General features: G+C 33.3%; 3 protein-coding genes and 1 long non-coding RNA gene across 7 annotated transcripts in view; 2 read left to right on the top strand and 2 right to left on the bottom strand.

Moving 5' to 3' along the window:
- Window positions 1-20,620, top strand: part of LOC138942934 (protein gooseberry-neuro) — a 23,510-nt gene extending 2,890 nt beyond the window's left edge. The window contains exons 2-6 of the mRNA XM_070313436.1: window positions 109-422; window positions 6,334-6,445; window positions 19,144-19,340; window positions 19,638-20,061; window positions 20,382-20,620. Of these exons, the coding sequence (XP_070169537.1) occupies window positions 109-422; window positions 6,334-6,445; window positions 19,144-19,340; window positions 19,638-20,061; window positions 20,382-20,620 (1,286 nt within the window). The remainder of the gene's footprint in view (window positions 1-108; window positions 423-6,333; window positions 6,446-19,143; window positions 19,341-19,637; window positions 20,062-20,381) is intronic.
- Window positions 20,621-22,768: 2,148 nt separating this feature from the next.
- Window positions 22,769-42,955, bottom strand: Nplp1 (Neuropeptide-like precursor 1). Of its 4 annotated transcripts, none has more exons than XM_070313419.1 (5): window positions 42,794-42,955; window positions 28,732-29,183; window positions 27,552-28,408; window positions 26,914-27,061; window positions 22,769-25,397 (listed from the first exon to the last, which is right to left on the bottom strand). In XM_070313419.1, the coding sequence occupies exons 1-5, from the start codon at window positions 42,866-42,868 to the stop codon at window positions 25,193-25,195; spliced, it is 1,737 nt and encodes a 578-aa protein (XP_070169520.1). In that variant the 5' UTR covers window positions 42,869-42,955; the 3' UTR covers window positions 22,769-25,192. The 4 variants fall into 4 exon arrangements, 3 of the variants coding, with proteins under 3 accessions (XP_070169520.1, XP_070169522.1, XP_070169521.1); XR_011448401.1 differs by having other exon boundaries at window positions 25,309-25,397; window positions 26,610-27,061; XM_070313420.1 differs by having other exon boundaries at window positions 25,309-25,397; window positions 26,901-27,061.
- A 3,614-nt stretch (window positions 42,956-46,569) lies between these two features.
- On the top strand, window positions 46,570-48,220 carry LOC138942833 (jerky protein-like). The gene is made up of 2 exons (XM_070313304.1): window positions 46,570-48,025; window positions 48,144-48,220. Exons 1-2 carry the CDS (start codon window positions 46,570-46,572, stop codon window positions 48,218-48,220), a joined length of 1,533 nt encoding a protein of 510 aa, XP_070169405.1.
- Window positions 48,221-53,261: 5,041 nt separating this feature from the next.
- On the bottom strand, window positions 53,262-55,580 carry LOC138942920 (uncharacterized). Its single transcript, XR_011448399.1, has 3 exons — window positions 54,106-55,580; window positions 53,659-53,737; window positions 53,262-53,310 (listed from the first exon to the last, which is right to left on the bottom strand). It is a non-coding gene; the product is annotated as an uncharacterized lncRNA (long non-coding RNA).
- Window positions 55,581-72,089: the final 16,509 nt, after the last annotated feature.

The raw sequence follows: 72,089 nt of genomic DNA, 5'->3' as shown, positions 1-72,089 counted from the left end.
CTTAAAATATTTCAGATTATCTTAAACTATTTTACATTTTATTATTAATAATAATCGCGACTTTAAACGATCGTTGGATTCTACTGATGTTTCGATTATTTCTTGCAGGACAAGGTCGAATGAATCAGCTAGGAGGGGTCTTCATCAACGGGCGACCTCTCCCAAATCATATCCGTCTGAAAATCGTAGAAATGGCCGCCGCTGGAGTTCGTCCTTGCGTCATCTCCAGACAACTCCGCGTCTCACACGGTTGTGTCTCAAAGATCCTGAATCGGTATCAGGAAACTGGATCCATTCGTCCGGGCGTGATTGGTGGTAGCAAACCGCGTGTAGCCACACCGGAAGTCGAGGCGAGGATCGAGGAATTAAAGAGAGACAATCCGGGAATATTCTCCTGGGAGATCCGAGACAAGCTTATGAAGGTGAAAAATATTATTTGAATATTATATTTTTTAATTATTCAAATAAAATAAAAAAATGTCTTGTAAAAGTCTTGAATTAATAAAACAATAAAACGTAGAACAATATTATTTCTAAATAATATTTTACTGTTTCTAAATAATATTTTAATAATAATTGTCGCACACGATTTGATATAACTGAAAATATAAATCACGCGTGAAAGCTAGAAGGATAATATTTTCGATATAAATTGAGAGAAAGTATCGGATAATAAAAAAAAAACAAAAAAAAAAGAATTATAAATATAAAAAAAACTCAAATTCAAATAAATAAAACTATAATAATATCAAGAGTGTAATTAAAATATTAAAATTTAATTTTAATAGTACCAAGAGTGCAATTAAAATTTATTACTACGAAGAAGGACAAAACACGTGTAGAAATCTTGTAAAAATATACATTAAATATTTTTAACATTTGCCACTCTCGAATTGTTTTTCGAAATGCGATTCATTATCCCCGATCATGCGGGCATTTTTCCATCCGCGAAAATCCCGCGAGCCATTGCTTCATCCTTCAATCGAACACGGATATTTTCTGCGCGCGGTTACTCTCTATCTCTCCTCGGGAATCATACTCAATGGGGCTTTTTAATCTTGTGCACGAGGCGTGCACGAGGCGAACGGCGGGGTACGTGAGTGGCCCCGGGCAACTCGCGTGTCCTTTAATACGTTACTGACCGCCGTCTACACCCACGCCTCATTGGCGTAACACCTCTGCATCTCGATTTTCGAGTATGCACACGGACATATATATATATATATATATATATATATATATATATATATACACACACACCCATGCACACAAATAAACTTTTCCGTGAATAATTTCTTCCGCATTATCTCCAATCCCGACATATCCCTTGATGTCTTTTTATGATAAAAAAACATCATCATAGTACATGTACGGAAGAAGATATTACTGCAAAGAGCGAAGATTAATTACCCGGATGATGTCGGTGCAAAGTTTAACAAAATATTTAATTACGAGTCTTACTAAACGTAGGTGTTAATGAATTATGGATATAAAAAAAAATATATATATATATATATAAAAAGAAAAAATAGAAAATGGATATCATCGATATCGATCAGACTCGCCGGTAAATTAAATTAGATAGAAATGATTTTTTCAAGTGTCCTCCAAAATCCCAATGTACTTTTTCTCTTGCAAAGTACGCGAGGAGGATGATTAATTCACATCCGAGCTCGTATTGTTTTTATTCGCAATCACGTTAATCGTTGCGGTAGCACTCCTCTCTCAAGGCAACAAAAGTCAAGTTAAGTATCGTCTATCGGGATCTGGAATATCTCTACGTGTCCCCGCGATAAGATCGACGGCGGTTCTCAAATCGAAACCGTGCGAAATTCCGACGTAGGAAGTCTTGCCTTCCTTCGATGCTGGAACGCCTCCCTTGCCGAGGGCGATCTCTTCGATAGAGAGATAAATCTCGCTCGAGGGAAACATCATGCGCATCGGCCGCGAGAGCGACAATAAGAAAAACGTATCATTCGAGGAGAACGAGAGCGTGTAAAAATACAGGCGGGAGAGATTATAAAAAACCGCCGAGATATATAAAAAAAGGAAAAAAAAGAAACGAAAGTGAGTGCAGAGGAAAGAAAGACTCGAGTAAAAAGATACTCGCGAAAGCGTACGAAAGAATAAAAGTAATAGCGAGAGAATTGAAGAATATACGTGCGAAAGAGAAACATTCACAATCGGAATAAAAAGAAGACACATTAGAAGAGAGAAATTAGACGAGCGCGATAGAACGAACGGGTGGAGAGAAAAGATAGGGTTGCACAAGATTATATTCGCAAAAATATTATAAATCGGTATCGAAAATATTCGGAAACTTAAATCTTGTCTTGAGTGAATTTTGGCAATAATCTCGTCTTGTATTATCTTGTCTCGATTTTATCTAATACTGAACAATTGTTTCAAAAATAATATTTAACATAATATATATATATATATATATATATATATTAATAAATATATTTAAAAATATATAATAATTGTAATATATAATAATCAAAGATAATTATTATTATTTATGTTACGATATTCATTTATTTCTTAAAACTCTTACCCATTAAAAACCCTCTCTGGGAACACGACTTCCTCAAGTCAAAACTAACAATCTTATTCCTTTTTGCGACATAGCAATCGTCGATGTGTCAATCAGTCAAAATCACATAGTAGCCATCCCCGAAAAATTAGCAAAATTTTTCTACCAATTTCGGGAAAATCGGCCCGTGAAACATAGTGCGTGGGTGCATTTGAGGGTATGAAATTAAAAAGAAACCACATAGTAGCCATCCCCGAAAAATTTGCTAAATTTTGGTACCAATTTCGAGAAAATCAGTCCATAAAATGTAAAAGTAGTTCGCTAAATAATTGTGTAAAATTTATAATATTGTTTATCGTATTGATTGTTTCTAAATCTGTTGATATAAATATTTTTATTTATTAAATAAAATTTTTTAAGTATAATATAGCGATTTAAATATTTTAGCATTTTTAAAAACCAATAATTTTGACAAGCTCAATAATCTTGATCTTAATCTTGGTATTGTCTTGAAAACTAATTAAAAATCTTGTCCCGAATTTCACGACAAAACAAGACAATAACTCAAGACTAGTCTTGATATCTCGTGCAACCCTAGAGAACGATAAACGAAAGAAAACTGCGATTGAGGAGCGAAAGAGAAGCACCGAAAATATCCTTCAAAGAAAGAGTGCGGACGATTTTTCTGAAGCGAGACGGGAGGACGATGAGAGAGCCGTCGTAGAGAAGGACGAGAAAAAAACGGTTACGAGAACACGTACGCCGTTGCAGTTGTGGAGGCAGGTCGATCGTGGACGGCATTAATACGGCATTTAATGTTGGAAGGAGGCGTTCCTGAACCTCGAGGCCCTCAAGGCGTATCTCTCCTCGTCGCACCCGCGATCCAGCCGCCTCGTCCGGGTCTACCTTCGTCTCTCTCTCTCTCTCTCTCTCCCTTTCCTGTCATCGCCCCGGATCCGACGCCTCGGCCACCACCGACAGAAGGATCGTTATTGTTTCTGAGATCGGCGATCCAACAGATAGCGATCGACACCGACGACCCCCCCTTTTCCTTTTTTTTTTCTCCCTCATCATCCTGCCTCGTTCCTTCTCTCTTTATCTAAAGCCGCCGCTCTCTATCACGCTCGCGCGCTCCGCTCTCTTCCTCCTTTTAAATCTTCGGCAAAGGCAAAAGGCAGTTCTTTCACCTTGTGGCTCGCGGGATAATGCTCACTCGATCTTACATCTCCCGCTTTCTTTATTTATCTCGTTCTCTTTAGCGAATCGCCCGTTTGGCACGCACTTGATCGCCGCCGTGTCGCGATCGCCCCCGCTGATAACGCCGATCGATATCGGCGCGTGCGTACGTGCGAAGATTTTCGCGATGCTGATGCTGTATGACGACGAATGACGGGACTTTCTTGATATTTGATACGAAATTACGAGATATGGCGAAGAAATCTTGAAACGTTATAATAAACTTTCTATCCGCGTTACATAGTATATCTCGTTCAATCTCTGTTATGTCAGTTAAATAGACTCGACTTGAGTAATCTTGATCTTGATCATGATATTGCAATTATATACGAGCCTATTATTTCAAAGATTAATGTATAAATCGAATTTTGAAAGAATTTAAATATTAATAAAACACGAGTTAAACTTTTTTATTCGCTTTTTCAAATTTAAAGAACTTATATGGTAATTTCATAATAAGTGATTTATATATAGATATACTAATATATATTTTATGTTTATAATGAGAAAAAAATCACGTGGAAAGTATGTGCGAATCGTATTACTATTTAGTCCTTGACCGCTATTATACTCCCTGTATGGCATACTGCGGTATTTGGATAGCTCGTCTTTTGCGAGGGGCCATCAATCGCTAACTATTAACCTCCTTGATACTGTAATTATATTATGAAGAAGTTAATGGTCCAACGCGATTATCGTCTCTGTTGCAAAGCTTTCTCGTAATGATCGCTTGCGAGTATTATAAGAATTCTGAAATATCGCGATTAAGGAAGAACCGTCTCTCTCTCACACAATCAGAATAACGGACTTGTGGACATTGTTCATCTACAATAGTGAATCCCCTTTCTTAGGATGCGATCATGAAAAACTGATTAACGATCGCGCGGACATTCATCTATTCACAAAATTTTTATATCATTTCAAGATACATGAGATTATTGTGCATGACAAATTTTCATCAGTTTAACAATGATTTTGTTTAGATTTCGTAACTCATTCATCTCTGATATAATTATACAAAGCAGGATTTTATTTCGTGTATATAAAAAAATATCATAAAAAGAAAATAACAATGACTGAGGTGTTTGGAAAAAAAAAAAAAACCAAACAGACCTCTCACTTATAACAATGTCTCTTCTTCAAGATGTATGTAAATTTATCCTTTTAAATTAATTTCATTTATACAATTTTATTAAATTTATTTTATTTATTTAAAAGAAAAAAACAGACATTTTTTTCTTTACGCGATATCTCGAATGACCGATTCTCACTTACCGGAGATTTAAGATCATCGTCGCGCTCACATCATCTGCAGTAACCGCGCAAAAAAAAAAAAAAATCTGATCGCCTTGCTTTTTTGAAAGATCGCTTTCGATTTTCACGATTATCCGCAGGTTTCGTTGTCGGACGCCGAGCAACCTGGATTCGCGAAAGTATCCTGTTGCGGTGAACGCGCGTGTAACGGTTCCGACGTACAATATATAATAAAGGTTGAATCTCGACGGCGCAAATGTATATGCCGACACGAAAATAATCGCGCCAAATTGTAGTGCAGTAGTCTGCAGTTGCAAATGCCACACGCGGATCGAATGGTACACGTAATTCTACGATCAATCAATTCGCATTTGCTGATATCTAGGAGCGAAGAGGCGAACGCTCGATCGAGACGGAAATGTGCGAAACTTTGCGTAAACCTAGCAATCATTATCTGGGAAATTGCTAATATTTTTATGCGACTCGAATTAATACGGAAACAAAAGACAAAGACGATAGAGGCGAATCATAAGAGGGAACCGTCATTCTCATAATCTTTTATCGCAATAAAATATCTCAGAAGAATTACATCCTTGGCTAAAGAATTTTTGTGGAAAAAAAAATCTTTATTTCTGCGTTGAATTATTTTAATCGTTTTAATTCTACTTGTATAAAGCAATCGAGGGATAGAATGTAATTCACACTCATCTTAAAGATGTATGGTATATGCAAAACTTGAGCGCAATTCATTTAACGATTTGCAAATTATTTAAGTTTAAAGTTAGTATTGATTATTATGGAAAATCGCGTATTGTAACATTTATTGACAAATTTAACAAGGAAAAAACATTGGCTTGAAAATAAAAATTTTCACATATATTAAAAAAAAAAAATCTGATAAATATTTGTGCGAAACTTGATACCAGATCCATTTGTTCGTTTAAAAGTTACTTTATAATTGTAGAAAAATATTATCTGTCTCTTTCTCTCTTTCTGCAAATCGTTTTTCTCGTAGTCGATTTCAAGGAGCATTCGCGATCAAAAGTTTTTCTTACAAATTAGGAAAAATATTAATTACATTTTTTTTTTTCATTTTTACGAAGACGTTAAAAATCATATTATTTTGTGATATTTTAATTCTTCTTTTTATAATCCGGATTTATTTATCTGTTTTTTCAAACGATATAAACGTAAGAAATATGTTTTTCTTTTTTTTACTCTTGACAGTTTTTGCTACTATTGTACAGCCAAAACATCCTTCGATTACATTATATGCGTCAATTTTAATGAATCCGGTTTGCATGTAGGAGGGTTTCTCGGATCCGCCAAGCGTCAGTTCCATCAGCAGACTTCTTCGAGGTGGACGACCAGGGGATGACGGAAAGAAGGATTACACCATCAATGGCATATTAGGCGGCGGTGAGTCTAAATTCTTCCCACAGTCCTCAGTCTCGCAGGAACGCACGTATCACGATTTATATTCTGCATTACTTTCTGTAGGATAAATTCTGAACGCTAAATCGCGATATGACAGAGAGAGAGAGAGAGAAAGAGTTCTCATCCGATTTGAATATCTCTTCGCTCGATCGTTATCGCGAAAATAAAACGAGCAAACGCCCGAAAGCCGCGTAAAGTTCTCACACTTTGGACAGTCGAAGGGTTAATTACCCTTTTAGGCTGTCAGCAGCGAGGAAGAAGTCCGTGCAGCAAACCCAATAGCAAAGCGCGCCGCGCCGTGTCGGCGCACGATATCGAGCGCGAGAAATATTATATGGAACGCAGAAGAAAGATAAAAAAAAAAGAAAGAGAGAGAGAGAGAGAGAGAGAGAGAGAGAGAATCGCGCGCGCGATCCATCGTCTCGAGGAGCATCAAGAGCTTTTAACCTCCGCCGGGCCTATGGGACCTCCGTTTGACGTACGCGGGCCCTTTAAGCGCCTTCGCTCGCCTTCGTTGTTAGAGACCGAAGTTAGTCGGAACGAGCCCGGTATCGGGGACCGGCAGGATTTAATCTCCGGTGGGCGTAAGCGGGATTAGCCAGGTTGCCCACACGTCCGACAAACGGATTACAAAAGTGTCAATATCTTACAGGACGCGGGATATTTATCCCGCTTCTTTCCAAGTCCCGTCTCGTCGTCTTCCTCCTTCCGAGATTTCCGAGACGATTTCGCATGAGACGCGTCCCGCCTGATTATTCGAAGATACCTCGGGATTGTCCTGTATAATATTTTTAGATACAAGGTGTACACAAAAAATTATACAACTTTTCTCAAATATCAATATAAACCCTTTGAACGAATAATTAATTTCGTACATGATATATTCGATTTTCTTATTATCGTAATTTCAGAGCACTCGGAGCTCATTTTATTCATTATATCATCAAATTATGTATCTTGCGTGAGTTGAGAACTATTATTTTAAATTGAATGAAAAAAATATAAATATAATAAAACGTTTAAAATCTAATATATTAATAATGCGATAATTGAAGAAAGGTATATGATAGTCTTCACGAATCGCTGTAATCGCAACGATTTGTAAATAATTTTTATATTACATATAATTCCGATTACACGAATATACCTGTCACATTGAGTTTTCTCGATCCAGATCTCCATGTGACTTTGACGAAATAACTCGATTCCTAAGCCAGATTATTTGTGGGCATACACGATCAGTCGGTTGTTATGAGCGCGAAGCGGGAATCCGTTTTAGTGATTGATACAGGTAGACACGGAGGAATTAGCGGTACAGGTGTCCCAAAGTCTTAAGAAGTCAGGCCGGCGAGAGGACGCTGCCGGGGTCGAGAAAAGATCCCTCGATCGCGGACCATCGAGAATGTGAGGAAAGAGTCCGAGAGCCAAGAGGCAAGAGCAAGTCTTCAAGGCCCAGAGGCCCCACGAAGGTCCCGCGGAGATCAAACGGACCGCCTGCCACACGTCGACAGTGGTGCTCATTCCCGCTCTCCCCGCCGTTCCTCTACGATTCTTCTTTTAATTAATCTAATCGAGAACGAATTCGGATGAATAATGCCGTGCGTAAAAAGCGCAGAGCGATCGTGATATTTAGCGTCGAGGATAATTCTTACGAAGAATTCGGATAAGAAATTAAAATGAAGTAAAATTGCAATGGAGGGAACGGGAAGGCAATAAGGAATATCGCGCGCGCTCATAAATAACCAGAAGCACTCGATGAATTTCGAAAGAACCATAATTAAGTAAGAATCAGGCGTGAATTTCGCCAATGAAAAGGCGCCTTTAAGGAAATATTATCGCCCGTCCGGGTAAAACGCGAAACCGTCAATTACAGATGCGTATCTCTTTCGGCACGGTTAATTATGCACGATTCCGCGATATGTAACTGTCGCACACGCTTCGTAATTTTTCTCCCAAAATTACGATGATAGGAATCTCATCCGCGCTCGTCCCCGTACACGCAGAATCTTTGTACAAAAATGAATAATTATTTAACGAGCGGGTAACGCATTCGGTCTCATTCGCACTGCTGTTCATTCGTCATTAACCGCTCTCGCGGTTAATAAAATTGATTGACGTCGATCGACTGAATTTAAAGATCGCCAGCGATGTAATTTGTCCGCGCCGCCGTACCGCCAAATGTGAACTTCGAGACGAAAGCGGTCGCCTCTTACACGCCGTAAAAATAAATAAACGCCGAAATGTGGACGCGGCTTTTTACGACTTCCTGCCATTACTATCAAACGCGAAGAAACACTTAAAGCGCTATTAAAATATCGCGAGCGCCGTTAAATGCGCCGTGTATACTTTCCACGGAAAATTCACATTAACTGAGATAATTCACAACCAGAATTAAAATGTATGAGAGAAAAGAGGATTTAGTCTGATCGATATATGTAAAACAAAAAAAATTATCAGCTAATTATTAATTTTCGACTTTAACTTTAATTTATATCCGAATTAATAAAAATTCTAAATTATTAGATATATAGATTGAGATTATTTGTAATTTCTATAAAAATCTCGCTGAAATTATATCGCTTGATCGAAACTATCTCGCGTCGTCGAATAATTGACCGCTTCCGATTTCACCTCGTCTCGCTTTCCGCCAGCAGATAAGACAGAATTATTATCACGATCGATGGGGTGGCCGGGGGTGGGGGCGGGGGAGGGGAGGGGCGCGTGCGATGGAATAAATTAGGGACGAAGTTTATTCGCGCGCGCGCGAGATAGGAAGCGAGGGCAATCGTGATAGGGAGCACCTCTGAACGGATATACTCGTACTATATGGCGGAGGTGTCCGGTCCGGGTATAGGTGTCGGCAGGCGAGCAGGAATGACACGTAGCCTGTGGCTTTCTTATTCCTTCTTATTCCGTTCCTTTGGCTTCGGCCGCCGACGAGGGATTAGCCTAATGGGTCCTGCCCACCCCTGCCTCCACGCTACCCCTCCTCTCTGTGCCCTACCTCCCCCCCGGTCCCTCGCTTCACGCGTATATAATATGTGTATCTATCCCGATTCCACTTCTCTCTGTCTGTCTGTCTGTCTCTCTCTCTCTCTCTCTCTCTCTCTCTCTCTCTCTCTCTTTCTCTTTAGGATCTCATCTCTGCGGCTGGAGAGGATGAAGAAAGTATCCGCGCGATGAACAACGCCGTTAAGTGATTCACAATCAGGTTTATTGATTGTATCGACGATCGATGATCGCTCTTGGTAGAAGAAAAGCGAGAGAGCGAGAGAGAGAGAGAGAGAGAGAGAGAGAGAAATAGTGTTTTAAACGTTTCAGCATACATCACGCGAGATATCTTTTCTTACGACTTGTCGATTTGCTTGCACGATTCGCGATCAAATTTGCAGATTGCATCGCTTCGATCGATATTCGCATTGTTCGGCCCATCGTGAGTTGCTCAGCGAGCTATTATCGAGCCGCGCGCAAAGAGTCAATAAGATTTCTCGAAACTTGCGATAATATCGGAATGAATTCTTTTCGATGACGATGAAAACGATTTACTACATATTATTATTTTATATAAAAAAAAAGAAAAGAAAAGAAAAAGAAAAAAAATACACGATCCCATCATTTACAATATTACATTAGTCGGTGGAAAAAAATGTTTGCAGAAAAACAGGATTGATTATACATCCCCTTTAATTTATTCATGGCTTTATCAACGTCATATCGAGCGTAATACTTTGTTGCTTCTCGCTGTCGGTTCGTAATCCTCATCTCCGAAGAGTCGCTTTCGAGAGTCGACACATCGACGGAATGAAGAATGCGAAAGAAGCCGGTGAGCGATTACACGAGCGAGAGAAAGAAGGCAAGGACGCGAGAAAGGGAGCAGAGGGCTGGCTGTCGGGGGCTGATATCGAAGTGTGTATCTAATGCGCTGCACGAATCGGGCTGCAAGGAGTACGGATACGATCCTTGTCACGCGAGCGTATAATCCTCCGAGAGGGATACATACTCGTAAGGACGTGTGTCTTTACCAGATACGGCCTTACCTTCGGATTGAATTGAAAGGCGCGTTCGGAGTTTATACGAGATAATCCTTTCGGATTGATTGATAATTACTTATCCTTACATTTTACGCAATTTATCGTTACACATTTTAAAAGAAATTCGCCGATAAAAAAATCTTCGAGTTTTATAAGATTTCGATTTATGTAAAAGCTACATATTTTGTGGACAAAACAATTATTACAAATTATATATTTTCGTATAGTTAGCAATTCTTTGCTTCTTTAATCCTTTATAATATATAAATAAATAATCTATACAATATAAAAGAGTTTAGATTTTAGATATATCAATTATTTTAATTTCCAAGATAAAATTTTTCCGCCAAATTTCCTGTGGCCGTATTATCACTTTAATTTCTTATGTCCCTCACATATTTTCTTTCGGCTTATCCTTTATTTTCATCTTTTATTTTAAGAGTTGATCGAGAAGAAATCAGTCGATCGTTCTACAAAGATACTTTATACTCGGATATTTTTGCAAACGCACGGTACTGCGCTTCAAGATAGATACGTTCTTCAATGTTGCGAGAGTAGTCTCAGATAGTTTTTTTTTTTTTTTTCTTTTGATTTTCTTTAGAGAGAGAAAAATATTTTTAATATTGCAACTTTCACGCTGCAAAAAAAAAAGCAAAAAAAAGCGAAATAAAATTTCTACATTTCTTAAATAAAGGTGAAAAGGTAGATGTTAAAATGTACCTATAAAAAAAAAAGGATAAAAATTGAAAAGTATAAATTAACGATAAATAATAATATACAGTTGTGTCGAATATAATATTTTGAAGAAATAAAATAATAATCAAACAGCTTGAAATTTTAACGGGGCAGCGCATGAAACACATGAAAGACACCACCATATTATATTTTCGAAGAATGCGTCAAGTTTCCACAAAATCTGGAAGCTATCGATATGAGGGAGGAAAATTAGCGGCACGTTTGTGCTCTTCTTAAAAAACCACCAGCAATGCAGCTCAGGGCTAATGGGGCGTGGTTGCCCGTTTCATCTCGAAACATAGTTAACCACCTCGTAATTTTGGTGGTCAGGTTAAAGAACAGGTCAGAACTGACCACGATGCTGTCAACGTTCACTTGAAATTTCACAGAGAAAGCTATATAAAGCGAATTCTCGATCGTTAAAATGCAATCGACGATATCTCTAACTTCAGCCCTATATATCGTTTAATATAAAATATGCAGAAAGAGAGAGAGAGAATCTTGTATAAATATATATATTCTCTTGTAGAGAAATAAATATATATTTTTCTTCGTAGAGATGCATAATAATCCTCAGAGTTATAATCGAGGAGCGATTGTTTGCGGAGAAAAGGACGGAACTCTCCGGCAAATAGAAGAAGACTCTGCACCGTCATCACAACTGCCCTTTATACGGACCACCAACGACGCCGACCGGCGAGATGGTGCCTAAAGTGCACCTAACACCGCCTAATTGTAGCGGCTCATCGCGCGTATCGGCGAAAATTCTGTCGCCGAGATCGGCCACCAACTTTCATACCGACTACCGGTCTCATCCCTCTTCCTCCCTGAGCGTGCACACGCATACGCGTATACACGGGCGTTGACAGGAAGACAGACCGTGCTCTCGGTTGTCAACCGCTTCGAGGCTCATTGTTGGCGTTTCGAGGACATTTGTTACCATTTAGGGGGACCTCACACGCGCATCTAGCGGACCCCCATGAGCGACGGGAGTGGAAAGGTGGAGAATCGGGAGGGCCCGGTTAGATTTATAGCTTACGAAGGTGCGGCACCTTTTCCGCTATTCAGCGGCCGATTCGACACGCGGAAAGCGGAAAGGGAGGACGCAGGAAAGTCGACGAAAGCCATCTACATGCGCGACAACGGATGCTGCTTGCGTCCCTGTATAACCGTTGTCCGCGTCCGCTGATTCTTACGCAGACTCCGTCCACTGCTTCGGAAAGGACGTCGAGCCCACCGAATGTGTATTTATATGCTTTCGAGAATCCCGGTGAAAATATCCTCTTACATGTCCAACTTTGGACACCTTTCGCTTTGATCGCTGTGCATCGAAGGCGAAAAGATCTTCTCGTGTGATCGATGATGACTGGGAAAACAAACTTACGACTTACGACCGACCGTGTGTATCGCGTAGATACTAAAATAATAGTTCGCACGCCTCCATTCTATTTCCTTCGATATTCCCATAATATGAATGACGCGCATGCGAAAGACAAGTACTCGTGTGCATTACTATATTACAACGTAACGTTACTTACTTTAGAAATACGTTCTCCGAGAAAACCGAATGCACCGACGTTAGCCTTCACCGTTAACGGTAATGGCAGCTCGTGAGTTGCTTTATCTGCATTTACGGTAATCTCGCTCGATCAGGCAAACGTGTTAATCGTGTAAAATGACTCGTACGCTATAACATTATGGGAGCGCGCGTATACACGTTCGACGAGAAGAGAGGGCGGCAAGACGCGTGTACCTTACGCGTGTAGAGGAACATACCCGCAGCAGGGATGCTGACCGGCACATTTCTGGATGACGTTGCTACGAATGAGATATTTGCTCTCGACACCGCGGGACCGCCCCCTCACCCCTTCCTACCCCTCCCCCCTCCCCTCCCCGTAATTGATTACACGCGTCTTTTCACGCGGCCTATTCACGGCCCGATCGGCCGCTTTTCATCATCGGGAGGCCGATATTGATTGTGCCTATCAACGAGTCAACCCGACGATCCCGAGACAGGATCACTCCGGAAACGAAGCAAGCGTAACTCACATCATCCGGCGTTGTAACATTTGTCGTTTGTCGACGCGCCGGCTCCCGTCTGTCTTGACATCATCCACGCGTTTTGGATGAAGATGAAACGAAATATATATCGGAGCGAAGCTCCGATATATTTTGTTTCGGTCGCTTCATACGCTTGTCGTAAAGAATATAATTTATAAATTCAAATTAACGCTTTAAAGTTCACCGAAAAACCTTCGTTGCAACGCGAAAGAATTCGGGGATAAGGTGCTACGTCTAATGCGAGACGAGACATCCGTCAGGATTCGAGTCAGAGATATGACAGAGAGAGAGAGAGAGAGAGGCTTAATTGCACCCTCGGCATAATTGACATTTCCAGGCGCTAACAGGGGGGGGCGACCGTGCGCGATAAAACAATGGCTCTCTCTCTCTCTCTCTCTCTCTCTCGGCCGGGGCGATAATCTATAAAGCGTTTCATCGAGCGTGCCCGCCTCCCTGTCCCGGCGCGGGAGAGCACGTTCGTTCTCTCATTACAAGTCCAACATATGAGCGCCTAAACGATCGCGCGCACATACACACGTATACAATAGCCCGATCCCCCTGCCTCCTGTGCCTCGTGTGCTCTCGGGCACAGCCGCTCTTTTTTTTTTCCTCTCTTCCGGCCGGTGGAAGCGGGACGATGTGAGTCGAACGGCGATCCCGTGGATCGAAGGGAGAGAGAGAGAGAGAGAGAGCCCTCTGAGAGAGGACCGCCGATGTCAGAGGCCGCGCGAAGGAATGCTGACTCGCCGAACACCATCGCCCTCCCCCTCGAACGTCCCCTCGACGGCGGCCGCGATAGAAACACACCTGGCCGTTCTCCGCACTACCTCCGCCGCCGCCTCGCCTATACCGCGGAAAAAAAGATCGGCTGAACGAGCCAATAATGATAATTGATAATTAGTCGCACTGAGATACCTTTGGACGGAAACGTGGGACTGACACTCCAACGTGCGAAGTGCCGAGATGCTAGAAAAAATGTAAACATTAGATAAATATAACATACGCACCTTTCTAGTTTTCTGTTTGGTATTTTTTAAGATTTTAAATAATTTTTAATTATTAGAAGATAAATAATTAGTGAAAACTAATAGCTGATTGGAAATATTGAACTTTATATTTAGATCTGCTTTATATGCGTATAAATATTGCCGAGCAAATTCCTAAACAGCTTTTAGGAATGTTCTCTATTCTCTTGTAGCTTCTCTATTTTTCCTTTGGCAGCACAGGATAAAACAGCTCGGAGGAATGTGGTGACTTTAATATTGATGCAAAAGGTATGAAAGAGGACCATTGTATGTGAAGAATTACATAAAAGAGCTATACAGAAAAGTTTTTTTGCAAATCTCTCGAGAAGATTTTCTATTACCTATCTTGAAAAATATATTTTCTTTCACAAATCCATCTTATATATGTAAAGTAATTTGTTTACGTACCGATTCCATTCTAGTCGTTCTTAGCGTCTTGTGCAAAGACTTATCTTTATTTCTTGAAAGGAGTACGAAGCCACGTGTATGCATTTTAATATCGCGCGGTGCGTACTTAGAAAAAATAGATAAAGGTAGCGAGGTGACCTTTTTTCCAACGAGACCGTCGAACGGCGGAGGATCTTCTTTGGCGGCGTCTTTGGCGGCTCGTCCGCGTTCCTCGTATGACAAACGGAAGAATGGGAGAATAGCCTGGAGACAAGTTGCATCTACAGACAGTAAAGGTGGCGGAACCCAGGTTTAAATTCTTGTCACCGGCCTCGTCGTCGTGCACAGGTGGCGAGAAGTGGTAGAGCGAGGGAAAAGATGACGATGAATGTCAAAAGAGATTGTTCATTGTTTTTTCATAACGCAGCAACTTGAAGCAGCAACTCGACATCCACCAAGTACACGAGAGTGAACATTTCATCCGTCATCAGCGACTCTTCGTGCGACATCTCCTGCATCATTTGATGATTAATCGACATTGATCCTAGTTGATCCAGGAATCTTACTTATATTCAAATGCATGCTTCTTTAGAGATTTCAAAATAATTAAAAATTATCATATGATTTTTATCCATCAACATTCCGAACATTTGGAATTTTTCGAGATCGTTTGTGTATATCGAAAGCGGATAAAGGATATAAAAACTTAATATTAAAAGTATTATCGCTGCTATATATCGCGAAGAAAATTATTTTCCTCAATTAATACTTTCGTGCAAAATCAATGGACGTGCCGAAAAGCACCGCGTCTTTTGTCTACTTCTCGTGAATGTCGGTCGTTATTTAAGTTAGACGCCGGCGTGTCCGCTTCCATATGCACGGAAGGCACGTTACGTTTTGACAAATGTAACGTCGCACAATAAGTAGAATGGACTCGAGTTCAAAGGACGACCGCTGAGAATTCTTGTATACTCGAAAGCCGCAATCCCTCTCGCCGCTGTTAGTTTCATTTCCCGCCGGGCAAAGTGAAAAACCGCACGAAAAAGAGGCATCGTTCATTGTCCACCGGCATAAGATTCGGGGCAGGTTCTACTGTACGTAAAAGGAAAACAGCAGGTCCTTCGAGGAAATACAGAAATCCGCCGATTTTGCTTTGCGCAAATCTGATATTATCCCTACACAAGTACAATCAGAAATTTCAGACTCTGCGATGATATAGGCTATAATTAAAGATCCTCAATTACATTTTTTATTACAATTTTTTTTTAGTTGAAATATAAAATCTATTAGGTACAAATTAATATCCAGGATTGGGTAGTAACTGGTTAAAAGTTAAGTTGAAATGTTGAAAAGTTAATAACTTTTAACTTAACTTGTTTAATTTTAAACGTGTTAACTTTTAAGTTAAACTAGTTATTTTTAAATACATTAATATTTAACTTGTCAACTTTTTTTGTACGAGTTAAAATAATTCATCAATATTAAAGTCATGTAAAAATAGTTATGACCGTAATGCGAATATTTCACTTGTCCTACAATGAGCTTGTCGCGATTCGCTATTGGATAGAGAATTAACTTTTGACTTTAATGAATTAATAATTTTTTAACTTAACTTTAACCGAGTTATTTTTTGTTTAAGTGACTTTTAACGTAAACTTAATTTTTAATTTAATTTAACGTTAACAAAAAATTAACTTACCCAATCCTGTCAATATCAAAACTGAATCTGTTAAATGTGTCGGGTTCGCTCAATTTTTGCGATTTAAACACTCTTTTCAAGAAAATTAATCATCACATCTTCCAGAATTTCAATTGTCACATAAATTTTCAGACACGCTAAAAAAAAAAAAAATTGTTAATTTAACTAAACACGTTCAACACTAATTATCATTTTTTAAATTGTCAAATACAACATATTAAATCGTACATTTGACTTAAATATACAAATATTTCAATTTAAAGAATGTCAAGTTAACAATTCTCTTTTTTTTTTCAGTACAGTAATCTGCACAATTCTCACAATAAAATCTTGGCCTTGGCCGATGCTTGCGTTTGGATCCGCGACGCTTGAGAAAGAGATCTGGACGATTTCAATCGAACTCGTGCGACGCGAACGAGAAATTAACTGAGCGGCGGATCGATATAAGAAATAGAATCACTGTCGTCACCGTTTAATTCCGCATCGCGAAATCGACGATAGCGCGCTGGCACAGGGTAGGCAAATAAAAGGAGCGAGCTAATCCCCGTTTGTTGCGCCAGGATGGATTCTCCGGCGTCACAACAAGCCACTCATGCTCTCAGTCGATGTATACTCTCATGTGCATTCGACCGGCGATAGAATCAGGCGAGCAGGAGAGATTAAATTTTATTTCGAAATTTTATATCGATAAAAGACGGAGAAAGAGATGGCTAAGAATGGCTGGAAAAGCACGACGATGTCCGATTTTGATTCGGACAATAGTCCGCGAGAACGCTCGATTGAACGATAATATGGGGCTAATATGGGACAATAAGAAAGAGAGAAAGAGTCGACTTAGGGGCAAATATTTAGCGATGGTATAGTCCGGTCAGTTTCATCTATCAATGGCTTTTCTTTGCTGCGTAAACACATTCCTTTTTTTCTCTCGTTGCGAGGAAAATGAACGCACGAGCTGCTGGTTCTCTCAACCAAATAGGTATCAATGGCACGGATAGAGATATTGCATAGAAATGTTTTCGCAACGAAGCGCTGAATGCGAGGATATTAAGAAGCTTGCAGGATCCTTCGAAGAGGATCTAATGTTAAGCATCGAACGGTTGAGCGGCGATGAAAACGATAAGATCTTTGCAATCTGATTGGTTGCGAGCGATATTAGTTGACATTGTTCTCTGCAGACTGAGTTTTCATCTGTGAAGGAAAGATAAACGAAATAAAGATTAATCTTAATATAAAGAGAACCAATATATTATACAAAGTGGAGAGATGTGCTTAAACGAATTTCGAAAAGAAATTAATTCCTAAGAGAAAAAAATTGAAAAAAGATACTGTATAAAATTTTGATTTGCAAAGGGAAAGAGAACTGACAGACGATGGAATGCAATCTACAGAGTTCGTCTTCATTAAGATCTTAATTACTTTAGACAGTATCCTGTGTGTGTATAATTTCCATAACGGATTAATAGGAGAGAGGCTTTTATAAAAGGTGCTGGAAATCATCGTCGTCGACGATAAAATTTTATAAGTACAACCGATCACGATGAAAGGCAGTCGATCATAAAACGTATCAATCCTATGAAAACCGCAGCAAGATGGCTGTGAACCATCGGAGGTGACCATTGCTTGCCTTTTACGAGGACTTTATGGGCACTTTAACGACTACGGCGTATGTAGCGTGTATACGCAGAAAACATGAAGCTGTTTCGTGCAAGCAGATATATTGGAAGAACTTTAAATCAGGATTAAACATCAGAAATTTTTACCCTTATACATTCATTCTTAATTTAATTTGACAAAAAAAAAAAAAATGTAAAGTATCCGTAAAATATGATAAAGTATTCTTTTATAAATACAATTAATCATTTCGTTTTATATCATGAGTTATGAGAATAAATCCGTGACGATACGCTAGGATTTTATTCGAAATATTAGGTGAAACGTCTTGATTTCAATCATAGGAAACAATTAAGCCGTAAGAAGTACGATGACTATGCGCAATGTACATATGATGATCATCGTCTCATCAATATCCCATTCAGAGAAAGAGGCGAGCTCATCGAGCCGAATGATAGTGCGACTTTTTCGACGACGATTTATTAATTAACAGTGACGGCTGTTTTAACACAAATTAATAATCGCTACGAAATTTAAGCCGTCGTTATACATCATATTGTCATTTTAATAGCGCAAAATTTTTGTCAAAAACATGCTCACAATTTGCGAATCAATCGTCAAAGACATTCCTCGTCACGGATTCAGTTTCTCAGAACAGAACGGATAATGTTTGTTTATGTTAAACCAGAAAAAAATTAAGAAACTTGTGTCATAAGCAGACTACAATATTTTTCATGCCATTTTAAGAATTGTGTCGATTCGCCACAGATGTCTCTCTCTCTCTCTCTCTTTCTACATGAGTTCTTATAATAAATTTGCATCTAAAATAGACGTACGTGGAATAGATCGTAACACAATATGTTAAAAGACACGTATTTTTTTTTTTCGGCATAATTTTTTGAACGTATTATGATAATAAATCTATGGATTTGAAACTGTATAAGCTAAAATAATATTAATTGCATTTACAAAAGATATTTATATTACAATCTCTGAGTGAGATTAATTAATGTAAAAGAGAAATCCAGATAAATTATCTGCATATCGTTTCATAATAATCAACCATTGATGGCTTTTCCCGGATTTTTTTAATATATATTATTTAGATTGTCGCTTTTTTATAATCCTCAGGTCGTTGCGGTGATGACTCCGATACGGAGAGCGAGCCGGGCATTCCACTTAAGCGAAAGCAACGTAGAAGCAGAACAACGTTCACCGGTGAACAACTCGAGCAATTGGAAACTGCGTTCCAGCGAGCCCAGTATCCAGATGTTTATGCCAGAGAGGAATTGGCTCAAAGGACTGGATTGACGGAAGCGAGGATACAGGTACATCCCGCATTAATTATGACAATATTAATCTTAAAAAAAAAAAAAAACATATTTTTAACGATTTTATAAAAAAAGAATCGTGCTGTCTTACCGAAATATTTTTTTGATTAAAATTTTATAAATTATTCGCGTAAAACACTAATTATATACGTATGGTTCGTGAAACTCCCCCTTTTGAAAAAAGAGAAATTCGTATAAAAATTCAAGATAACGTGCGAGATTACATAAGCATTTTTTTTATCGCGATTACCATGAAACCGATCCCATCGCAAGGCACCGTGTGCGCTGCTTCAGGTGTGGTTCAGTAATCGCAGGGCGCGCCTCCGCAAACACGCCGGTAGCATAGCTCATTCGGTGGCCGGCCTGCCGCTGACACCGTGCCAATACGCCGCGGCTAGCCACGAGCTTGCTCAGATACCGCAGGTATCGCAGATACCGGGTGGGATACCGCAGGTACCCACGACCTTGCATCACAGCCCGACGACGTTGCACCAGGCGCCTGGGGTGCACCAGGTGCCCGGCGCCGCTCAAATGGCAACTACGATGGCCCAGGTGCCCACCACGATGAGCAGCGCTCTTCAAGGACACGCCGTCGCCATTTCCGGCCATCTCGGCTCGCTTCCGGGGCACGCGGCCGCCTCCATGCAACTCGCGCAGGTGTCGACGATGCAGCCACCAGCCGCGCATGGTGCGCCAACCTCGCTTTCGCACAACACCGGTACGTATTTTATAATCTTTCAGATTTTCCAAGTTCTTAGAAGATATTTCAAGATTATGCTATATTTCAGGAATATCTCCATATTACGAATATTTCTAAAAAAAAAATTTATTCGTTACATCTCTTTCCCTCTTACTCATAGATCTTCGTCTCTTTGATATCCCAATAAAGTAATCTGTAAAAAGTTGCTGATGTTGAATTTAAAATCTGAAATTGTTAGATATGTACATGTACGTGTATACAGTTAATCCAAAATTTTACTTTTAATTTGAAATTCCATCAAGATCTCTATCGGGATCTGTATTCGTCTTTATCTTCAGGTAGTACCGATTGGTCCAGGACGCAGCTCGGTTGGGGACAGTTCAATCATTTCCAGAGCGGTGAATACGGCTCGAGTCATAACGGTGGTCATCAGCACGGATCGCACCCGGTACAGAATACCCAGTCGTCAAGTACCGCGAATACCATGGCGGCAACGCCGGATTGGTACGATCAAGGCTACGATTACGTTCCACATTCTCAACTTAATTATCATCGTAGCGTAGGTGGAATATTTTAGCCGATCGGTTATTGTACAGAGATTAGTTGTAAAAAAGAATAGGTGAAGATGTTAATATTTTCAATGTACATAATTATTATATATTGTATATATAATATATTATTAATCTATAACTTTTTATATATCTTTATATTAAATTCCCCCCTCTCTCTCTCTCTCTCTCCGAATGATGTTGCAGTGCTTGAACTAGAATTAACACAATGTTATGATTGAAGAAAACTTTTAAATCACGAAAAGATTTTTGATTGTTAATTGATTTGTGTGTTCTCTTTTTTTCATTAGAAATGTTTGATTATGTTTATTTAGAAGGAAAACTTAGAGCAAGACGTGACGTATATTTTACAAATTTAAATATATCTTACGTTTTGTTCCAAGTTCTTCTTCTAAATAAATATAATTAAACATTTTATTATATTTTATGAAAAATTATATATACGTGATATTTATAATTTAAATTTAATTCGTGAAAAAATCGCACGTCAATTATGAGAATGTATCAGTCATTAAAACTTGTTACTTATTAAAGAGACACGGAAATTTATCGCAAAATTTACAATAGATTTTATCATTCTTCACATACAAGATAAACTTTAATATCTTATGATGATATTATATAAAACTAAACGGGCACTTGAACGATATCGTTATCTCCCGCGAATTATACATTGCAACACATATCCATGCGTAGATATAAAAGGAAAACCGAGTTTCATCGAATTTGCATCAAAATGGATAGACGATCAAGTATTCAATTGGCGATCTTTTTGGTAAGTACCTTTAACGTCATGCTATAAATAATATATACAAATATTTAAAAATATGTTTAGCTAATATTTTTGCATGCACAAATAAGTAAATAATTGGTAGATTCCGGTTAAGACATATTTTCATTCTTAAAAGATATAATAATAACAAAATTATACGTCTTGTTTTTTTTTGTTATTAATAGACGAAAATAAATTTAATTTGTTTCATCAAACATAATGTACTTAGATTTAAAAAATTTGCATCAATTTTGATTAAAGACAAAATTTATACAGCGAATCGAAATTTTTATACAACTACGTATATTTCTGTAAATTATCAATTATAATTCCGTATTTTTTTTAGACAATCATCTTCAGTTGCGAAGGCAAGAATTTAAGTATCGAACCATCTACGTTGATCATTAATAATTTTGAAAATTCCAATAACGATAATAACGTTGCAAATATTAGATCGTAAATAGAAACAATAATGGAAACTACAATAATTCTGGTAATGTTAACAATGATAATGTGTCGCCTTCTATAATTAATAATTCGAATAACAACAATAACAACAATGATGTATCCAACGGAAACAAAGGTGTCAATGAAGACGTCGAGAATAAAAACAATAATGGCAATAATTCTGATAATGTAAATTCCGATAATTCGGAAGCGATGATAGTACATAGCATAGAACGTATTAGTATTGATATTAATAATGTTGTTGCTGACATTAATACCGATTGGATATTGCACATACATCGAGTAATCTTCAAGTAACAATCTTTAAGATTATTTACTATAACATAGAAAAATTATATTAAAATTATATTAATTATTATAAAATAAAATAAAGATCAATGTGGCTTGTGTATTGCAATGCAATAAATAGAAAACAATAATGGACCAACTATACTGAGCTAAATTAAAGATGTCAATATTAAATTACTTGTGAATACAATATAATTCTTTTTACTTCGATGCATTTAATTCAAATATAAACGATTCGACTGTACTTAGTCTTCTTCAGTATAAAGTGATGAAAATATAAAAAAGTAAATTCTATTAATTAGTGATTGTATGTTAAAACTAAGACTTGGTAGCATTAAATAAAACCATATAATGCATACTAGAATATTTATAAATCATCCAAGTTAATTATATTAAAAAATTTGATATAACAAATAATTTTATAATATAATAAAATATGTAATACATTTTTCTTATTTGTTGTGTATATACTAATTTAATTTTTCTTTCTTTATTAATATCACACACAAATCAGATTTGATTAAATATATAAACATGAGAAGTTATATGATTTTTATAATTATATATATTATGATATTCAGCAGTAAAAAAATAAAAACGAGGCAAACGTATATTTGCGGAATAAAATTTCATATTTATTACTTCAATATTATTATCGTTTTATTGTCACTTTGGTTATCCATTATTGTCTAGACAAAAACATATAATACTTTAAACCGTAAAGTTAAAGAGAGTCGATAGACTTATATGTCATCCACAGCAATGATAGATCGATGATATCGCGACATCGAGCGTATTTCAACTGTAATACCACATAATACATGTTATACAACGACGTCTCTAACGATATTTAAACGAGATACACAATGAGAGAGAAAGAGAGGACTAAGATGAAAACGAATTCGCGTTATCACTATCGAACTTATCATTAGACTAAAGCTCTGAGCACTAATTTAGCATTTACATCGTACATGTTACTACGCTCACGGAGATTATTTCCTGGCTTCGTCAATCTTATTCGCGTGTATGCGAACGATCGAGTTTTTCACTGTAGTCATAGTCATAGATTTCTCGAAGAGAAACGAAAAGAAAGAAACAATATTCGTTGACGAGGGGTGAAGGGAAAGAGGTGGGAAAGTACCGCAGAAACGGTGCTCTATACCTAAATTCGTTACATGAAAAATGCCCCTTTCATCTTTCTTTTGTGTATGTATTCTCTTTAATCTTCAAGTCTTTAAATGTTTTTGCGATCAATGTATGTCACCTCGTCTTTGATCTCACTATACAAAGAATGTATAGAGATAATTGTATTATTTTCAGAAAAATAAAGTGAAATATATATCGTATCGTAACTGCATAAAAACTGTATTCTTTTTAAAAATGTTATAAATTTTATATTCTGAGAAATGCCTCTTCAAAAATCAAAAGTAAAATATAAATCTACAATCAATATATTTTATATTTTCTATATATGAGAGAGAGAGAGAGAAAGAAAGCCCTTTTCACGGATAAACTCGAAAATTATATGGAAAAAAAAAAAAAAAAAGAGAGAGTTTTAAATAGAAGATTGTCCTTTTTAGCATTATTTCAATAAACTATCAATTATCATTTAAGCAAATAATAAGCTTGAAAAACATATTCGTTGCTTTTCTATAGTTCTTAATATCACAAATATGTAAAATTATACATCGTGGGAGTCGCAGAAATATTAATCGCAACAAGATGAGAAATATCTGAAAAACAAAAGACAATTTGTTCGATTAGCTAACGAATTGCGAATTTGTAGTATTCTACTTCCAAACAATTGTTTCTGAAATATTTCGTTCAATGACGATTTATCCTTTTATGCCTGGTAATAATGGTCGAATTGACGATTATTCGCGAATCTTAATCCTCTTTTTACGATCCTACGACTTGCCACGTTCGTCGGCGCATAAAATATTTCGATCACGCGATGATTTATCGGTAACACTGGGCTAAATAATAATCATCAAAGTGACATACGGTTTCTCGCGGCTGTGCTCGTTTAAATGGGAAACCGGAGGCGGAATAAAATATTTTCGATCTCACGATGATTTATTACGAAGCTAAGTAGTATTGGCCAAATTGTGTGATCCTTTATCCTTCCTTTATCCGTTCGTATTATTGCGAGCGACACGATGCGAAGAGTCACGAGAACAAAATACATTTCATTCGAAAATGACTTGTCGGCACTATCGAGTTAAATATTATTAATGACAAGAAAAAAATTATTGTCAAATATTATTAAACCTTACGCTCATCGCAAAGATATTTCTCACGTTGCTTAAAAAGATACAAACTACAAAAGCCATAGCAATATGTTTGTTGTCGGTATCAATATTGAGAGAAGTATGAAGATATAAATATTAAGAAAATTACGTTGCGTATGCTTACTGAAATTTTATAGGAGCCACAATGAGACGAGGCCGCAAAGTTTCTAAAATATAAGATGGATCCAAAATTTATAACTGTGAAGAAAGATACTTAAAGAACGAGAATCTATCTGTAAATTGGAATCTCTTTTAAATACAACAGGCTTTCTTGCGTATATAGTTTAAATCTGTTCGATACAGACGGCACATTTAAGGCGTTACATTAGAATTATGTAAGATTATTGTCGGCGAACAGTAAGCTTATTGTTAATCGATGAATTGCTCGGCAAAAATTAATTTTCTCCAAATTTTTAGATCGTCGCTCAACGGGCTTCCTTACCTCTATTACACAACTTGTTTTTTTAATTTTAAATGTAATTAATTTTTTTGATAAAAGTTTTCGACAATATATTATTAAATGTATAACATTTGACGACAAATTATCGTCTGATAGTGATGGAAATACTCGCATATCTACCGTTGACAAGGCATAATCTATGGTTAATAAGGAAGAGCGTCAGACTCGAAATATTTTCACTCGTTTTAGTCTTGCGTGCTGTTTTCCCCTCGTCTTTTTTATAATTCGCGCTAATTACACAAGTGAGTCCGATGTATTTAATATTCGCGCTGCTTTGGATGTGAGCAGCGAAACAAGGACTTTACATGGAGCGGGGCGCGATGCGGAAATTCGACGTCCGTAAGAAGTTATCCATGTCCGGTAACAGCAAAAACCTCTTGAAGCCGTGCCGACAATCTCCGTGCAGGGACTGCAAGTAGCGAGTTTTCGGGGTGAACATCAGCCTTAGCGACCGAGTCGACGCGTCGGGGGTGTAGTTGGACGAGGACCCATCTGCGGGATTCTCCCTGAAATTCATTATACATTTGCATATTTTCGTCTATATCATAAAACACTATTCGTGTCAAACCTAACGCCACAGATTGGATCTGTTGGATCGATTCTAAACATATAAATAATTAATAGCTCTCGCAATGCTGACAATGTCCAACACTTATATCTAAAGGAAATAATATAAAGTCGATAGAGATAAAATAGATTATCATGCACACCAGCTATTATGCATAATTGTGTTAATATCTTGAATTTTCGTTTTTTATAAAAAAATTTAAAAAAACTGGGTTATACAAAGTGGTCCCGCAGGTTCCAGCCAGACTTTGAGATCTTATAGAAAATTTGTTTCTGAACAAAAAATTTATTATTTCAGAAAATTACGATTTCAGACGTTTTTGAGCGATAATTTCTTAAGGAAGCATTTTTCGACCCATGTTTATAAGAAATTTTTTGTTTAGAATTAAATTTCCTATAAGATCTCAAAGCCTGGTTGGGGAACGTTCGGGACTACCCTGTAGATAATATAGTATAGCAAGTATAAAAATAATAAATATGTATTGTAAAAAATTGTGTTTCCTGATTAAAATAATTATCTGATTAATTTTCTCTGATAGGCCTAGCTTAATGATCCTCGTACGCGCGCGCGCGTGTGTATGTGTGTGTGTGTGTGTGTGTGTACGTCAGAACGATGCACAGAAACATTCGACATATTGAACATCCAATGCTGATGTTACGTAGTGTCCTTATAGTTTTTAATCCTGCTTATATCGATTACACGAGATTATTACTTCTCCAAAAAATTATATGTATCGTCTTTAAGATAAAAATAGAATAAAATACAAATACATATCATTCCGATATATAACATTTGCATTTTTATGCAATAATATATTCAGAGAAATGCCACGAAATTTCATTAATGGTTCCCAATGTCACTCTCCGCAAAAATGATAAATATAAAAATGGGATATCCAAATAAATTGTATTATTCGCATCGCAATTTTTTTGTCTCTTTTAAAAAAATTTCTTTAATTAACATTGAGATCCATTCACAGTAAAACATCTTAGAAATTAAAAGTAACTAATACCGAGCTAATGTAACAAACTATACATCGATTCTAACCGTCTATAACATTGATCTACCAGTGATCTAACGATCTAGTCACATCGAGCGGCTAGTCTCTAACAGAGAGACACTAACATCGAAACATCGTACACCTAGCTACCGTGATGGTTCCAGATGGTAGTAGAAGAAGACATTGAAGAACGTTTTTTTGTACGTAGTGATTGTACATGGTGGTAGGTGGTTGGTTGGTTGGTATTTGGTGGATTATCTTTGACGTAACATGACGTGATGTGACTGATAGATCTGTTGGTACTGACACACATAGATATGAAATATTTTCTCAGTCTGTGGCAGGTAGGGCTCTACTTGATTACAGGTACGACAAAATACAGTTGACATCACATCGAGGTAGGAGAAGAGGATACGGCGGAAGATACGGAGAGGCGGCTACCTAATGGCCTGACCTTTCGACCAGATATCGCGGCGATCGAGAGAATCGTGGCGCACGGAACGACGGGAGCCAACCGAGGCGTGCGAGGGCCCCGATATGTCTCTTACTCGGTTGCAATACCTTAGGATAGCTCGAGTCGGCCAGCATCTCCGACGCGGAACCTGTTCCCGACAGAGTGTTACGGTTGACAACATTGAAATTGATTCGATCGACGCAACTTTCTTCTACGCTACCGTAGAATTTTGAGAATCTAATATTCGATATATGCGTAGAGGTAAAAAAGGACACACATATATGATTGAGAGATTAAAATCTATTGAACTTACCAACTGCAATTCCGTAATTAAACTAGTACGGATCTCGCTACGGTGTATCAATTAGTGAGCTTAAATATCGGTCAGTCAAAAAAGAGATAGAATTAACTTTTATCTTCGTAAAAGAAACAACTACACCTGTACGCAATAAATCATCGATAACACTTGCGAGATGGATATTAGAGATTTTTCATCCGCGTGAAAAATTTGTTTATAAATATAAAATATATTTTGTGTGAAAAAAAATCATAATCCTTTCAAAAATAAAAAAAATATTAATCTCAAATAAATCTCCCAACCGAGCAGACCGAAATGATCGATAGATGATTCTACCCACCCATAAACCTCTTCTCCGTGTTTGGGTAATGATCGGCGAACGCTTCCATCATATCCTCGTATTCGAGCATGTTGTTCTGCATGACGGGCAGCGGATATTCATCGGAGAAGTCGATCTGTCTCTTGTGCCTCGTCTGCGACGCGGTGTCCATCTTCCTGTTCGATCTGTTCTTCGTCTTGCCTTCGTCCAGGTCCTCCGAGACACCGAAGGGAATGGTCTGCCATTCGTTCCCTTTGTCTTCGTCATATCCTTGCCTGATGAGTTGCTGAAGGTCCAGGGGTTCGCTGTGCGTCTCGCGATCGTCGTTCAACGATCTCCCGTGACGATTGAGCACTCGCGCGATTATCCTTCCCGACGTCATACGGCCTCGTTTCACGATACCCGGCCAGTCGGCGTTTCTCGCCAAGGAAGCGACGCTGCGCTTGCCGTCGTCGCCGTATTCGTGGACCGTCTGATAGCCGCCGTTTCGCGCCAGCGAGCCCAGATAGCGTTTGCCATAGGGCAAAGAGGACTCCCTGGCCAGTGCGGCCACGTTCCTCTTGCCGTTCTGCGGCAGCGTGTCATATCTCGCCAGCGAGGCGACGTTTCTCTTGCCGCTCAGCGGCAACATACTCTGTCTGGCCAAGGAGCCGATGTTCCTCTTACCGCTCGGTAGACTGTGATCGCGAGCCACCGAGGCGATGTGACGTCTGCCCGTAGGCAAGGCGAAATCCCGCGCCAGGGAGCCAACGTTACGTTTGTCTGGCGGGTACTCGATCACTTCCGGATCCAGCTCAGACAGGTAGTCGTAGATCTCGGGCACTCGTCGACGGTACTCCTCGTCCAGCAACTCACGCATCAAGCCCTCCACGTTATCGCTTAATTCAATAAACCAGTTAATTAACCAATTCATTCATTCATTCAATAAACCAATTAATTAATAATTTTATTGAGCATGTTGAGCGAATAGAAAAACAATAATTTTCTAATGATAAAATGTAAAACTACATATTATTATATCATTGAAGAGAATCATGTATTCTTATTTATAATTTTAATTTAAACATTTATTAATGAATTATCGTGCTGTTTCGTCTATGCAGAGATTTTAATTTTTCTATCGTCTCCCCACCAAAAGTTTGAATTATTAAATTCATTTAAACTCATCAAAATCATTAAAATCCGCAGCAAATATTGATACCTAGAAGGTGCGCTCCTCTTTTCTTCGTCATCAACGTCGTCATCGCGTTCCTGTATACTGATTGGCAGGTCGTCGTTCTTGGCTAAAGTAGCGAGACTGCGTTTTTCTGATTTGGGAATTAAATCCGTCGAATCGACTTCCTCGTCCAGAAGACGTCCGGGAAATTCGGGCAACTTGTGAGTACGCGCCATGACACTGAGATGACCTCGCAATGCCGGGTTCCTAAAGAGCTCCCAGTAAACATTAACCGGTATGCAGATCTCAGTGTCCTCGTTTTCTTCCGAACTGAGAGCCTTCAAATGAGCCATGTCGTTATGATTTTTCATTTCCGGAATAATCCTTGCCGTTCTCGAATAGGCTGCTAGATTCGAACTGACCTCCGGTAGACGCAACAACACCATGAAAGTCTTCTTTGGTATGCATTGGCTGCCTTCTTCGTATTGACAGGTCACCTAAAGCGAAATAACGAAGAGCGCTGTTATGGTTCGATAATTCTTCGTCGTATATACCAGCCACTTAATAAAACGCAAACGTTATTTCTTGCATGGAAAGATTTAGATATATCTTCATATCCATTAATCTGCTTTTTTATTAAACAATATAATTATATGTCATATATATATATATATATATATAATTATTATTATTATTAATTATATTATAGTATTACATATAATAGAATAATCATATATTATTACAAATTTAATAATTATTTATTGTTTATTGACAAAATTATCACAACAAACTGATAGTAAAAGTAATGTGTAAAATGTGCGGAAATTCTCAAATATCTGATATACCAGAATATTCATCCTTCTCCGATTTCCACCATTTTTGTCATACATTATCCTATTAAATCTTTTATATATAACAATATTATCCAAAAACGACAAAGCCTGCGCCTAATATCACGCATGAGTGTGTTTCGGAGAATATCTCGTAAATATACTTTATCTCCGGTGTCGGACCCATGAACGTTTGACCAACGAAAAAATATCATAAAATGCAGAAAAGATCGATGCCTCTTTATTTTCCGCTTGATATCCCGGGGAAGATAGGTTCCAAGTTTATTCGTTCCTTTATTAACAATAACCCTATCATTCTTGTATTTACGTTTAAACTTTTAACTTGGCAAACTAAATTTTAACCATTATAATTTTTTACTCGAACGATCTTGGATAATAAAGATTTTAATACTGAAAATGATAGAAAAATGTGCGACAAGCTAATCAAAGCTTCAATCAAATTAAATTAAATCCGCGATAATAGAGTTCGTGGATAGAATTTATTACGAGAATGAAATACCGATACGGCGTACGCTCGATGTTTCCAGCATTCCACTTCATTTTAATCTCCATTATTTCCCCAATGCTCAAGGTAACTCAGTATTTATATAATCCGTTAAACTCCGTTTTAATCGATTATCGTGGATCCAAGTGACGTGCGCGTCTCGCGGCAAAGCAACCGTCACGTTTTGACATTAATTTTTCAGAGGAACGTGACGCGTCAGCAGCGCGATATCGGGAACAATGTGATTCGTGTCTACGAGAATTTATGAAAATTCAACGAGATACGAGACTGCGGCAATTAATCCGTAGACACATAATATGCGAAATATCGGCCAACCGCGCCGTAATTAAATGATCGTCTCGATGTCAGAGATGAATTAAATCTCTCTGCGGCCGCGACATGCCATTTATGTATATACGATCGAGCATATATTACATTGTAGTTTACGCGAAATACGTGGAGCGGATTGAAAATGGAAGTGGAAGGAGGTATCACAGTTTGCGAGATACCAGAAATACATAGCATTTAATATCTATCACCGGGATTTCGTAAAATATAATATAATAGTACAAAATCAAATGATAGAATCTATAAAATTGTCAGAATTGTGATTGATATTGGCAAAAATGAAAAATAAACATAAACTATTTATCGTGAAATATGTCATTATTATATATTGTTATTAATGTTATTAAAACGCTACATTAGTGACGCTTCAATCTCAATTTTGATGAAGCGCGTGACGTCAAGCTCTGGACACGATAGCTACAATTATAACGCACATCTGTGGCCATGTGACACCTGTAGTTCACATTTTGCAATGCAACGTGGATGTTAAATTTAAATAAATAATTTTGATATTTGTAAAAATTGAATTAATTTTTCTACCGCAATTTTAAGGAAATTTAATTATCGTCAAATTAAATTTAGAAAAAAAAAAAAACGGTAAATATGCATAAAAAGTTACACCTCACCGATTTTATCGTCACTCAGATACGTTGTAGGAGAGATTCTTCTGAGTAATTCGCATAAGAAAACATGCCAGAAGTAGAGAAAATTTATATTCGAAAGTAATTCTACAAAGTTTGTTGCAGGAGAATTCAATATAGATAACACGATACATTTTTCATATAACACAGAGAAAGAGAAAGAGAGATTTAAAAAGAATATAGATCTTTCTTTCAATATTTCAAATTATACACGCACCTGCTGCGTTTTATACTATACAATTCTCGATCTGCATATACGGGGAATATACGGATACATGAATAGGGGAAACGCACGCGCGAGTACATTTGCGAAAATTTGGTTACGTCAGCTACGATAATTTAATTTCATTTATCGTATAACCATCCACATTTTTTTCTCAGCAATATTAAATTTATTTTTATGTAACACGTTTTTCTAATAACAATGAATAAATTTCCAAATTATTATTATATGAAAGCAAAGGCTAATAAGATTATTTCTCCAAAGCGTTTGTAAATTAATTTATTTAACATGCTAATACGAGGATTCAAGCTTGTAACATTAATGAAATAAATATTTAATTATGGGATAAATTCTGGGAATTATCACTCCGTGCGAAAAGTCACGGGATAATTTTCGTTCGTACGCAGGAAGTGTTACCGGTATATGTAATCGCGACTATGTTTCATTAAACCCTTCCGTCTCTTCGATGAACGTGTTAACTTTGTGTTAACTCGTGTGATCCTCGACTGGTGAGACTAAATTGAATTCCTTCACTACGGCTTATCCTGCAAGGAAAATCCGCGCGTCATACGGAATACTAATTGTAAGTATTAACTTTCTCGGCAGTCAACGCGAAATTCTATTTACAATCTTCCGAGCAACCACGCGTAAATGTATATTATCTGTGTGTAGGTATATGTATACATAAAATGATAATAATTTTGATTATATCAAATAATAGTTAATATAAAATTTCTATAAAACAATATGTAAAATATGCTATTATTTAATGGCTTACAGAAAGAAATTTCTAAAAAATAAATATGAATTTTATAAAAATTTCAAATATAATTTTCAAAATATTATACATCACAAATTAAAATAAAATATTATCATTTACAATTGCCTTGGTATTTATTTATAAATTGTTTCAATTTGCAAATTTTTGATTTATTTCAATTTTTTATTTATCTAGGAAATTATTTATATAATTGAAATAATAAAAATTTATTGATAACTTAATCTGAAAGATTGATTAAGCAGCATCTTCGGATAATTTAAAAATTTTTTATGTAAACAAAAGAAATTTCTTAAAGAAAACTTTATTGTACTGCTATAAAAGACTTTATTTACTGATCCTTGTAAAAGAGACAAGAGTGCTAATGCAGATTTTTATCGAATTATCCTCTTAATGTATATTTGTATCAAAATACACACATTGCTGGACAACTTTAGCTTTAGAAAATGAAATTCTCCTCACATTTCTTCTATCGTGCACAATATTCAAAATACTTTGGTAGATTGCAAGGACTGTTCTTGACGGAGTGCAAGCAATGTAAATTCTTGCTGTCTTATACGAAATTCTGTCGATAGCAAAAATATTCAATAGCTTATCTCTGTCATTTGTTGCCACTCGAACAGATACTTTTATTTCTCTTTTTCCCGCCTTCATCTTTTTCATCACAGCATTTTCACAGCATTTTAAGTTAGTTTATTGACAAAGTGAACGCCTGGAAAATTTACTTCTGCGACTGCGCCACAAATTCCGCAGAGATATCAGGGATACACTCATCGACAATGTACAATCTGGACAACCCGTACATTCTGAAAGCTATTTTCTTCAGTGGAAAATGTGGATATACTTGAGCAAAAATCCCAGGTTAATAAAATCTCTTTATTTATTTCTGTCGCACATAAAATATTTACGATTCGTATCGATGTTATCGCGAACGAGAATTATTGAAAATTTTTCTCTGTTAAAGATAGAAAAGAGACTTTAAGCGTAAAAAGAAATAATATAATAATAATGATGTAAAATAAAAATGAATATAAAAGTAATAATATAAAAATAAATATAAAAGTAATAATATAAAAATAATAATAAATTGCTTAATAAATTTAAAATATATATTGCGAGCAATATTAGAATATTTAAAACATATTTGTTTTATAAATAATTAAAATTCCAATTATATAAATTAAGTTGTACGTAAAAACAGAATTATCTTAAAATTATATGAATATATCGCGATTATTTTTCAAATATGTTATGTCTTGAAAAATTATATTTTTAATAAAAAGGAAACGCGCCGACCGCGGCAAGTTGCGCGAACAGGACAAAACTTTTTCTCGAAAGAATCGTAGGTACACTTGAACGAAACGCAATAGCTAGTGACAAAGCGTTTTCCGATCCGTCGATGTCACATTCAACGTACATTACGTTACAGACACGTTCTTTTACAGGCGTAAAAAACACATTTATATTTTTCTCTGCATTATTATTATTTTTTTTTTTTTACACGATTACGTAACGATTATACAATATATACCGAAGGTCTTATTAAAAGATCACTTATATGTTCGATCAAAAGTATCTTCTACACGGATACTTTAAATGAACATTTACTGCCCTTGACAAATAAAAATTTCATAGTTTAAGAATGAAAAATCTGTAGATCGCAATACAAAAGATGATAAGAGTAAATACGAACCTTTGGATACTTAACAATGCGCTAGGGCTGTCGAAAGATTTCGCTATTGTTAATGAATATTACATGCATTCGCACTCACATTGCAAATTGCATTTGAAGAGGCGGTGAAAATCTCGCTTTTGTTGAAACGAACTAAATGGACTTTTCTTCGAGATTGTAAATTTCAGTAAATATTTTATTCATTTATCTTTTTCATTTTTTTTTATTTCACGTTTCAGATTAATTACTTATTAAATTTCTCCTCTCCCTCCCCTCTCCAAAGATATATTGCATATTATTTATCATTATTAGAAATATAATATCAATATTCATTTTATCTATAAACTCGCGAAAAGATTAATTATTACATAATTTATATCATAATTGATATTATAAAAATCCGTTAAAAATATTATTAAAATAAATTATTATTATTAAAAATATTATAAACTTGTTAATATTTATTAATTTTTTTATGATAAATCAATATATTGTATATAAGATTAAAAAAGCAGTTAATTTCAGAGGAAACATTCTATGCTACATCTTTAATAAATATAACATTTTTTAAGAATGTTATAACATAAACTTTGTATAGTTAGAATTGTTTTGGAAAAATTTATCACTCTTGAATTGATCTCGGTTGAATTCATCATTACTTGTTGAACAGCTTAGGTCGCTAATTTCAGGAAAATTAACGTGACGCGCTTAGAACTCCTTTATAACACTCATCTCAATATATATACTGTGTATACGGTTGCCTTAGCTACTTAATTAATTCTCGTATGACGATTCCAGTTAGTTGGGATAATCGCATTATCGAAGCTCACATTTGGATTTGCATTAAATTAGATTTCCTTTATCGCATGCCGCGACTTGCGCATCCATCTATAATCCGTCTGACAATACGATTTATTCGTACTACTTGTTGAACCATTATTGAACGCTGCAATAGTCATTTATTCTTTTTCCAATTGTATCTTGCATTTTATTCCGCTCGTATGCAATGGTAAAAGGTCTCTTCTGTATAAACCAGTGGATAAACTATGGCGATTTATTCTATGTAATGCATTCGCTGAAATTTACCGAGCTTTCCGTCGAAGAATACTCCACGATATATATGTCACGCGTATCGTGACGTAATCAATTATAAAAGAGATCTTCTCGCCCTATTAATGACGCCCACATATTGAGTTCGGAGTACGTTATTCTGCCTCGTTTTCCGCGAATAAAAGTGATTAACGAGCAGCACGTAGGGATCAACTTCTTGGAAATAACAAAGATTATATGACAAAGAGCCCTCTCGATGACAGATCACTCGAGGCATATTAGTCGCAATCGGGAAACGAAAGAAGTCCGATAACGACGTGAGTCACCTAAATTATGTTATCACTACCCGGACGATAGCTTAATAAATTTCTGCAAGCTTTACATACGATTTTTGCACCTGAATGAGTAATAAAAAAAAAAATGGAACTTCAGTCCTTTTATACTTAATAATACAGCGCGGTTGATGTATCGACGACCATGACTAGTTCCTTTCCGAAGATTGCTGTATCTATCAATACCGCTGAAGGGAAAAGAATAGTCAACTTTTAAAAATATTATTATAAAATAAACTAAATAAAATTTTTCGACAAAGCAAAACATTTATATCTTCTAAATTAGGGAAAATAAAATGACAGATTAAATGAAAATTCTACGAATCGATAATAAGGATCATCAAAATTGTCGACTTAAATTTCATTTTGAAGATTTTCGATTCCAGAATTAATAAGCTGTCATTTAAAAGCTCTTTCAGCTAATGAAGTTGCGGATCATTCATTTATACATATGTGCCATTCGAACTTCATTCGTTCATATGCGTCACAGATAAGCTCCCTTTTAACGCTACGAGACGGCGCAAACTCCAAACTAATTAAAGAAGAGCATGAATAATGATGTATGGTATAAGATTATAAATTAAATCAGAGATGTATCTGGTCGAATAAAAAATTACAAAATCCATTGTAAAACTACAAACAATTTGATGACGCATTCAAAAAGATATTCTTTACAAAAGAATGCTAAACACTTTATAAAAAAAAATGTTATATATTCTTTAAACACATAACCATTATTTATTATATATGTATATATATATATATATGTGTGTGTGTGTGTGTGTGTGTGTGTGTGTGTGTGTGTGTGTGTGTGTGTGTATGTACGTATAGACTAATCTTTACCATTAATCTCTGTTGCATTAATTAATTAAAACACAATGCATTAATCGATCTGTAAGTTTAATAAACGCGTTGTAGATAAGAGAAATTAAAACAGCTGACAGCAGCAGCTCAAACAATGAGCACGACACACCGTACAAAAGAATCGTGTCGCGTCACCTGGGATTCTCGTAAAACACGGGTAAAAATGTCGCGTGATCTAACAACATGGAACGGAGAGCGCATCTGCTTGCGCATAAGGCAAACAACGACATTAATCTTCCGACATTAAACTTGCACTTTTTTCAGACAGTAACGAGAGATTATCGTGATTTCGTAGTGTATGAAACATGATACGCGATATGATCGACAAGCCCCTCAGCATTCATAAGCTTAATCGCCCGCAGGCCCCCTTTAATCACTCAAACCATTTATTACTTACTTAGCAATTTCAAGCGTCTGTTTTTGTATTAAATTTACATCAACGACACAAAAGGCATTTTCTATTTTAATTATTCGTAAAACGATGATGCGAATCTATAAATAATTTATACATATATGTAAATTCATGAGATTTATACAATTAATTTCAAAGTAATTTAAAATCCGTAATTTGAAAATTATAGATTGAAAGTTGTATCAATTTAAACGAAGTAATCGAACGATGATTATTATTGTCGATTGCTATTGTAGAAATATTATCAAATTGTATCAAACGTTTGTCCGCTCGCGCGATCCGTGCTCCTGGAATTATACAATTAAATCCCGGAAAAAAAGTATCTATCATCTTTTATCAATAGTTCATCATTCGTCATGCGAATGTGCCGCGGACGATGATAATAAATCATCATGTACCATATCGTAGAAACGGAAGACATGTGCGCAGTTGATAACAAGTGCCGTTGTGTGTGATGCGGGTATGATTTATGTTTCATACACAATCACACGAATCAAACTTTCTAATTAATCTTTAGATTCATCGGGATGTACGCTATATAATTATTCGCGTTCGATGTTTCTACCCATATGTCATCTCACATGTCCGTTTCACATATGGTTCCATATACTTTCTTATGTAGTATGTTTATAAAAAAAAAATTATTTAAAGTTTACAAAATACAACGGAATAGAGATCAGGGGACCGAAAATACAAAGTCCTCGATAAATGTCTTCAAAAAATGCGCGACGAACAATCTGCATTTGATTTGCATACAACCGATTGCTCTCGTTTGCTTTTCTCATAGCTACGTAAAAGGGAAATTACTGATTGAAGATATAGACTCTGCCATAAAGAAGACCTTCGCGAACACTGATTAAGATTGAATTCGATAAACGATAAAATGATCAGACACGCCGTACAAACAACACGCGGACTCTTCTCGATTTTAAATCTTCGCTTATAAATATTCGAAACATCAAACGAATATGTAATTTTTAGAATATGAATTAAGTATTTAATCTTCTAATTGTATATAAATATATGTATTAACTGTCCATATAATACATTATATTTTTTACATGATATATGCAAAGTGTATTTTAAATAATTCGCAAGAATATTGAATAATTCATTTTCTCTGCGTGCGTGTGCGAGAATTTGTTCTTGATGAATATAAAATTTATTTTATGATTATGGATGAAGTTTGAACATTATAATAAACAATAAGAGTATTTTATCGAAAGATATTACTTTCTACACTGCTTTATGAGAAATATTACGTAAACTTTTGGAACGACTATGGTTACACCATTTGGTCTGACTATATTCGTTTTCAACTACTTTAAAAGTATTAGGGAACAACGAGGATATTATATCTCTATAATTCTCCGCAAAGATGATAAGATAAATCTAAAATTTCTCTTTCAAATTCCCACAATTTTAATGTAATTATAGTGATGTATGTCAGGCAAAGCGAACGCCCTTAATTTCTCTCAAGAAACGAATAGACGGAAATTAAGTCTGTATGCTTAATCTAGCATGCCCTTTGATCGGATGAAGAAGTACTAGCGGGTCTTTTGCATAACGATATCGATTTTAACTTACAATTGAAAGCTTTAGTCAATTAAAAAAAAAAAAATGTGCGAAAGAAAGTAAGAGATACAATTTATGTAATATTTGATGCACTATATAATAAATATCTTCCTAAAGTTCAAATAGTTCAAGTATTTTTTTCCTTCGACACACATATATATATTTTTTTTTTCTTCAACAAATATCCACTTTTAAAATTAGATTGTGCGCGACAAATTCTTCCCGTACAACGCAAGAGTTATAGTGAGTAATAATTCGCGTCTTCACAAAAGAGCCTTTTCAAGAAGATCGCACCGTCTCCTCACAATGTAATTTACACACAAATGCATCCGTGCATATGTACGGGACACCTTCACTTAGACCAATTTCTATAGTGTCTATAACATTACGCTGGCCTTTGTTTTCGTCGATTAAGAACGCCCACTGCTATTTAAATCACCACAATGTACGCGTTGTTATATCGTGTTTCGCCGTAGTCTGCTTACCCGACAGATAGAAAGAGAAAGAGAAATTTTGTAATATCTCATAAATTTACTTGTCGACATATCAGTCGATTTCTGACGAAATGTCACGGTTTCAATACTGCGAGAAGATGAAAATTAATTCTGATAAATCAAGTTTTAGTAAAAAATGATGTACTTTTAAATATACATCACACAGTATATTGTTTTTTATTTTAAATACGATATATAAAGAGGTAAAAGGTTTATTATAAAACTAATTATTATACATATATATTATGTGTAATGAAATAATTTGTATTGAAAAATTAAATCCGCTCTCATAGTCTCGATATTATCTCGCATTTTTAATAAACCGATACGATTTCAAGTATCAGAGTGCATTCTATGGGAATTAATTAAATTCCATGTCGTCGACAGTATATAGAGAAATAGTTTCTTTGAACAGCACAGAGCTTCTTAGTAGATCAATAAAATACGCTTTGTGCAACGAATCTTTAAAGACGTTTTCCATTCTTTCAGCGGCCGTAAGTAAAAGAAGGCAACAGGTTTGACTCCCTTTACCTTCGACGCAAACCTTAGATACCTTCTTAATATTTTAATCTCTTTTTACGTGACGTTCCCATAGCATTAAGTACGTCTATTGAATTTAAAGCGCCTTTTCACGTTTTTCGTATCGGAGTGCAATTACTCTTTTACGATCAATGTTGATCAGTTTGACAAATATTTTCTTGAAAAACATAGCTATTTTTTCTTTAATGATGTCAATTTAATATTATGTTGGCGTATAAAAAAATTACAATTAAATGTTAATGTAGAATTACATTTTTATCTCTCTCTCTCTCTCTCTCTCTCTCTCTCTCTCTCTCTCTCTCTCTTCTTTCCATATTTTAGAAATTAATATCCGTAATTAAACAGACAATATATAATAATACAAGTGTCACAAGCTATTTTTATGATATTCTTTAAATGCAAGAGAGAAAAAATATAGATATTATATATATATATATATATATATATATATATATATATAATCGTATATTAATATATGTATAATAGACTTTATCTTGATACTACATGAATGATAAAATAAAGCATAAATCCTTGAAAAATGCAGAAGGAAACTGTGATGGAAAATATATTTACAAAGAGAGTAAACAGAGGCAAGAGTATATTTTTCCGAGATAAAAGCGAGAAGAAAGTGTTTGGTGAGCGGTTTACGAAATTGCAGATTCCCAGTGAGTTGTTAGGACTTTAGGATTGCGCCCTGTACAAATTTACACTATGAAATTAAGAAACTTCGTAGTTCGAACACACTAGATTGATTCAATAGCCGAACTTGATCTTGCATTTCACTGTTCTACTTGGCAAAGTAACGACAATATGTTACTTGCAATCGTATAATAACGAAATAATTAACTTTCGCTATATTCCGGGATTATATTAATTCTCAAAATTCCGTGTATACTACGGAATGCGTAATGCATAAAAAATTCTATGTCTGATAATAATTATTTATACAAATATTTAAATGCAAAATAGTAAGAAGTACTATCGAGCATCTTTATGTTTTGAAATTCCTCAAAGAAATATTATATAATTCTTTTATTAAAATTAAAATTAAATTCTGCAACAAATATTTTAATTATATATTGTAAACTTGATATTAAATTTTTTTCCTTGACCTATTTTTTATTAAAAACACATTGTTCATTTTTCATTCAAGGTTTTTTGATTTTTCCTGGTTACGCGTCGAAGCATAAAAGTGATTGAAGAAGAATTATAAAAGTTCTCTCTCTCTCTCTCTCTCTCTCTCTCTCTCTCTCTCTCTCTCTCTCTTTCTTTCTTTCTTTCTTTGTACATAAAAAATTGTTCGGCTAAGCAGTGTTTGATCGTGCATAATCTGCTGTAATTAGAATACGAGTATAGCCAAGTATAGCTACCAAAGAATCGAGGAACTAATCTAAAGATTTATCGATGTTTTATCTAATGAGATAAGTTGTGAAATCCATGTTGCAAAATTGTTAATGTGTCACGTTAAATATAATATAACGTATAATTATAATATATTCGACATTATATCAAAGAAAAAAGATTTTGTGACAATAACTGGATAAATTACAATTAAAATTAATAATTATTTTGTATCGAATTATTTTTATAAATATTTGATAACAGAATAAATTTTTTTACATTTGTAATACCTTTCAAAATATAAGATGCAATTTATTTAATTTTTCAGATATATTTAAAAAAAAAAAAAAATAATAATGATTTCAAAGCTATTGTGAATGAGTGCAATACATTCGAATATACAAAATAAAATTTTCTTATGAAAAACATGTTTTCGAAATGGCGTTTCGGCGCTTTAAAACCAATTACAAGGGATCACAATAGTTGAAGTTCGCTTACAATAGAAGCCGCAATCGATGGATTCGTTAATTTTTAGGCAGATTTTAATTATCCGCGATATATATATATATATGACTAGAGCCGCCGGCGTATTGGTAAGCTATAATCTGTTCGATCAACTGATTCCCTTTGTAAAAGACTTGTAAAGCTTTTTAAAAGCGCCGCGAACGGCAGAGGATGACCGTATCAGCTGGCCTGAGAATAAATCCTTGAATTTTTTATATTCGAGCAAAAATGCGCAAATCATATCGTGCGCGAATTGTCTAAATGCAAACGGTCCCGAAAAATGTCAAGAATACGGCATTATCTAAAATTCAAATCGACGATTTATCCGATATCTCGAATGGACAACAAGAAATGGGCGTGGACGTTTTGCGCGCATTTTCCTTTCGACCACCATCCGCTATCGATGATGTATATGCTTATTTTATCACGTAAAGCTTCTAAAATTTTGATGGTTGAAATTGACAGATGTGACAATCGGTTGCGTTGAAAAATTGCAATTTGATAAGATATAAATGAACTTTGAAGTATATATGAGTGGTAAAAGAAAGTATTATTTTCGAAAATTACCGTACGTAAATATATGAAAGAACCGTATCAATACCGTTATATCTTTTATCCTAACAGACTCTATAACCCTCATATGATATAATGCTAAAAAATAAGAAATTTTATCCGCATTCCAGCCATGTAAGCACGTATAATACGATGGTATACGTGTTACGGTGTCATAACACGTTGGAAAAAAACTTTTCATCCTTGAACAGATTTTCTATAGAAAAAAATATCAATATTCTATAAAATTTAATGATAAATGATTTTGTCTGTATTCAAATCATACAAGCGCATATTATATAAATTATACATTCTAAACCTTTTATTAAAATTATTCAAAAATATATATATGAATATATAATTTTCCAAAAACAATAATTCGGAATATATACATATATATAATTTGTATATTAATTATTAATTATACATATGTATATATATTTTTTATGATATTTTCCTGGAAAGTTTTGTAGTATCTCGAATATCTCCATTTCTATCTTTACTTGTATGAATTTTATACAAAGATGTAATTAACCATTATGGAATTTCTCACAGTATAGTTATACACCGCAATAAAGCGACACGAGAGATTGCGATTTTACAAGAGCATACTCAAAGTGCCTGCCAAACATTCCTTATCTGCAAATATGTTTTGAACACGTTACTCGCTCAAAGCATTCGCTAGACTATTTCATCAAATTTAGTTAAACGTCAAATGAAATACAGCAATAAAAAATAAATTGCATATGGCCTAAGCTACAGTTTTTTGATTAAATTGGAAGAAATAAATGTATCATATATGATGCTGTTTCAAAATTAACTATTGATTAGAATTAAAGACAGAATAAAATAAAATATATAATAATCATCTTTTATTAATTCTTTCAAAATGTTTAACTGTTAGGAAGAAAGGGAAAGAGATGAAGAGAAGAAAGAGGAAGAATTGAAATATGATTAAAATTCTGTTTAATTCATATTATTTATCAATAATCAGATATCTTCACGCGAGGTTTAAGAAGAGCGACGTTGACAAAATATTTGTCATATATTTTTAAACGAGTCTCGTTTTAAAAGTAAAATTTAATTTAAATTTAAACATCGGACATAATATAAATTATGCTTATTTAAATTTGAATTTAATTATGCAAAAATTAAAAAGTAATATGACACATGTTAACTTAATATTTTAAATAAAAAAAAAAAATTTGTCTTAATATCAATCAAGATACATGTAACTAAACAAAAACTGGTGAAAATACAGGATATATTAAACTTTATTTCAAATATTTTTAGATTAATATAAAAAATTATCCAATATCAATTATATATCTATTTTATGGAGAGTGTACATTTAAATAAAATCACTTATAGATTTCAATTCTAACGTTATAGAGATAATTCATATATTGCAAGAAGAAGAATACGTAAAAAAGAGAAATGACTCACTGCAGGTCGACGAATCTCGTTGACGATGGAGATATAGAGGAATAGGCTTACGAGGTAGTTTTTAGTGAATGCCATCTTCTCGGAAGTTGATCAACCTGTCCGTCGCGACGCAAGCTTCCAAATGTGAGTATCTCTTCAGAACGTGTTGCCTCTTATATAGGGTGCATTTCAACCGGCGCAGGCGTTCCACCCTCTAGCGCTCTCCTCGCCATAGCGCACCCACATACAACGTATACGTAGTCGCGCCTATCTGTTTTTTTTCCCTTCCTCTCGTCAATGATGGGACACGCACAGATCCCACGCGGTGGTGAAACAGGCCATTCCACGGATACTTCACGAGGGGAAAAAAGGACGCTGAGAGAGTCAAGTTTCAGAATTGCAACGCGGCTAACATTCACGTTTATTGCATTTCGACGAAAAATAGTATTTGGCTATAATGTTACCCCATTCGAAGTAGCAGAGTACACTTTATTGGAAAGTTTCTGTTACTTTCTACGCGTTTTTATATATTGTAGATAAATGTATAAAACGTTATAAAAACGTGTAAAAGAATTAAAAGTATTTACTATAATGGTAGCAAAAATGGCACGATTTTATATCGTTAGAAATCAAAAATTTTGGAAACAATACATGGTTTCAATTTTCAATGCTAAAGTTTCAATGAAATCATATATCCATAATATTTTAATTATACAGATTTCGATGAGTTTCAAATACTATTATAAATGCAATTTGATTACGACTTTCATATCAAAAAATCATGATTATTATTTAAAATAAATTACTCATATAACTATGATCGTATTAAAACATGTAATAATTTTCGATATTGCATGAATTAAGATCTGTGTAATTTTTCTCTGGGAAAGAATTATGCATGCTTGGCATTTCAAAAATAGCACTGTTCTTTTTTAAGCTTCAGTTTTTCGTTGAGATTGAGTTTATTTTTTCTACAGTCTTTATTATTGCTTGAATCGTAATAAAAATTACTTTCCCAGCTATTTATAATATACAAGCCAATACAATTATAATTATATATCAATTCTTTTTAATTGTTCATTTGCTAAATTAATTTTCCTAAAAATTTATAGTACGATTTTTATGTGTATATGTGAATCACAAAAATAGAAATCATAAATAACATGAAATTAAAATCTTAGTAATATAACACATATGTACAATATAGTTATAGAAATATAAAGATTATATAGAATAAATTAGAGAAAAAAGAAATATATAGTTTTTTAAGAATGACGTTATTGCTACTATTACTATAGCATTTATTAAGCTAGCTTAATAAACTTTTGTATATAATATCTATTCTAACAATAAGTAAGTTACCCTGTATAAAAATATTAATAACGATAAGAGTTTTTTCCAATATTATCGCATGATATTGGGTGAAATTTAATTAGTTATTCTAAAAATATAAAAATTTTTATAAAGATAATTATTTCTGTACATAATTAAAATATTCGCTAATATAATCTTGAAGTGAAAAATGTATCTTACGAGTTTGCTCGAGGGGACAGAATAAAAAATAAAATACGAATAGAAATTCTCATTACATCGTCAATCGTGGCGAACCATGGGACTTGCAATAAGAGCCGAGATATCATATAGTCTTGTGACGTTCGTAGGATCGTATTTTGATACAGTCTTTTGGGAATCTAGAATTTCTACTATAATTAACCGTGTACGTTTGTCACTGTGAATGTCATAAGATCGATATTCCGAATATGTAAACAGGAAATAGAAAGCAAATAGTAGAATCGATCACCTTTTTCTCTCGATACGATTCTAAAAATAGAATGCAATTGCATAATTTGAAAAATTGCTATATTCATAGAGCCAATATATATATAGAATATGAATTGATAAACTTAATAATAGTAAATTACATTCTATATAAAAAATTGATGGTAACATAATTAAATTATAAAAATCTGTATACTAAATAATTATTGATAAAATATCGTTTGAATTTACAATGTACAGAAAAATATATGAATTGTTTTATATATATTTTATTTCACAAAGCAACTTTGTATCTTTCTCTTGCGCTCTTTACATATTTCTTATCTTTCTTTTTTAATTTATTAATATTAAAAGAATCTATTTATTTATATTTAAAAAATATCTAATATATTTATATTAAAAGAATTTATTTATTTATATTAAAAGAAAATCATAAATGCGAAACGTAAAATGTTAATTTAGAAAGTCATATCGTCGAGAAAAATATAAATATGCTACTGATAAATATAATAAAGCAAGCTTGCCCTATATTTTCCGATACTTGTTGCGACCTCGTTTAGAAAAGGAATTTGCGCGCTTTACTACCTTACTGTTCGAATGTCGCCGTGACAATGATTAACCATAAGTAGTAATACCTTAATAATAGCGCGCTAATGTTTATGCCGCCAAGGCCGAATATCATGTTACTGATAATTCGCAACCGAAAATATATTTTGCGTATTATGAACAAGCGGAATATTAAACTATACAAATATTTTAAATTATAGATCAATTATTTAATAAATTAATATGTCTCGAAACTTATCGTCATTTTAATTATTCGGACCTGCGATTCGACTATTTTTTTATACGTTTTCAATCTGAATCATATTTAAATCGTCGAAAAGTTAAATGAAAAAGCAGAACGGACGAAATATAATTAAATCTTAATTATTTTTAGAGAAATAATTATTATTTATAAAGGGAAAGAAACATCGCGACAAAACAATTTACATTTACAATTTTGATATCTATCATTTCAACTCTTGATTAAATGTAACACAAATACACATCACGCGAAATACGTGCCTCGAAATTTATTGTTGCGGTATAATTATTTAAAATAGGTAAAAGATAATTTATATTTATCGTATCAAATTATTTCCCGATATTTATCGCGATTTCGTTTAGAAAGAGAATTTGACGGAGTGTCTCGCGCTTTACTACCTTACTGTTCGAGTGTCGCCGTGCGATTGATAGGCCATAATACGTTAACAATAATAGCGTGCTCATGTTTACGCCGCCAAGGCCGAAAACTATATTTTATGTCTTGTATCAATTTTGGATCTTTTTGAGAAAAGACGATGCGATCTCAAAAAATATATACGAACCTAAAAGCGCGTATACCGTCCACTGAAGCCAGTCATAGCGCGATATAAATTTCTGATTATATTTTCTTTCCCGCAACAACTTTTCAACAATATTACATTACACGCTTTAATACTAATAATGAACAACTTTATTGTAGAGAAATTATAATATTATAAATTAGTACTTTAAAATATGTTTCAATTCTATTCAATTCGAATCTATTATATATTAAAAATAATAGATACCGGTAAAATTAACAAGACCTCTTATACAAAATAATGCATAGTTTAATAAAATTTCTCTATACAATTTTCTTGTGTACTTTTTTCATTATATTATCTTTATTATAAATCATAGGCAGTAATATCACTGTGTATAAACAATAAACATTGGAAATAAGAAAATACTACCGTTAGCGATTTGACACACGTTTGTTAAATAATATTTTTATCCTTGGTTGTTCGCAAAGTTATTCTCATGAGCAACTAACCGTAATAACTTTCAACTGATTGTCATTGTCAGTATTTCGATAATTTCATGTCGCGCGACAAAAGTTTTTGGAATCTTTCTAAAGTCAGTAACACGCAGTAAAGCAGATATATAATTTATTATATATAAATGTTAAACGGAAGCCAGATAGAATAAATCAATTAGCGAAACGAAAAACAATGCAAGCAGAAAAGGAATACGGTAATTTAAACTACTCTTTGGATGAAGAAGTATATAATTGGTTGTTAGAGCGAGACCGATTGGGATACACAACTTCCAATGCGGAGCTTAAAGGAAAAATGGTACAAGTTGTGAATAAGTTTGGTGGATCATCGAGAACTGACATAGAACATTGGCTGCAAAATTTTAAGGAGCAACACGAAATTTTGCAAAACATGCCTGAGAGTTCGCAAAATTTGAAACAGAATGAGAGAGTCGAATTAAATAAAGCGGAAGCTAAAAAATTTATTCAAGATTTCACTCAGCGATTGGAACAAGAAAATATCATTAGAGATAATATTTATACTATGATCGATATGAAGATATTGGGGAAACATCTTTATAAAAACAAAAGAGATGCTGATGTAGAAAAGTGGAAACATGATAATATAACTATTATGTTTTGTATAAATGCTACAGGTAATCACAAATTGTCACCTTTTTGTATTTATAAATATACACATCAAGAAGCTCCAAAAAATTTAAAAAATATACCGCCCCTCATTTTTAAATTACAAGGAAATGAGTTAGAGGAACAAGAAATTCTCGCAGATTGGTATAATAATTACTTTGTAAAATTTGTAAAACAACATCAACGAAAAACAAATGTAAGCGGTAAAGTATTTTTACTCCTTAAAAATAGTCTTCAATTTATTGTTCTAAAAAACACCGTGAAAGTTAACAATTTCGAAATTCTGCTTTTCCCGCTAAACACACTCAGAATTCTTCAACCAATGAAACATATTATTCTTGATAGTATAAGATATAAATCTGCACAAGCGTTGAAAGATTTTTATAAATCTTTAGACATAGGAAAATATATTGAAAGGACTTGCGAACCGTGGGCCAAAATCACACTTACAAAAAATGAATGTTTATGGAGAAAAATTTTTAAATCTGATTTTTATACAAAAGAAGATAATGTAACAGAAGAAGACACCGCTATCGAGGAAATATCAGAACCACTAGATCTTTTTAGAAAAGCCAAAAGAAGCAATCGTCTGGAGAAACAGGGAAATAATGTAAGTGCTGAGATCATTGAATGCATAGAAAATATTGGAAGCATTGAAGAAAATATAGAAGAAGAAGATAATTCGACAACAAATTTGCATAATTTTAATAAGTTAATGGTAAATAATATAGAGTTTTGCAATACATTGCAAGACGACACCGGCTCAGACAAAATACCGGACATACTTATCGTTTACGCAAATGCTGAAGCAGAAGGACATCAAGAACAAAAAGAAGATATTGAAAGTATTGCAGGAAATACGCAAAGAGAAAATTATCCCATGTTTTGTAAGATGATGCACGATATAAATAAAAAATGTTCTCCAGAAGATCTAACAAAATGTTTGAACTCCTACAAAGAAGATGAAATAAAAGCATGTCAAGAACAACAAGAAAACATTAAAAGTATTGCAGAAAATAAATAAAGAGAAAATATTCCGGTAATTTTTAATTACATATGAAGCACGATATTATGGAACAATGTATCTGCAGATAATCTAACAGAATATCTGAAATCTTACAGAAAAGCCGAAGAAGGAGGATCATCTAAAAGAATATTTCAATTTTTATGTAAAAATCGAAGGAGAAGAACCGAATTGAAAAATATTGGATTCATAGAAAAAACTGAAAATACTGAAAGAGAAATAGTATCGAGCTCACCAGATTTAGGTGATAAAGAGATTAGAAGCTTTTAGAAATACATTTGCATAAAAGATTTGAGGCAAATTTCTAAAATTTTATATTATATATATATATATATATATATATATATATATATATATATATGTTTTATATAGTATAATTTTGTATTATTGAAATTTGTCTAAAATTTTTGATTATTGAAGAGTTTTTTGCGGATGTAATTGATATAATGCATACATGAAAAAAATGAATATTTTATACAAATATATATATATAATTTTTATGTTGTCTCTCTCTTTGTCTCTTCTTATTTCTTAGCTATTGCTATCAAATAAACTTTTGATTTATATTTTTTAACAGAACGACTTTTAATTGCAAAAATTTACTTGTAAATATTAATATAATCTTTATAAATTACAATATCTTAATACGCAATAGATTTATAATTATAGAATTAAAAGTTATAAAAATCTATGTGTCAGAAATTAATGAGATTGTGCAATAAGATCTAATTATGTATTATTTATATATTTAAGCAAAAATCTGTAAATCTTTCAAACTATTTGCAAGGTAGTCCGGTCTAAGTACCGGATCATCAAATTAATTAAACAAACTGATAATATTTTTATTTGAAATAAAAGAATTTTGTATTAATAAAAGAAATAAAAGGTCGAAAATTTTTAACAATCACTTTACACTCTGAGAAATTATGAATTTCAATATATGAAATAGCCTTATTAAACATTTTTTTGGGCCACGATTTAAATTATAAGTTACAATAAGTTTTAACAATAAATTGTAACAATAAGTTTTAATATTATCTGACAAGTTTAAATTTTAAAATGTGAATGATACTTAAACTCTTAATGTTTTTATTTAGTGTTGCTTTTTTATTAGATTTTTAAAATATTTTTCTTCCGTGATACATAGATGCGTTTCTACTTATATCGTTTGATTTACTGTTAATCTAGTGAGTATTTCGCAAACTCTAACTGAAAAATAAACGATGAGATGTTTTGGCATATAGACTTTTATGATTTTTAACTTTTCGATTGTAAACCTTTTTTTATGAGTTTAGTTTAACGTATAGCAATAGTTTTTATACAATCAGTCTCATTTATGCATATATGAAATATACATATATATATCATATAATGGATGAGTACCACAAAACACATTATATAATTATATTTTATTAATTTTCCTTATTACACACGAATTTATATTAACGAGAAATAAAATATAAACAAAACATCTTTTAAAATATTGATATAACAAGCAGCGAATATTTGATGTAATTTTCTCGCGGTTATGTATATTTTGATTGATTTTGAGAACCTTTCTATTTCAAAAGTATACAGAACGGATTTAAGAGCGAGAAGGACATTGAAAAACGTAATTAAACTATTTCTCATAATTAGCAAATAATTTAAATTATTAACTGAATATAACTAGTAATATGAATTTATATATGACTAATAATATATATTTTTAAAATATTGTTATTAAAGTCATTAATTTTTTATCGCTAAATAAAAATACGCGAAATATAATGATATATATTTTCTTGTCAATAAGTAAAATCTAATATAGAAATTATTACATATATTTAAAATGGTTTAAAAATTTTGCAGCAATTAGTTGTTAAATATAACGTTACCATATGTTTATTAAAATACGGATAATGCCATTTGGTTTACTTTTAGGCTACTCGTTCGCAATTAGCATCATAAATATTTGAATATATATTGAACGCATTATCCATTACTATATACTTCGAATTAGCTTTCAAATATATGAACGACAATAGCTACAATGAAATCCTGAAACTACATTAAAAGCTCTACTGAAATAACATTTCGCTGATCAAAAGTTTAAATATCTCGTTTAAAACTCATTTATCTCTTTTTGCAAACAGGATTTATTTTCAAGAATTTTCAGTCAAAAAGGATTGCGAAAAATTAAATCTTTGCCAATAAAGAGCTAATTATAAGATAACGTTAAAAGGTTTATAATATTCTCTATTATATTATATTACAGAGATATATAGTATTGGAGAAACAAAAGACGACCGAAAAATAATATTATCGAAAAGTTGCTATTTTTCGCTACTGGAAAAATAATCAATGTGAATCGAATAAATTGCGAAGTTTGCTAATAAATTATTTCAGAAATAGTTTGAGAATTCAGAATTGAGAGATGAAAGTATCTTAGACGCGCACACTTTTGTGACGAATCGAGAGAAAAGCTGGCGCCCGCAACTCAGCCTTTGAAGTTTTCGTGCCCTGATGCTCGTCATGTAACAAACGGTGCAAAGAGCATAAAATCTTACGCTGTATAAAGATATATAATAGAGTCGTGGCGTATACATTGTAGCAGAGAGACATAAAACAAAATTTAATAAACCATGCGCATGTCGGCGCTAAAATATCCGAATGCATCTTTGTTAACTTTAAGTACGCTGTCCTCGTCAGAAAACCGTAAGCAGCGGAATTTTGCAAGAATTACAAACTTGTCAAGAAATAGAAAGAGATAGTAAGAGCAAGAATATAATGCTGGTTAATCGATACTGTAGTAGTAGTAGTAGTAATAGTAGTATTGGTAATAAAATATTCGATAAAACGTAATAATCTCTCGCTCTTTTACTCTCTTTCTTTCATTCTCTCTCTCTTTACAGATTTCATTCTCTTTATTTGCAGTTTTAATTCGATATCAACGTTTATCGTCTTTTAATATTATTTATGTATAATAGTGTTGTGTGTGCGTTGCTGTCAGTTTTACAGAAATTAAAAAAGTTTATTATTAATGTTTGTAAATAAACTATTCGAAATTCTAAAATTACTGTCGTACGTAAATGATATTTATAAAATTTTGAAAAGAAAATTTGTACGTAAAAAAAACATGTATTTAAATATTCCTTCTAATAAAGCACATTTTTAACATTTTATACGAATATAAAACATATCACATTTTTATACTAATAATATTAATAAATAATATCAAGAAATGATAAAGAAACATCGCTGCCGAATAAAAAATACAAAATTTTTTTGAGACAAGAGCTGTTATTAAATTTTTAATTCTAGTTTTCATTTTAGTGATTAATAAAATCTAATAAACAAAAATAAAATCTTTTCTCTTTTATATTAAGAAATTCTCTCTTAACATGAACGTTTAAGTGACCGAATAATTACTTCCGTGACTTCAAAGTAAAGGTCATAATCAGCTTTATCACAGAAATGTATTTCATACATATTAGCCACATCGCTATCGGATTCGTGTCCCTTTTTACACCAACTTATACAATACAATAATCGCATTAAACTGTCGGCTTTAGTTTACGTGCTTTGCCCGTTATAGCGTGCTTGATACGATTACATAATTGTAACAATATAGAATTATTCACACGCCGTTGTAAGATTTTATAATAATAAACAATCGATAAAAAACATAGAAAAAAATATATAAGTACTTGCATAAAGTGATGTGACAACGACAGCGATATATGTATAACTATATATGATAGGTAATAATCTCTTAATCCTGTAAAAAACCCTTCGTCCCTTAGATACTTCATTATCTCTGCTCAATAGATGTTTCTATTCTGTGAAGATTTATCTGCTCTGTTTAGAATACTATATTTTAAGGATAAATAAATTGTTTTATGTAATATATTTATATGATACTTTTAATAGTTAATTAATAGATACAAAGATTATATCGGAAAATAAAATTCTCCTATGTAACATTATATAGAGAATAACAAAATCTTGCTTGCAATAATTTTCTCTTGACAAATCAGAATATAAAAAATATATTTATCGAATAGTACTTTTGATTAAGTAATGAAGTAATTATAAATGTTTAGAAAAACTGAAATAGAGCCCGCTTTTAAAAAAGGCATGCTAAATAAACTTTAATTTTATATTATTTATGTTTTATATTCTTTTGCTTATCTCTCTTCAATATTTTAATAGTCTCTAAGCATTTAATTCTTTAAAAATTTTAAGAAATTAAATGATTATTTCAAGTTTAGATAGTCCTAATAGTTCTAGCAATCCTACTATTACTGGCTAATCCAGCGTGAATCCGGAATCATCGAAATTTTAATCGCGTGCTTTACTCTCGTGTTTCAATCATGTACCCTAATCGCCTCCGCAGAATGCACCGTATGCTGCTTCCGTTGGGCCAGTTGGATTTACCTTTCGTTGATCCTGGCCATATTCATTTTGGCTACATCTAACCAGAGAGATGTAGCTTCGACCTCTAACGGAGACCAATCCCGAAGGAGAAAAATATTCCTTCTGTTACCGGCTAATTATTATCGCCGGTGCATGAGCGTAATTTTATGCTCATTTATGATCGTGAGACATTACGTCAGTTTGTCACATATATCGTTTTAATATAATTTTACTTTAATTAATATAATACCAAGTTATCTCAATCAAAATTAATTGGTTGAAATTCTTATAATTATATAATATTTTCTTTATAATAATATATAATTTATATTAAAATAAAATTAATAAAATTATTAAAATTAATATGTATCTTATATAATTTAATAAATCGATAATTTGGCTTTATATCAATTAAAACAAAGCTTTCATTGACATGATAATGTAGATGGATGGGCTATAAAAAAATTAGGATAAAATCGGCGCAATATAAAAATAAGTTATTACTATTTAATATAATTAATAAAATTACTCCTAGCGCCTTCTTCATTAAATAAATAAAATAAAATATATCAATTAAAAAAATATTTTACAATATATTCTTTTCAAATTTTTGTTTTAATTTATACTTTGAATTATATTTGTAATGTATACTTTAATGTACATTAAAAAATCTATTGAAATGTACTTTGTTATTTGATTTCATCTATTCTAGCCCATCCATTTTGAAGTAACAGATTTATTTACAATCTACAATCTACATTTGCATCTACACTATCTACGAATCCGTTACTTCAAAATAAAATTAAGTTCATCACTCACCGGCATTGATGCGCAGCAGCGGAGTAGTTGGTCTTGAGGCTACGTTGTCTGTAACATACAAATATAAAATCTAAATTATAGCAGCGTTCAAAATATAATTAATATTTCAAAAAATTATTATTTTACGTGCTGAATTTTGTATCCGATGCGTACGATAAGAAGCAAATACATAAATACAAAACAATTTTATAAATTTTAGAATATTTTTTTTTTGATAATGGAATTTATTGGACTTATGTAAAAGTATTAGTACTTTTTTTTAATAATGGAATATATCGAACTTATGTAAAAGTCTTTTTTTCTAATTTTTTCTTGTTTAATTCATTCAAATAATGAGACTGAATTAATGCGCGTACACAATTTTTAACAATCGATATACAAATAACAAGTACTCACCCTTGGGTTGCTCCGCTGGTGCAGGATGCCTCTCCTAGGCCTCCTCCTCCTCTCAGAATGTCAAGGTCGTTACGTTGATCTGCAACATGCAAATAGAAGATCCAAATTGTAGAAGCACTCAAAATAATTAATATTTAAAAAATTTATTATGCGCATTGAATTTTATATTCGATGCATGTAATAATGAGCAGATGAATAAAATAAATTTATAGATTTTGAAAAAGACTACTAATAACTCTAATAATAACTCTCGTATAAAAATTATAATTTAAAAATAGAAACAAGATTATAACTTTCATATATAAAATCTTTTTCTCTAATTCTCTCTTGTTTAAATCATAAATAAGTCATCGATAAAAAATCAAATATCACGCGATTTAATTGCTTAATTTAAATTGCACGTACGCAATGAATAAATAATTAATATACAAATAACAAATTACTTACCATAGGGTTGTTCCATCGGTGCCCGATGCCTCTCCTAGGCCTCCTCCTCCTCTCAGGTTGATTCACACGCGCGATATTTTAAACGGCACTCCCGCACTTTTATTAAAAGATTACTTCCGCACTTATACGCGCGATACTTTAAACGGCACTCCCGCACTTTTATTAAAAGATTACTTCCGCACTTATACGCGCGATACTTTAAACGACACTCCCGCACTTTCGAATTTCGGCACGATCGAACCCCGCTTCACGTGAGAATCATACTTCGAGTCGACAGGTCGGGAATTCACCGATTACTTCGAGCAAAGGTTAAGCGGAAGCGGAAGAAGACGAAATCGATCGATGGAATAATCGCGAATGGGGTTCGCTCGACTCTTGACCCGCGCCTGCTCCCATCGAGGGCCGACTAGAACATCGTTAGGAACGATTTCATACGAACCACCAAGTCTCTATCATACAGACTGAGCCGGGTTTATCGTAAGGCTGGTAGACGGGTCGAGAATGAAGATACCCACCTTCTACGTGCTAACAATCTAGCACTTCGAAAGCGGGAGATCAACTTCTCTAGCGAGCGAAAATCGAACCTAATTAGATCAGCCGACTCCTCAGATGCCAAACATTTTAGTATTTCTACAATGTGCTGTTAGACGGTACAAGAGAAGGGACCCATTAACGATGATTCCAAAACAATCGACCGAACTCTAACCGATTCGGGCCGAACCGTTCGTCGGAGCAGAACGTGCCCTCAACAGCCGATTCTCGAACCGAAGTTCAAGATTAACCGCGCGAACATGCATCTATACTATGCACGAACATACGTTGCTACGCGGCCGGCATTCACCTCAGCCGCGATACTGAGGCGTTTTAACGTTGCGCCTACATTAATATATTAAATTTATTAATACATAAATATTTATATAATATATAATATTAATATAGAATTAATATTAACAGATATTGATATAAAATTAATTATATTAATAGGTATTAATATATTAACGATTGCAACGCTGAGAGACATCCCATTTAGTCGGCAACAAAGTATGATCCTCGGTTACAATCGTGAAAACGAGATAAAAGTCCAACGCGAAGACGCGACGACGCGAAAACGCGATACCGCGACAACGCGACGCATCGTTGCTCGTACGGCACGATGACGGCAACGACGACGCACTAATGTGCGTTCAACGCACAAATGCGCGTGCCACATATGAGCCATTGTGCGACTCGTGGCAATGCTGTACGGACACGCGACGCGAAAGACGCGAAAGCCGTCCGCGACACGATGACGGTGCCGACGACGCGACAAGCCATCCGCGGCACGATGACAGCACCAACGATACGGCGGGCCGTCCGCGGCACGATGACAGCAACGACGACGCTGGGTACTTGGTTTCCCCTTCACAGTAAACCTCGAGGACCCTTAGGACCTTAAGGCATACCGTCCAGGTACTGAAGCCACTCCACCACGTCAAGGTGTACCCATGGAGGGTTATTTTATACAATATATAATTTTCTAATATAATATATAACTTAAGAGAGAGGAAAAATATACTTTATAATTGAGAGATTAACTATATCGCAGATATTCCTTTTTTTCCTCGATTAAAAGAGATGCGATGTAGATATGTTTTGAAAAAACAAGCAACACATGTATAATATTATACGATAATTTAGATTGGATCTCATACACTATTAAAGAAACAAGAAACAGAACGAGCAATGTACAATAAAGTTTTGAGACTCGCTTCGTATTTCCGTTTGATCCGTTTGTGCTGCTATTTTAGACGGTTATTTACAACTCAATACTCAACACTTGGTGCAAGTTTTAAATTATTTGGTTCAATAATTAATGAGACACAGTTATGCAAAGTAGTGTTAAAAATTTATTTAAAAATCGGTGTAATGGAAGAAACGCTTGACGATACACCAACATTAAATTCTGTGCTAAATTAGAGAAGTCTCTAACAGAAATGTTACAAATGATTCAACAACCCTACGAAGAGTCAGCTATGCATATAAGAGTAACGTTTTGAAGATATACATGACATAAAAAAAACGTAAATCACATTTTAAAAGGGCTTGCTTCAGAAAACTAGGCTTGCTGAATCATTTGTAACGGTGAGAGAAGGTGAGAGAAAGACAATTCGAGAGAGAGAGAGAAGGGGAAGAGAACATGCGAACTGCAATTTTTATAAGTCGTTCACTATGATAAAAGATATTCCGAGCAAAAATGTTGATCTTTATAAAATTAGATACACAGAAATAAGACATTTGTTTTTTAATTCTGAATAGTATTTATCGTTATATATAGTATCGTAAAAAGATCTCTTTTATATTCATAATATAATCCTTGATTCCTACGTTTTATATTTTACAGAACTCGATATATATGGTACATCCCATTTAATCCAAAGGTGATGTATATCGAGTTTTATTAACACGTATGACATTTCATTCATGCATATGTAAACAAATGTAAACAAAACATCTCTCTTATTACGAGTAGTTTTGCAATATATTCCAAATTATCTCACATGAGGGAAGAATATATCACAGAGAGAAAATATGACCTGGTAAGATAAGAGATTAATGTCAGACGTTAATTGAGCTTTATTTAATTAATGAACGTATACGCGCAAAGATAACGCGTTTATCTCCTTAATTTAAGAGGAAATGATATTAAGTGATAAATTTGTGTATGTAAAAAAAACGACATAATATAGAAAACAGAAAATATAATAAAGCATAGAATTAAATTATAAAATAAAAATAATTTTCTCCACTAAAAAAAAAAAAATTGTAGAATAAATTATGAATTTAAAAGAGTGTTTCCTCCTTTGCCTATCTGCCACGACAGTCGTCAATTATCATATTTGGACCGTTTTAAAAATATCGTCTCGTCCATCGCGAAGAATAATTGGCCAACGGCAGACCTGCCGCACGTTTCTTCCACGGCGGCGGTCTCGTCTCGCGCCTCTTACCTCGTTTTTCCTCTTGAAAATAATTGGTCTCCTGATCGGAAATGCGACACGAGTCACTTCGTACCGACCATAGCTAACGCGATGTCTTCGTCTTTTTCTCTTTCTTCTCGTTTTTGTTTTATTAGATTCAATAAACACAGGTACTAATAGAATGTATTGTATTCTATATCCGTCGATTGCCTTCTACAATGTGCTGTAAAACTATGATGCAACATAGAAACATATTAAGGGAAGGATATTTAGAATTATTTAATAGCGAAAAATTAAATGTTATTTAAAGCTTTTTTCACAGAAACGTAAAGAGAGAGAATTTTATGTTATGCATAAATATTACGCAAAAAATTTGTATTCCTTTTTGATTCCGCTTTTTAATCTACGAATATTTTCATGCGGATATTTCAAATCAAATAAAAAATATGTACAAAAAATATTTTTAATATATCTTTATATATATATATATATATATGCGGAGCATGGAAAATCATGATAGTTAATAAGATTATTTCTGCATGAAGCAAATAACTTTTAATAATAAATATAAACATTGAAATATAATAAAAATAATAATTAACTATTTATTTTCATATATTATATACTAATTAAATTTTTTTATATGCATACATAGCTATTTAAAATTATAATTGTAAAGTGTATCCTGTTTATTGTGCATTTCAAAGAATGATCGCAAATGACTGGAAATTTTAAAATTTAATAATGTTATTTATTATGTTAGCATTGTGTGTCTCTCATTATGAATTGTAAATGAATTTTACAAAATTTCTGTTAATCCGCGTATACTGATTAAATAATCGATACTTAAATAATTGTGTTTTGCGGCTTTTAACGCTCTAATTCTTAAAGCATTGTTCCACCGATCTGATTTTATACACAAGGAGGATATAATTGTTGTTTTTTTTTAAATATAATTAATATTTTTTTAAATTGTTTGGAAAAAGTGAAACTGAGAATATTGTCTCACAAAATTATGTATTATATGAAAGATTATGAAACACGCAGATAGAGTATGACACACAAATATCGAAAAAGTTAGTTCGCGGCCTGTCGCTCCCGATTACCGTTTCACTTCGCGAATTGTGTGCTCGACGCAATATCCTTCTCAATTTTCACCGTTCAGCCGTAAAACGTCGTCAATGTGCATCTTCGCATCGCGAAAAAAAATTACTATAACGGAAAGCGATGCTCGAAACAAATACCCTCGTGATGGGATGACAATATTCCGTTCGATACATCACGGTTTCACACAACAAAGAGCCCGAAGGTCGGAAGAGACGAGAAGACGAGAATGAACGTGGAATATTTCTGTATCCTCTCCGACATTCTGTTCCGCAAGAGGGTCGATCTCATGAATTATATTATATCCGCAAACGCGAGAACGATCGTCATGATTAAACTTGGGAGATCCCGTATGCTAATCGAATGATCATTTCGAATAGACACGTAGAAAATTGTAGCCTCCAGAATTATTCAAGTCGAAACAATTCGCGTCAATTTGAATAGACGTAACACCGAAACAAAATTTTGATCCATTTTCCGGATTTAATGAGATTTGGAAAAAAATTCGTATATTATTTTTCCGAGCAATAAAAACTAATCCTGTCTCGACGTTTATGTAATTGACTCTGTTTGTCAACTATTTTACATTTCCATTACGTGTAAATTCTCTCTTGTCGCGAGATTTTTAAGAGCGTGATAAATCTTCTATTTCGGATTCGTCACACACATCTCCACGTTCTCGCCAACCAAATACCATTCCCGAGTTTTTATAAGAACGTCACTCGCAAATTTTGAGGATTCTATGTATATTTTGCAGTTGCAAACGGGCGCTCGTAAACATCGCAGTGTATCACTCTTCATGTACGCTCGCATAACAGAAAAATAACACCGCGTATAAAAGTTGAACCTTTTGTTTGCACGAGTAAAGAAATAGAGAAACATATCTTGCTAAATGAAATAAAATGATCCACGATTGTACCATATAATAAATTCTGCTATTACATTTTCGTTTCATCATCATCTTTCTTACGATAAGACCGCATTATCACAATATTTTCAATTCTTTTTTTATTTAATTTTGTTTTTAATGCTATAAATATTCTTAAAAAAGGACAAGCGTTCTAGATAGACATGAGTTTAGTCAATATGTCATAGATAAAAATGAAGCGCAAAATATCGAGACTCGAGTGCTCGATCAGGCATCCCTTCATTTACGCGATGGTTGTCGAATGTTAAAAGATTTGTGATTTAAGAGATCGATCGAGAGAGTTGTCGGAAGAGTATGAGAGAGAGAAGAAGCTTCTCTCTATTTCCGAAGAAAACCAGCGTACAAGTAACGTTGAATATAAAAGCGGCAGTGATATTCTCGATGAAAGATACACGCGGAGAACGAAGATTTCGCGTGACCGACAGCCGAGAGAAAAGCGGAAAGAGGAGAAATTCTGGACGGAACGCGCGCGCGTCTCCGCGTGTTTCAGTCGAGAACGTAAAAGTATAATAAAGTATAATAAATATAACCGCCAGCGCACGCCGTGTCTACATACAGGGTATTCTACGAATCGCACCGATTCCATGTCGCGCGACAGGCCGATTTGAAGCGGAATCCGCAGTTCTTCTTACGGTTCAACGAACGATCCCCGTCTGTATTTAATTGGTAACACGAATCGGAGACGAATCAGTCTTGACATAATCGAGACAATTAGGTTGCTATTAAAAAAATTTACAGTCAATCTTGTCGGATTAAAGCTTTCATCAGCATTTTTTTTATATTTGCAAGAGAAATTATATTGAAAATAAAAATCTCCGCGGCAAAACTCGACGTTTAGCATTCTAAATAGATAAAAATTACGGAATCTAAATAGATAAAATCTATTTTGTAATTAGCTATAACAAAAACACTTGTAGCTTATACTTAATATTTAAAATATAATTTTTTTTTAAAACATTTAAAAGTAAAAACTTATGACATCGCTATTTAAAAATATACGTTTAATTTTGTCGGATTAGATCTTTCGTCGGCATTCTTTACGTTTGCAAGAGAAATTATATTCAAAATAAAAATCACCGCGGCAAAACTGGATATTTAGAATTTTAAATAGATAAAAATTACAACAGTGAAAATTAAAGAGATCGAACAAATGTTCCTTCTTTTATTACATCTTATTTGCATTTTATTTAATCTTGCGTATACTTTAACGTTCACCAATGCTGGTGAATCCAGACATGTTTGTCTGCCTACATTGCGTACGTTCCGTTGCGGCTTTGCATCTTTTTTTTTAGCTATTTATTCCTTACACTAGATTCTTCGATATCTATAAAACATTTAATTCTTGAGTTTCTATTGTTTGAACTATCATTGTTACTAATTTTATATAAAATGCATCACAGAAATCATTTGCATTTAATCGTAGACTCTTTTGCACAAATATCAAGTCAATTTTATCTTGATGAAAATTAAATGAGATTCATACTTGTCATAAGTTTTTACTTTTAAATATTTTTAAAAAATTCTATTTTAAATATAAAGTATGAGCTACGAGTGTTTTTGTTACAGCTAATTACAAAATAGATTTTATCGTCTATTTAGATTCCGTAATTTATAATTTGATCGATCTCTTTAATTGTCACTGTTGTAATTTTTATCTATTTAAAATTCTAAATATCGAGTTTTGCCGCGGTGATTTTTATTTTGAATATAATTTCTCTTACAAACGTAAAGAATGCCGACGAAAGATCTAATCTGACAAAATTAAACGTATATTTTTAAATAGCGATGTCATAAGTTTTTACTTTTAAATGTTTTAAAAAAAATTATATTTTAAATATTAAGTATAAGCTACAAGTGTTTTTGTTATAGCTAATTACAAAATAGATTTTATCGTCTATTTAGATTCCGTAATTTATAATTTGTTCGATCTCTTTAATTGTCACTGTTGTAATTTTTATCTATTTAAAATTCTAAATATCGAGTTTTGCCGCGGTGATTTTTATTTTGAATATAATTTCTCTTGCAAACGTAAAGAATGCCGACGAAAGATCTAATCTGACAAAATTAAACGTATATTTTTAAATAGCGATGTCATAAGTTTTTACTTTTAAATGTTTTAAAAAAAATTATATTTTAAATATTAAGTATAAGCTACAAGTGTTTTTGTTATAGCTAATTACAAAATAGATTTTATCGTCTATTTAGATTCCGTAATTTATCATTGTTAGATGAAGACGTAAGAGACGGTCGTGTGCACATGTTGCAAGTGAAATATTTAGTTGTCTCCGTTTGTGATCACACGCAAAAAATATACAAAATATGAACGAAAAATATAATTTTGCAAATAAATAGAACAGACGTTTTATATCGCTCATTCCTTGCTTATTTCGTAATTTTATTCCGTCTATCTAAATAGTATCTATAGGAAGATCTTTTGTCACTGGATCACAGACTAGAATAGAAAAATCGACTTTCGCGAGTAAGAGACAAAGGATGGAGGGAGAAGGGAGACAGATCGAAAATTGCGAGGAAGCGGTCGCGCGAGCATACCGGTGAGAGAAATGGGCGAAAAAAACTCATTTCCGTGGAGGTTTATCGGCTGGAGACGTTCTTCTACGCTGTATTACGAAGGGATGCATATGTTCCGGCCAGTCTGTCCCCCTTCTTTGCGCCAACGTACACACGTACACGTTCTCCCTATTTCGACGATGTCTCCGACATCGGTGTAACGACTGCGTTTTATAAAGTATGTGACTCCGCGGCAGGGATGCGCATTCGCGTCCCCTACTCGTTCTGTCATTCCCGGCTTCCCCCGCCCCCTCCTGCTGCGTTTCTTCTTATCCGTTTTTCCACGAGGTATTGTCTTAGCACCCCTCGATCTTGTACCCTGCTCGCAATGTTTTCAATTTTTGCTCAACGACACAAATGTTCTCATGGTTTCACATAATGCTCTCGACGATACAACGCATGATATAACGCGCATAGGATGTTTAAATATAATTATTCGATTTACTAATAAATTTACTAACAAGCGAATTAATTGAAATTTTTGCGCAGATAGCAGTAAGTCCCAAAATTCGCAGTGCAATATAATTATTGAAAATATTCATTTTGTATTTGCAGCGAAAATTTAAGATTCGCTAATATTAAACACGGTCATATATTTTTCGTTCATATAATTAAATATAAAATTTTTGATATTGAAATATGGTAATGAATTTGTACTTATGTAAATTCTTTACTCGATGATCAAGATTTCTTAGCGTATCAATTATATTAAACAATATATATATATCCATTTTTTCCTTATATTTTAACGTCAAATATTAAATTACATTTATATATTTACTAATTGATATTTTATTAAAATTATATTTTTAAAAATACTCTGACCCTTTTCTTCACATTTGTTATTTTATACATATATTACATACATATATATGTATATCTATATATTATAATTGTTACAATTTCATTACCTCGAGATTGAAATTTGACTCACCGGTACGATGCGCAACAGCGGAGTTGTAGTACACATGTTGAAATCTGTAAAACATAAATATAACCAAATTATATAAAACTTATAATAATAGAATAATATAAAATGTTTGAAATAATTATCCAGGAAAAATTGTCAACGTATAATTATATACAAAATATCCATAATTATATATAAGAAATTTGCTCTCACAATTATCAAAGTAAACGACACGCGTCATTATCGTTAATATATATAAATCATACAAAAATAATATTGTAAAAATAAACACTGTTCCCGCATTATTTTAAGGAAAAATGAAATTTGCAATTTTTATAGATTACACAATATTTTATACATGATTATACATATGAGCAATTTTTGCCGAAGATTTCGAGCAAGTTATAATATAAATTTCAAAGTGGGAAAAATAATGAACAATAATTAATTGCATTATATTGCTTAATAATAAATATAAAAAGATTGACTTTATCGCGATGAGAAATAAGCGATCAAAATATTTTACGAATAAAAAATTAAATAAATTTTATACTACTCACCCCACGGTTGCTCCGCCGTTGCCCGATGCCTCCCCGGGCCTCCTCCTTCATCACTCATCTTTGTCCTCCTCTTTTTAATGGTCGACGCGCGAATAACAACAATGTCCGGGATGCCTGGAATGTAAACACTAACGCTGGAATGTAAACAATAAATTTTTGTTACGCGACTAAAGTCAACCATATATAGCAATTAATAATCGCGCTGCTCGACTGGTAATAATTTTAATCCATATGCATGTTACGTTTAATCGACGACGATCGAGAAGTTTTAAAACAATAATTTTCTTCCGATATTACAATTTAATATAGAAAAACAAGAAATAACTTGTCTAGAATCTAATCTTTCTAATTCTTGTGATTATGTTACGAAGGATACTACAAAATATACACCGAGTGATTCGCGCTGCTACCTTCATTCGAGTGTCGCCGCACGAGAAGCAATGACGTCACGGGATGTAAAAGAATAACGCACCGCCGGCGCCGTAAAATAGGAGTACCGAACTTTTATTACGCGATTGACAATATTATTGATTGTGAGATTTAATAGATTAAGAAGAGGCATACCGTTCTGTAATAGATAGTATCTGTCGCAATAGTATTCAGATGATTAATTACGGCGAGATGTACGGAGCGACTCACGCCACTACTTGCTCAGTCGAGTGTCGCCGCGCGAATGACGACAAGGTGAAGGGTAGTATAAAAGTATAAATAATAGCTAGGCTAGTACAAACAACAGCGGCGTACGCCGCAAAGAAAAAGCGCCGAATTTTTGTAACGCGATTGAAAATTATTGAAATGCGCGATTAAATTGGATCCTATATAGCAAATAATAATTAATAATCGCGCTGCTCGACTCGTAATCATTTTAATCCATATGCATGTTACGTTTAATCGACGACGATCGAGAAGTTTTAAAACAATAATTTTCTTCCGATATTACAATTTAATATAGAAAAACAAGAAATAACTTGTCTAGAATCTAATCTTTCTAATTCTTGTGATTATGTTACGAAGGATACTACAAAATATACACCGAGTGATTCGCGCTGCTACCTTCATTCGAGTGTCGCCGCAATGAGAAGCAATGACGTCACGGGATGTAAAAGAATAACGCACCGCCGGCGCCGTAAAATAGGAGTACCGAACTTTTATTACGCGATTGAAAGTTTTATTGATTGTGAGGTTTAGTAGTTTAATAGATTAAGAAGAGGCATACCGTTCTGTAATAGTCAGTATCTGTCGCAATAATATTAAGAAGATTAATTACCGCGAGATGTACGGAGCGACTCACACCACTACCTGCTCAGTCGAGTGTCGCCGCGCGAATGACGACAAGGTGAAGGGTAGTATAAAAGTATAAATAATAGCTAAGTTAGTACAAACAACAGCGGCGTACGCCGCAAAAAAGGAGCGCCGAATTTTTGTAACGCGATTGAAAATTATTGAAATGCGCGATTAAATTGGATCCTATATAGCAAATAATAATTAATAATCGCGCCGCTCGATTCGTAATCGTTCTATTCTACACACGTTTAATCAACAATGACCAAAAAATTTTGAAATAATAACTTTGTTCTGATATTACGATCTAATATAGAGAAAGGAGATATAACGCGTCGTTCGCAACTTTATTATTTTATGTATCGTGTGCTATTGAAATTGCACAATCAATATTTTACGAATTGTATCTTTTCTAAGATGTGTTCATTAAAGACGGAGCAGCCGTATATAAAGTCGTAAATAAATATAACTTTAATTATATTAAAGCGATAAAGCGAGCCGAAACCGCGACGCTTTTGCCGAAATTATTTGCGTCAGATACATTATTCGCTTTGATTTCGATTACCGTTAAAGATATCGATTTATATTCGTCATCGATTGATATAAGTATTTATACTAATTACTATTATATTAAAAAGAAAGAAACATTTACCTCATTCAATTACTTTATTCATTAATATCGTTAATTTATTCCGATACTTTATTATAATATGTCCGCTCTCGTTTTCGGTAATCGAGGAAAAAAGATTAAAACATTATATGTTTCTTTCTGCTATTTTAAAGTTCGACGCGAGGATATACGTAATATACAATATATAAACACAGCTTTTTTCACGGATGCGCTTATCGCGAAATTCGCGATTCCTGGAAACGAAACGCGAAGGCTCGCCGGACGATTCTCGGAATCGGAGGGAGAAGGAGGGGGGATGGGGAGCGAGCTTCCGATCGTCGCGAGCGTCACGCAATTATATAGACTGTGTTCCGAAATTTATCGCTAGTACTGAAAATCTGTAACATGCATAATATGACCTAGAGATTTCCGGTACTGGCGGTGAATTTTAGAACACGATCATAGTTGATTTTTCGACATATTTCGGTTACAAAACTTTGGAGGATTGACGCATTAAAATTTTAAAATTAATAAGCTGACGATTATTAAAGGCATTAAGCTGGCGAAAATCGCGACGTCTTTTCCTGGAAACGACACGCGAAGGCTCGCCGGACGATTCTCGGAATCGGAGGGAGAAGGAGGGGGGATGGGGAGCGAGCTTCCGATCGTCGCGAGCGTCACGCAATTATATAGACTGTGTTCCGAAATTTATCGCTAGTACTGAAAATCTGTAACATGCATAATATGACCTAGAGATTTCCGGTACTGGCGGTGAATTTTAGAACACGATCATAGTTGATTTTTCGACATATTTCGGTTACAAAACTTTGGAGGATTGACGTATTAAAATTTTAAAATTAATAAGCTGACGATTATTAAAGGCATTAAGCTGGCGAAAATCGCGACGTCTTTTCCTGGAAACGACACGCGAAGGCTCGCCGGACGATTCTCGGAATCGGAGGGAGAAGGAGGGGGGATGGGGAGCGAGCTTCCGATCGTCGCGAGCGTCACGCAATTATATAGACTGTGTTCCGAAATTTATCGCTAGTACTGAAAATCTGTAACATGCATAATATGACCTAGAGATTTCCGGTACTGGCGGTGAATTTTAGAACACGATCATAGTTGATTTTTCGACATATTTCGGTTACAAAACTTTGAAGGATTGACGCATTAAAATTTTAAAATTAATAAGCTGACGATTATTAAAGGCATTAAGCTGGCGAAAATCGCGACGTCTTTTCCTGGAAACGACACGCGAAGGCTCGCCGGACGATTCTCGGAATCGGAGGGAGAAGGAGGGGGGATGGGGAGCGAGCTTCCGATCGTCGCGAGCGTCACGCAATTATATAGACTGTGTTCCGAAATTTATCGCTAGTACTGAAAATCTGTAACATGCATAATATGACCTAGAGATTTCCGGTACTGGCGGTGAATTTTAGAACACGATCATAGTTGATTTTTCGACATATTTCGGTTACAAAACTTTGGAGGATTGACGTATTAAAATTTTAAAATTAATAAGCTGACGATTATTAAAGGCATTAAGCTGGCGAAAATCGCGACGTCTTTTCCTGGAAACGACACGCGAAGGCTCGCCGGACGATTCTCGGAATCGGAGGGAGAAGGAGGGGGGATGGGGAGCGAGCTTCCGATCGTCGCGAGCGTCACGCAATTATATAGACTGTGTTCCGAAATTTATCGCTAGTACTGAAAATCTGTAACATGCATAATATGACCTAGAGATTTCCGGTACTGGCGGTGAATTTTAGAACACGATCATAGTTGATTTTTCGACATATTTCGGTTACAAAACTTTGGAGGATTGACGTATTAAAATTTTAAAATTAATAAGCTGACGATTATTAAAGGCATTAAGCTGGCGAAAATCGCGACGTCTTTTCCTGGAAACGACACGCGAAGGCTCGCCGGACGATTCTCGGAATCGGAGGGAGAAGGAGGGGGGATGGGGAGCGAGCTTCCGATCGTCGCGAGCGTCACGCAATTATATAGACTGTGTTCCGAAATTTATCGCTAGTACTGAAAATCTGTAACATGCATAATATGACCTAGAGATTTCCGGTACTGGCGGTGAATTTTAGAACACGATCATAGTTGATTTTTCGACATATTTCGGTTACAAAACTTTGAAGGATTGACGCATTAAAATTTTAAAATTAATAAGCTGACGATTATTAAAGGCATTACGCTGGCGAAAATCGCGACGTCTTTTCCTGGAAACGACACGCGAAGGCTCGCCGGACGATTCTCGGAATCGGAGGGAGAAGGAGGGGGGATGGGGAGCGAGCTTCCGATCGTCGCGAGCGTCACGCAATTATATAGACTGTGTTCCGAAATTTATCGCTAGTACTGAAAATCTGTAACATGCATAATATGACCTAGAGATTTCCGGTACTGGCGGTGAATTTTAGAACACGATCATAGTTGATTTTTCGACATATTTCGGTTACAAAACTTTGGAGGATTGACGCATTAAAATTTTAAAATTAATAAGCTGACGATTATTAAAGGCATTAAGCTGGCGAAAATCGCGACGTCTTTTCCTGGGTCATTCGCGTCTAATGAGTCTATCTCTTAAAGCACAGCAATCTTTAAAGAAATTAACGCGTCGTTCGGAACTTTATTATCTTACGTATTGTGTGCTATTAAAATTGCACAATCAATATTTTAATTAAATGATAAAGTTATAAGTCACTTGGTAATAGTGTCAAAAATTAGTTAGGAATAATAAGATCCTATATAGAAAATAGTTACAGGTCATACTTGACAAATAGAAAATCTCAGAGAAATACAATTAATAAATTAAAATTTAATACACGTATGTATATATGTATATATATATATATATATATATATATATATATATATATTTATATATATATATAATTATATTATATGCCAAAGAGATAGAGAAGGAGAGAGTATATTGTGTATATATAATTTATGTTAATGTTTTATTAGAACTCTGTCGCACAGAGTTAAATTATAGAAAACGGAAAATTACAGATTTTTTCTACTAATATTAATTTATTTATTCATATAATAAAATTACTAATTAATTAATAATCATTGGTATTAAATTTTTACTGTATACACAAATCATATAATATTCTCCCCTTATTATAGATTTTTTCTACTTATATTAATTTATTTATTCATATAATACATATACTAATTAATTATTAATCACTGGTATTAAATTTTCAATATTAATTATAAAATATTATTATTTAAATACAAATTATATATTTATATACTATTATATATATTAATAAATAAATATATATTAATATATAAAATTAAATAATATTATTTTAAATTTTATAGAGTTATATAAAATTATATAAAATTATATAAAATTATATAAAATTATATAAAAATTAATTAAATTAATGATTTATTTATTAATAATGGCTATCAATTTTTAATTATTAATCCCGTATATTTAAATTAAATTAATGATTATTAAATACAATTTCTTAATTATTAATAATTTTTATTAATTCTTTCTTTTTTTTTTATTTTAAATTCTCAATATTTAAAATTATTTTTAATAAAATATATTTTTAATGATTAATAATAAATAATTTTATATTCATTATTTTTAATTATAATTATATAATTATATATAAATAAAAATTTATTAAATTTATTATATATATATATATATATATATATATATATATAAATTATAATTAATTAAAACTAATGAATATTTCCATAAACTTTTCATTTTTGCCTAAAATCCTTGAATTTTCGCTTATTTTAATTTAATTTTATTAATAGTTATTATTTTTTTTTAATTTATATAAATTTATATTTTAATAAAGATTAATATAATAAATTATTTATTTTTATTATACATAAAAATATATATTTTTAAATAAAATTTATTTTTAAATTAATAAATTTTATTTAAAACAATATTAGACTTGAATTTTATTAAAATAATAAATTTATTAGTTCCACACTTCCCGTGGATCCCTCTCTTAAAATAAGATAAACCAAATAATTATTCTCTCCCTCCCCCACTCTATTAAAATCAAATATATTTTAAATTAATTTAATATAAAACGCATAAATTTATGATATATAAAATATTATTATTATTAAAATAAGTAAGCTAAATAAAAAAGGTTTTAGGTTCATACCCTAAATATAGATTTATATCTCTTATTTTTTTTAATAATATATAAATGATATGCCTGAAAAAGGATTATTTTGAAAGAATAAATCATATATTTTTATTAAATATTTTCATTAAATAATAATTAAATAATATTAATTTAATGAAATTAATTAATTATTAATTTAATTTAAATTAAATTATTATTAATTTATACATATAATTATATTAAATAGAATTAAACTATTACAAAAAACTTCAAAAATTTTTATGCATCTTGCATTAAAATATAAATTAATCAATTTTTCTAATAAATTAATTAAATTATTAATTTATTATTATAAATAAAAATATATTATAATTTTTAATTAATAAAACTATTAACATTATAATATTTATTTTTATTTTTTTTTCAAATTTATTTAATAAATTTTTTATTGCTTTAAATTTAATTAATTTTGCTTTAATTCTTTAATTTTTTTCTGACTTATTTATAATATGATTTTTTATAGAAATCAATAATTTCTTATTTATTTGTCACTTATGTATAAAATTAATTAATAAAAAAATCATTTTTTTATATTATATTATTCAAGTTATAGCGCCTTTAATATTAATTTTTTCTTTAATAATTAATAATTTATTTTTTAACAATTATGACTTTTTTATTTTAAATTTTATCATATCTTTAATATTAAAATTATGAATTCCCCCTTTTCATTTATGAATCCCTTCAATATCTTTAACTATGCCATGAAATTGTTTATCTTATTAACTATTCAAAAAGTTACTCCATTTTATATATTTTCAATTATTGAAATAAATAATTTAGTCATATATTTTTTAATTCTTTCATTTTCATATATGTCTACCATTAAAATAATTAACTTACTTAATTTTAAAATATTATTAACATACTCATCAATTAACCAAACCAGGTGAATATTAATATTAATTTTTTTAAAAAATTTATTATGCTTAATTTACATATTTATTTATAGGCTAATCTTATTTATTACTTGCCTTATTTTTCCTCATTTTAAACTATCCTCTAATTTTTTTTTTAATAATTACTCCTATATTAATTTTAATTTAATATGCCTAATATTATCTCTTAATCTATCTATAATCCCTAAAATTCTTTATTTTAATGTATACTTACATTAATTTAATAAATATAACTGTATTTTTATTTATTTTTAAATCTAAACTTTTTAATAATATTTATTATTTTGAATTTAATTTTATTAATTATAAAAAATTACTATTATTAACATATTTTAGAATAATTATATCTTTAATAATTTTACTTATTTAAATTATTTTAAGATTTTAAGTTAATAAAAACTCTAAACCTTCAAAGTTTAATATATAATATATTTTATAATTCTTATATTTTAATTTATTATCTTTTAAAAAATTTCTTTAAATTTGCAATTTAATATTTTTATTTAAACTATAAAATAATTTATTAGTATTAGAAGGCAACTTTATAATTAATTAATTAAATAATAAAGTTATAAGTCACTTGGTAATAGTATCAAAAATTAGTTAGGAATAATAAGATTCTGTATAGAAAATAATTACAGATCATACTTGACAAATAGAAAATCTCAGAGAAATACAATTAATAAATTAAAATTTAATACACGTGCGTATATATATATATATATATATATATATATATATATATATATATACATATATATATAATTATATTATATGTCAAAGAGATAGAGAAAGAGAGAGTATATTGTGTGTATATAATTTATGTTAATGTTTTATTTTATTAGAACTCTGTCGCACAGAGTTAAATTGAAGAAAGCTGGAAATTTAATGCTTCAAAATCCGCAAAAGTATCAGGATAACACGATAAGCAAAGAGGTAGCAAAGAGGTATATTATAGAACGCGGGGAATTTAATGCTTTAAAATCCGCAAAAGTATCAGGATAACACGATAAGCAAAGAGGTAGCAAAGAGGTAAATTATATAAAGTTCTTCACGTCTAACATATTCTTCGCTTACATCTCGTCTACCGTTAAAGATATCGATATTATTCAAGAAAGACATTATTCTACATGATCTCCGCTACAAGGATTGACGCATTAGATTTATAAAATTAATAAGATGACGATTATTAAAGCGATAAAGCGGGCCGAAATGGCGTCGCTTTTGCCGAAATCATTTGCGTCAGATACATTATTCGCTTCGATTTCGATTACCGTTAAAGATATCGATATTATTCAAGAAAGACAATGTTCTACATGATCTCCGCTACAAGGATTGACGCATTAGATTTTTAAAATTAATAAGCTTACGATTATTAAAGCGATAAATCGAGCCGAAATCGCGACGCTTTTGCCGAAATTATTTGCGTCAGACACATTATTCGCTTCGATTTCGATTACCGTTAAAGATATCGATATTATTCAAGAAAGACAATGTTCTACATGATCTCCGCTACAAGGATTGACGCATTAAAATTTTAAAATTAATAAGCTTACGGTTATTAAAGCGATAAAGCGAGCCGAAATCGCGACGCTTTTGCCGAAATCATTTGCGTCAGATACATTATTCGCTTCGATTTCGATTACCGTTAAAGATATCGATATTATTCAAGAAAGACAATGTTCCACATGATCTCCGCTACAAGGATTGACGCATTAGATTTTTAAAATTAATAAGCAGACGATTATTAAAGGGATTAAGCTGGCGAAAATCGCGACGTCTTTTCCTAGGTCATTCGCGTCTAATGAGTCTATCTCTTAAAGCACAGCAATCTTTAAAGAAATTAACGCGTCGTTCGGAACTGTATTATATTATATTATTCAAGTTATAGCGTCTTTAATATTAATTTTTTCCTTAATAATTAATAATTTATTTTTTAACAATTATGACTTTTTTATTTTAAATTTTATTATA

This window comes from Polyergus mexicanus, unplaced genomic scaffold (genome assembly GCF_030449975.1).
Source record: "Polyergus mexicanus isolate NDT 795.1 unplaced genomic scaffold, iyPolMexi1.0 SCAF_24, whole genome shotgun sequence".
Lineage (NCBI taxonomy): Eukaryota > Metazoa > Arthropoda > Insecta > Hymenoptera > Formicidae > Polyergus > Polyergus mexicanus.
The sequence above is the reverse complement of the archived record's forward strand: the minus strand, read 5'-3'. Positions and strand labels throughout refer to the sequence as shown.

Bases quoted from the DNA above. Each gene is read 5' to 3' on its own strand.
- LOC138942833 (XM_070313304.1), top strand. From the start codon at position 46,570: ATGCAAGCAGAAAAGGAATACGGTAATTTAAACTACTCTTTGGATGAA. The intron at 48,026-48,143 runs GTATTGCAGAAA...GAAATCTTACAG, and splicing joins ACAACAAGAAAACATTAAAA to AAAAGCCGAAGAAGGAGGAT.
- Nplp1 (XM_070313419.1), bottom strand. From the start codon at position 42,868: ATGGCATTCACTAAAAACTACCTCGTAAGCCTATTCCTCTATATCTCC. The intron at 29,184-42,793 runs GTGAGTCATTTC...ATTTCGCTTTAG, and splicing joins ACGAGATTCGTCGACCTGCA to GTGACCTGTCAATACGAAGA. The intron at 28,409-28,731 runs GTATCAATATTT...TATTGAATTAAG, and splicing joins AAGAGGAGCGCACCTTCTAG to CGATAACGTGGAGGGCTTGA.